Source organism: Onychostruthus taczanowskii, unplaced genomic scaffold (assembly GCF_017590055.1).
Source record: "Onychostruthus taczanowskii isolate IOZ18803 unplaced genomic scaffold, ASM1759005v1 scaffold13, whole genome shotgun sequence".
NCBI lineage: Eukaryota > Metazoa > Chordata > Aves > Passeriformes > Passeridae > Onychostruthus > Onychostruthus taczanowskii.
The window spans coordinates 15,054,780-15,113,921 of record NW_024498462.1 but is presented as its reverse complement, the minus strand read 5'-3'; the positions used below and the strand labels follow the sequence as shown (position 1 = coordinate 15,113,921).

Below are 59,142 nucleotides of genomic sequence, written 5' to 3'. Positions count from 1 at the left end.
TTCTTCCTTTCCCCCCCTTTTTCCTTCCTCTCCCTTTTCTCCTTTATTTCCTTTCCCTCCCCTCCTATTCCTTTTTTTCCCTTAATTTACCACTATCCCCAGTGCCCCCCAGCACACCACCCTGCAGCTGGATTTACTCCCTGCCTTAGTGCCTATAGCACTTCTGTAGGGAAAAAAAAAAAACCCCAAAAACAAACCCAAAACATTTCCATCCTCCGCAAGGCAGCATTCTAGCAAATTCCTTGAACGATTTATGAGAAGTACATGAAACCACACTGCAGCCAGGGCTGGCCAGAGCTCCCAGCACAGCACTGGGCTGCCCCATCACTCTCAGTTTTCCTGATGCTGAGGCTCAAACGATGCCAGCTCATCCTCGACAGGAGCCTGAGCTGCCCAGGAAGGCAGCATGGAGAAGGAGATGTTCCTGTTTTTCCAAAACAACCTTTTAATTATGCTCTTTACTATAATAGCAGCCTTTTTCCAACACTTCAGCAGTCGGGGCTATTAATTAAAGAGCCATGGTCTAACAGTGGTAATATAAAAAACCCAGCATCTTTTGGTAGGCCCTTCTTACCCCAATACAGAATTTTTCCAGGGAAAACAACCATTCAGTCAGGGCTCCTTGCTTGTGACACAGCAGGCTCTCACTACCAAACAGACTGGCTAGATGATTTTCTGTCTGGTCATAAAGCACTTCTTGTGTGACAGGGACAGTTCATGTGCAGTTACTCATGAAAAAATCACTCTGATACGCAAGGCTGCAAGTCAGGAAAGAGCCTTGCCCCGTTCCTGCTGTATTCCCACGGCAGGAACGCTGTTTGTCCCAACCTGCCCCGGCTCAGGGACCCACCCAAGTGCTCGAAGTCCCCGTTGTGCCCCAGCAGGGTGGCACTGCTGTGGCTGGGACTCACCCCGCTGAGTGCCACACTCCTGCTTGGCACAGGAGCTGGGGAATGGAGCCAGCCCGCAGGAGATGCAGCTGCCACCCCCAAGGCTCGCAATCAATGCATTTCTTGCTCTCTGAAGGGAAGGCCAAGCCATGCAGGCAGGACGTGGGTGAGGTCTCTGCAGCCCGGCGCTGGCAGGAATGCTGCACACCAGAGCCCTGCACAGCTGGGCTGGCAGCAGGCAGCCTCGGGCTAGCTCAGGCTGGGGGGCCGTGGCTGAGTCGCGGTTTGGAACCCTGCGTTCCACTACCAATGCCCAGCTACCCCAGCAAGGCATTCTGCATCGTCCAGCTGCCCACGTTTACACTGCCAGCAGCTCCTTGGCTCCTCCTGAGCCGGGTGTCACCCTCTGCCTGCCCAGGAGATGCTAAACTGAGAGCAGCAGCAAGGAGACAGGTTAAAAAGGAAACACTGACAGCCAGCAACGTGGCTGTTTCTTTTTCAGGGATCTCTCCTGTCCGGGCCCCTTAGCAATGTTCAGCACTCCGAGGGTGGCACATCCAAACTGGTGTGTGAGGGGCAAGAGCCCTTAAAAGCTGTGGAAAATCCTGACAGCACCTGTTTGCAGAGATTTATTTCATGTGGGTGCAATGCCTCATCCTTAAATCTAATCTTAGGGAGAAGGTGTAGGAAGAATTCCAACTAATTTCATTAATTCCAGATCAGGGGCTGAAAAAACCCACTCAAAATTATAAACCTCTTGAATTTGAAAAACAACCCAACTTTTTTTCTCCCTTTCCCAGATTAAGGCTAGAAGGCTGGGTTGAGACTAGAGCCATTATTTGGATTTGGAAATTACCCTCCAAAAATACCTGTTCAGTCAAGTGCTGAGAACTGGAAAAACAGAGCTGGCTAAACACAGGTTAGAGTCAAAGTGATGTCCGAGGGAATTGCTCACCTCTGGAGTAAGCAAACTACTAGTGCAGAAGAGTAATTGACCTCGGGCTGGTTTTTGTGAGCAGGGGTTTTAGGAGGATTTCCTGTGCAGACAGCAGCATCACCCTCACTCCAGGGCTACTGCCCAGGCTGGTCCAGGCTCAGCAGAACCTCCAGAGCCTGGCAGGAATCCTGACCCTACCAAAGCCAGCCACACCTGCACGGATTTAACGAAGAGGAGGATTTTATGCCTCCTACTTGAATGTGAGAAATAAAAGGGCTCCACTCTGCTCTCCCACTCTCGCTTTCTCCCTGCCTCAGTTGTTGTTGCAGCTCCTGCTTTTGGGAAGGAACACTCACAGGTGCACACACACACACCCTTTCTCCAGGCCACTGTGTATTTTCCAGCTCAGCAGGTTATCCAGACGTGTGAAAACTCAAAGCAAAGGCCAATGCCAGCAGCGAGAACGCTGTGGCTGCATGTCCTGCAACAGCTGCAGGGGGACAGCGAGGGACAGGGACACCATGACCCCTCTAAGAGCCCGCACACGCCAACAGCCTGACCTTAAAACTGCTGTCCTTGTTAAAAACCACCTCACAACACGACATTGCCCCTCCCTGCTGACCAGCAGGGCTGCATGGCTGTTTGAAATGTTAATTTTGGTGCTTTCTGCAGTAGCCGGTGACCTGCAGGCTTACATGCACAGCTTTGTCCTGCCAGCCCGGGCAGCCAGCTCGGGGTGAGAGCCTCTCCAGCCCTTCAGACCATTCTCACCATCTCTCCCTGCTGCTATCAAGATTCTCAATGCGTGGATCTGGTTTCCAATAGTACGAGCTGCTCGGGAAAGGTTAGTTTGTTTTAAATAGCTCAGCCATCTGTCCTGCGGTGCCTGACGGGAGCTGCAGGGATCGAAGCAGCCAAAACAGAATTTTTCAAACTGTCAGTTTCTCATTACAAACATTTCAGCTTGAAACAGACCCGTGTCCTTAAAAAGAAAGTTACGCCTATATATTTCTTGTGCATTACACAAACACTGCGAGTCGTGCTTCAGCAGTTTCCTCCTGTTGTTGGAATTTCATCAATGCAAATATTGGGCCTGAACCTCACCAGCACCAGGCACTTTGCAAACCTCATTTGTGTATTTCGAGGCTTTGAACTAAAAAATACTTCTTTATTACAGGCAGCCAAGGCACAGAACCAAGAACCAAAACAGAGCAGTAAGGAAAACACTTTGTGAATGGAAATCAGGCACATGGACCTACATTCTTCTCAGCCAGTTCCTAAATGTCAGCTGAAGCCTTGGGTTCACCTCTTCTAGAAAGTTAAATCAATTTATTCACTTAATTCACAGGATTCACTTTCATAATTAAACATTCATTTTGAGGGAAATTCTTTGAGAGCACACAGGCCAGCTGTGTGCAGCAGCTGATACCCACAACTGCTAATACACTGCTGCAAAAATAAAAATGTATGAGAAGCAAGCAGGGTTTCCTTAGGCAAATGCTGCTGCACACCAGGCAACCAAGCATGGCCTTGCTGGCACCTACCCCACCATGAAAATGCTGATTTTTTTCCCCTAGTACTGCCCTGGAAAAGCCCACACAATCAATTATCCCCTAGGAGTATCCAAGGAGATGAGAGAGACAACAAGTATATATTAATCAGAACAACATACCAAAGTTTATTGATTACTTCAAACAAAAGTTTCTGTAATGAAAAAAGAGCAAGTTGCATTCATAAAAGGTAACATTCACATTCAATTTCCTTGATATAAAGCAACATAAATGTATAAAATTGCATTTAATTGAAAAAAATGTAAGGTTGCAGTCCTTTTTCTTTGCAAGAAGCTGAAAATGTATCTGCTCATTGCCTGTATATAATTTACATTTTCTATACACTACATGGTTTTTTTAAAAAATTCATAGCTGGGAAATTGGATAAATGGTGCAGTATTAGGAAAGTTTTTCAACTGTGTGTATACAAATTCAATTTGAAGCTTTTATGCAATTCCAAGTCATTTATAATATTCTCATAACGATTAGGATTAGTTTTTGAAAAGTCGCTATGACTACACCAAGCTCCACTGTTATCACATGAGAGTTTTAGAGGGAATCTTAATTACTGTCCTTATCTTTCAGTGTCACTAGTCAGTGATAAAACTTCAACAAATTATTATGAGAAAACCCAGCCTTTTTTCCTTCAAGTCTCTCCACCAAGAAGCCTGTACTGGCCTTTCACTGTCCCTGAAGGGCACCGTGAGTGTGGTGGCATCAGGGAACGAGCACCCACCACAGCATCCCTGTGCCACTGCTGCCACGCCAGTCCTGCTGCCTCTCACCCTACAGCCCTGAGCAGCACTTCTCCTGCCCCTCTCTAACCTCAGAAGGGCTCTCCTGTTTCCCTGATTTCACAAGTCACCCACAGCAATCAGAATTCTGGTTTTGCCATTGCTGAGAGGCGAGGATCAGCTCTTCTGCAGGACCTGGCTGTCCTGGCACCCAGCACTACACCAGTGCACGATCTGAAAACCCAAGCCCAAGAAAAACTGCATTTTCTCCAAAAGAGCTGTATTCAAGACATTCCACATGAATTGCACCTGTCAGCACGCACACCTTGGGTTTGAACATACAGCTATTGCAAGGGCTTGTTCCAGCTGGAGACAGGACACTTGGAAATGCCAAGAGAAAGATTTGGTTCTCAGAAGGCTCTGTCTTGAGACAGGCAGCAGAAATGATCCTGCTTACGTGACTATTTGAGCAGTTCACAGGTGCATCAGGTTCCACTGCTCCCACTGCTCCCACCAATGGAATTCCAGGGCAACAGACTGTCACCCTTGGAGCAGAGCACGACACAAAACTGACTGAGAAGCAAGGTGTCATGCTTGGGACCATTCGGGCTTGGAATGGTTTTGAATCACAGGAATCAGGCATTTTAGCGCCCATTTTTCAGAGGTTATGTAAACACAAGTCAGCAACTGTATATTTAAGGAGAATGGTTAGATTTGGCATAGAGAGCATATCTTCATTGTACTCATCGTATACTTGATCTGTAGGCACCGCATTTCTGCAAGGAAAGTTGAGCAGGGGACAAGGTCTGCAAGTCGAATCCTAGGCCTGTGAAACGAGCTAGGGAAATGGGAAAACAAAACCAAGCAGAAAATGGAAGCTTTGCCCACGGGACACATGCTGGCAGTGCAGCTCCTGCCTGGCATGCAGCAGGGAGCTGAGCCGCTCGTGCTGAGGCCAGGGCAGAGTGTGTGATACAGTGGGCCTGTCCATCTGTCCCTCCCACGCTGGGCCGTGGCAGAGCAGCCCCAGGACTGTGCACTCCCCTCTCCCACTCAGGTGAGGCCCATCCAGCATCCTCATGATGCACGAGAGAATTTGCCAGCAGCTGATCCGCACCGGTCGCAGACGAACCGCAGGGATGGCAGCCAGAGCAAGACTTGATTCTTCCAAAAATGAACAGTCTGCAGTTCAACAAAACACGGTGAGGGGAATGCTCTGTCTATCCCAAATTGTTCTGTTGTATGCACATGACACAAGGCTGAGCGAGCAGGAGCCAAAGCCAGCGGCAGTGCAGAGCTTGCTGCTTCTGAAAGGAGCCCCGAAGCTTCTCCCAGCAGCTCCTCTGGGGACATCAGCACGAGGCAGGGGCTGTCACACCAACCAGCAGGGCACACAGGCTGCTCTGTCACTGCTCAGGACTTAACACAACAAAAGAAGCTGCTCTTTCCACACAGGAAGTATCAGAGAAAAAAAAAAATATTGAGAGTCTGGCATCTCACCTTTGCTGTGCAGAACCTAAAGAGGAAAGGTCCTACTACCATGGTACAGGTAGATTTAAAAAGAACATGCCAATTTAAAAAACAAAATGTAAAATGAAATCAGGCTCATGTATTCAATTTTAAACTGTCTTCTTTTTTCTTAGTGCAAATAACTCAAGATGCAGTTTTATACACCTGCAGGTTGACAAGCACAGCCCATGTCCCTGGGATCAACCAAGGACTACACTGTCCCTCAGGCCTTTAAAGTGTTGGAGCTGCTGCACAGTGCAGTAATGCAAGCACAGCCACAGGAGCCTGGTGCTCAGAGTCTGGCACAGCCCAACTTTTGGGATTCCTTTTTCCCCCACAAAAGCTTCCTTCCATCACAAACAGCCCCAAAACAACCTTTTCTTCACTCTCCAGCAGGAATAAACCCATCAGCAAACTGGTTGTGGGAGGATGCTCTGGCACTTCCAGCACTGCAGGTCTTCACGTGGACACCACTGCTGTGGACAGACCGCAGACTGCTTCCAGCTCCACCTGGAGGAGAGAGTGGCAAAGATTTCTCCCGAATTTTCAGTGATCCTGCCGTGTGCATCTGGGAACCCATGGCTGGGAGGGGGCAGCTGCCGGGCCCAGCAGCAGGAGAGGGGCTCCAGGGCTGCATCCACCTTCCCTGTGAGGGGAGCAGCCTCTTCCCAGTGCCTCCAGGGGGCTGGAGGGGAATGGGACTGGGTTGAAGTCTGTGCTACTTCTTTGGTCAGGCAGAGCAGGAGCTCTGAGCAGCCCTGCTGCTCTCGGACAATCTGCAGCGGGCACGGGAGCCCCGTGTGAAATGGGGCTGGCACTGCACTCTTGCACTTCCATCCGTGCTGTTTGGGGTGAACTCCTAAAGATGCTTTCTCAGCCTCCAGTGATGTAGGATTTGGCAGAAGTGGTTTTTCTGGGAGGGCAGGGAAGCCTCAAGACCAAAGACTAACGGGTACCGTGGGGCCAGTGCCCTGGCTGCTCTCCCAGCAGGGCTGCTCACAGTCCTTGGTACTATCAAAGGTCACTGCCAGGTAAAACCATGGGTTCCTACAGCATGACAATGTGCAGGGTTTGTGTGGAGCACTTCAAGGTATCCTGAGGGGATATCTTTCTGCCAAATTAGTAACAGCATCTTCAGCCTTCACATAACCATTCTCTATACGTTTGTATGACACTAACACAGGCAGATCAAAGGGGCCAGCCTGCAAAAATCAGAAGGAAAACAAACATGTATTGCAACTGTTACATTGCCAAACCCATAAACCTTTTCCTGGGTTATTAAAAAAATATATACACAGAAGAATGATTAGACCATGATAAAAGTGCCAAATATCATTCACAACCAAGTAATCAGATGACAAATCAATTTTCACAATTTGCAAAATGCTGCATGAAGTCCAAAAGTGGCACCTGCCCCACTGTCCCCTGCAGCTCCTGTGCTGGTCCAGCCACCTCCCACAGCAGTGTGCACCAGGGAGTGGTGGTGGAGAGCACCACCTAATGTCAGTGGGGAAGGACTGGCTGCACAGGCTGGGTGCCAGCTGCACTGGGGGCCTGGCAAGGCTGGCTGCTGGCCCTGCCATGCCACAAATCTGATGTCTTTAGCAGCAGGTGCGGGCACAGAGGTGCGAGAGGGTCGCAGACAGTCTGCAGGTTTATGTTTGCAGCAGACACCACACATAGCATCTCCCCTAAATGCAGAATTGTGAATTCAATTAGGCACTTTTCTTATTCTGCTATTGGCTTACTACAAAGTTTGAAATCAACTCGTAGGAGGATGCTCTGGGTGTGTGTGCAGACACACGGACACAGACATGCCTCTGGCCCATGTGCTGCCACACACAGATAAGTACATGTGTTTAGTTTCCATCTGTGCAGATGAATTAAAACATACTTATTTCTATCTGACAGAACAGCATGCACCCTAGAGAAAGGGATTTTGGTACAATTCAGATGCAATACTGGGATCATTTTAACAACTGAGATCTCCATCAGCATTAGCTTTTATAACCAGTGTTAGCACAATTCAGGCTGCACTCTCAAATTAAATTTTGTGCTAATATTGGACTGAAGTAGCAGTTAGATTGAAAGATTTGTTTACATATTGCCAAATATTTGAAAGGATCTGTACAGCTACGGGATTCTGAAGAAGCTGGATAGTACAACACCCCCACATTAAAATGCACCCCAAGCATTGCATCTCCATTCCACAAGGACAGGTGCCCCACACCGACAGTCAGGAGGATTACAAGAACCATGGTTTAATTGATTTGGAGGAGGTTACACTTGGTTAATTGATGCCTTTAAAACCATCCCAATCCTCCAGACAGGGTACCTGTTACAACACATTAGACTCATCTGAGAAGGTTCTTAAAAGAAGAGGTCTGACAGAAGGTCTGGCCGACAATGAATCAGGTGCCTTCCTGCTGCTCTGCAACAGCGAGGCAAAGAGACTTATAGCACACGAGCCCTCAGCCTGCCTGGGCCAAACAATGCTCACACAGCCCTTACAGCTGCCTCATTCCAGAAAGGAGGGACAGTGGTGCCTAGCACTGGCTGGCTTCTGCAGTGCAAGGGGCATGGGAGGTACTCAAACTGGCCCTGCTCCTCAAAGTGTTTGGAGATTCGTGCTGCAGGTGCTTTTGGGGGCAGAGGAAGACATGCCTGATCTCCACACAACTGGTATTTTTAGAACAGCAAGTAATGGTGGAGAGCTGCAGTGAATCCAAACACTAGGGACAGGCAGTAAAGGTGCTTTGCTGTGGGTGACCCCACCAGCCCCATGGTCAGCAAGTCCAAAACTATCCCTTGATGTGAGGGTTGTGGGCTGTGGTTTAATCACTCACACCAAGAACAGTACCAGCACTGACAAATGGCAGGGACTGGGCAAGGCAGGCACTGGGGAAGCTCCTCCTAGGTCAGACAAGCCTGAGCCATTTGCCAAATCACCCAGAGGACAATGAACACCAAATCCACCTTGTCCCACTCCTGTCTGGTCCACTAACACAAAACTACAGCAAGGAAGGAGAGTGTAACCAGCTTTGCCTGTGTCCACCTCACTTGGACATCCTGAGCACGACCAGCTCGCCCACCTGCGGTGCAGCAAGAGACCCAAGGGGAAGAGACAGACCAAATATTTAAGCAAAAGATTTAAATTAAGGCAAAAGGTGAGGAAAAGCAAGGCTCTGCTGTGTGAGCAAGTCTAAACGTGGGTTTTCAGGAGTCAGGCATTAGAAGGAAGAAAAAAGCAGTCGAGCAAGCAACACATTGCGACTCAGAAAGGAAATCACCTTATTCACTCCAAGAAAAGCTGTGATTGCTGGAAGTTTGAGAAAGCATGAAGATAGTGGATGTTCCTGAGGAAGGAAGGCGCTTCGTTACCTAGTTCACAACAGCACAAAAGACAGAAAATTGCAGTACGAGAAAGAGAAAGGCAGAAACCAAGGAAAACACAAATGCGCCTTGCAGTTAAGAAAACAAACAGAACCAAAACAAAATAAAAACAACCACCACGTTACCACACAGAAAATTTAATAAAGGCTGAGCAGAGCTGATGCGCTGTGTTACAGGAAACTGGGGGTGAAACCCTGCCCCACTGGGATCAAGGGCAAACGCCCAACAACCTGGCCTAAGTCTGTCCTGCCCTTCCAGAAGGGACCCTTGGCCACCAAGTTGTGCTTCAGGCTCCCATACAATGCCCCTCATTTTGTTTTTCACTGTATGGTTCCCTTGGGACACTGATATTTATTTTACTTCAATATTAAGGTCAGGATTCTTAACAAGGGTTTTGATTTGAAATCATCTCCCTGGTCCTAGATGCCTTTACAAATCAGGCAGCTGTCTGATGGCTGACACAGATATCCAGAGCTGCTATCTCCTTCAGGCACTTACAACAAAGCTCTTACTCAAAATGTACATTAAATAGGGCTCAGCCTGTGTTTAGTTTGGGATGCACATCTGAAGAGACTCTTCTAGTTGACACTCACTTTGCTTTGCTAAGTGATTTCACAAGAGCCTTTGTTAAATGAATAAAAAGCACTCTTGAAATAAGTGTTGCAAGAGGGGATGGATTTTGCTCAGCAGGTGAAGGCAAAAACCTCCCAGGTGAGTTGAGCTGGGGCTCAGAAACCCCCAGGTCACCCTCCCAGGGCACTGTCCCCAAGCTCTCCTTTCCAGGACACTGTCCCCAAGCTCTCCTGTGTCTGCAGCTGAGAGCAGCTCACTCCCAGCCTATCCAACAGGGGTGTCCAGCTGGAAACTATTAAATCATACACAAGTGGAATAAGTTGCATGAATCCTCACAAAATACAACCACAGCTCTTACCACCTCCACTCTTTCCACCTTTAATGATGCCCCAGCCCTGGGAGTGTCCAAGGCCAGGCAGGATGGGGCCCTGAGCAACCTGATCTAGGGAATGGGACACCCCCCTGCCCCCAGGACAGCAGAGACAAGGGGCAGGGGGCTCAGCACAGCGAGTCCTGAGCCTGGCAGAGCTGGCCTTCACCACCTGCAGGAGCACTGGAGAAAACTGCTAAGAGGTTTCCACTGCTAAAGGGACCCTCCTCCCCAGCAGTGGAGGAGAGCTGCTAAGAAACCAGAGAACTTCCAGGGAGAGTGAATCACGGTCTGAGCCTTTGGTTATTTATGCAGGATGTGACAAGAGCTGGCCCTGCTCCCACTGCACCAGCACCTGAGGACATACCAGGGGAGCATCCTGCTTTTCTGACATAAAAACAAGCAGTTTTTTTCAGGACAAGACAAAGTGTGCTTGGTGATCAGCTCAGGCTGGACAAGGCCTATGCTCTTCTCTAGGAGACACCACATTCCCACCCAGGGAAGGCAGCTAGGCAAAGGCACAGGTTGGCTCTCTCCCTGCTGCAGATCTAGGCAGTATTTTTAGAATAACTTCTTGACATGTTTGGCATGTGAAAGAGCAAGACAAGACTGTAGAAAGCCTTCCTTGAGATGTGAGTGGTACGTGGTATTGTCAGAGGTTCATCTGGTGCCTAAGGGTAAGAACAGTCTTCCTAAAAATACAGTGTGATACATCATCTTGTTCCTTACCTGATGATTTTTCTCTTTAATATTTTTTAAAACTATTAGAAGAATTTCTGGGAAAAGGCTGATAAAGATCAGGAGAATTATTGCCAGCCATGTGGAAACAGAAGTCAGCATATGAGCAAATACAAAATACATTCTTTGCTGCTTCAAGAAAGGCCTGAAAAAGAAAGGATACAAATAAATTCTGGTTAACAGGGGTATTCCCAGGAGATCAGAATCAACAGAGACTTCAGGTAAAGCTATCAGCAGCTATGCCTCCCTTTCAGACAGAGATGGATACAGCACAGACACACACTGTCCATCCTTCTAATGCTTCTCCTGCCTCCAGCTGCACTATTTCTGGAAGATTGTCATGATCCATTTTGCATCTTCCACATCTGTTTCTCTTCAGGGTAGGAAGGGGTTTGAATTTAGCCACCATCACTGAACGATAAATTATTCATCTCATCAAAAGCCAGGTAATTTTATTCCAATGTCAGGGTTTGCTAGAGCTTCTGGTTTGGTTTTGGCAGTGGAAATCCAGAGTCTCTCAATCACAACAGGTTATTTGTCCCTTCCTCCTTTCCTTGATGAGGGAGAGCAACCAACAGCTGCTGGGGAAAAACTCCTCATCAATAACTGCTGACAAGGATCCCAAAGCAGTTTTTGCTTACTGTTAGATCAAAAATATTGAGCTATGCAAGTTAAACAGCAGGAAGAGTTTTCAGTAGAAAACTCACACTGAGCATGGAGACGTGGCTAGATTCAGATCTGTGTCTGCTGGTCAGCAAAAGTTAACTGCAGAGCTAAAGCTTGTGACCCCCACACAAAGCATCTAAATCTGTTCCACATCCTTATTAGCAGGTTGCTGGACCAGGGATCCAGCTGGATCAGAGATCCAGCCAATATCCCATGGCAAAGCAAAGGTGTAAAACAGAGATGCTGTCTGCTGGGAATGTCAACTGAACATTTGCTGCAGCACAGGAAATACAAAGCTGTAATGTTTGTAATGCACTAATGCTCACCTGCTTTTGCAACACATTAAACGTCAAATCCTGGGTGCACTCAAATCAAGAGCATTTCTCCTACTCAGATCCATCATTTCAACACCAGGACCTGGCTTGCTCCTGTTGATTTTTCCCCCTGTCCCAGAGGGCCAGACCCTCTTGCTCTGCATCTGCCCCACCTGTTCCTTCTGTTTCACTGAGGTTCTTCCCACCACAAATTCTTTCTGCCTCTCTCCTCCACATGCACAAACAGACCCTAAAAGGCTTAGACTAGAACCTCCCAATACAGACAAGAGCCTCAAGCAGCAGAAATGCAAAGAGCCCCTGCCCTAGCTGAGCACCTGGATGATGCCCAGGGTGTTCTCTCTTGCAGGCTCTTCCCTCTGCTGGGCTGAGACCTCCTCAAACACACCCATGTGCACCAGCCCTCACCCAGCACTGCCTTTTGGCGTGGGATGGAGGCAGCCCTTCCTCAGGCAGCAGAGGAAGGAGCAGGGCTGCACACACCTCGGCACCCACAGGTCTCAGGGACCCCTAAGGAGGGGTGCAGCACCGGCCATTCCCCCAAAAAAGGGCAGTGGAAAGAAGAAGATACTTGCCAAATGACTCCTCCCCAAAAGAATGAGAAAAACACATAGAAAGCAAGGGAGCCCCAAATCACAAAGTGGTTCATCCACGTCCAGAATCGGGTGTCTAACGCTAGCTGTGGGAACAAAGAGAGACAAAACAGGCTTTAGATGCAGAGTGCATTGCACTGTATTTGTATGACATTTCACACTGGTTCCACATTAAGGCTGAAGGTTCTCCAAACAGCTACCTCTGTGCATATGGGCACCAGGAAAAACATTTTCAATGCCCACCATGTTAGCAGGGAAACAGTGACATTCTAATTGTAACTGACACTTTTAAATGGAATAAATTTGATGCAACCCCTGATCCTACAGGAAAGAAACATCTAAAGGTTACAGGGACTGTAATTGCCTCTTGTCACCACCTGCTGTCCTGAACCAAACACAAAAGACCTTTTGTAAGGTCTTATGCAAACAGTTTGTTCTGGAAAGCTCCATGAAACAAAATAGATTTGCTATTGTTATTTGACACGTGCTTTTGTGATCACTTTGGCACTCAGCCTTGTCTGAAACAAGGTGGACAAACCCAAATTCTCTATTGCTCCTCTCCTCTTGCTGGAACTAAACATCAAGAGGTGAAAGCGTGGGGAAAAGTCAACCATAACCAACTGGTGTCCTCAAAAGAGGGGGGAAAAAACAGAAAAATAATTTAAACAAAGCAAACACTTAGATGACAGACCACACAAAGGAAAGTAAGCAGGTTCTGCCTCTACGGGAGAAGATTTAAGCGTGGTGGAAAATACTCAGACACTTGATCTGGAGCACACTGAGCCCATGATTTCCCCGGGGAGGGAGGCGCTGACCTTGAGAGTGACGGTGAACACCAGCACGGTGAAAACAATCGTCCCAAAGGTCCAGTTCCCAAACACCTGCAAAACACACGGCACTGCCACAGGCGTCCTGGCCCTCCTCAGGAGGCACAGCACGCCGACAGGGACGGGGGCAAGCAGGGAGCAGGGGCAGGGCAGGGACAGAGGCACGGACACGGACGCTGGGACAGCTCCCGGCACAGCGCGCCTCGCCACGCCACCCTGAGCCATGCAGGGCCACAGACAGGTGACCAGAGCTGGGACAGAGACAGGGACAACCTCCTACTAACAGCAATTCAGTAAGGACACAAGTCATTGCACCACCTGCATCTCAGGATTTCCTGGCAATTTACTCAGTTTCTGCTTTCTCGCCACACTCAGCATCATCATCATCATCATCATCTCCTCTCTGCAGTCCCCCTGCAGAATGCACCAGTGGGTGCTGCTCCAGCTGGTTTGGTTTGTGGGTACTAGTGACTACACACACAAAGAAAAGCAGATACTGTATATAAATCCAGTGATGGCAATGAATGGGAGAGATGCTTACCAAAGGCTGTCAAGCTCTGAATGCATACATCAAAACAGAAAGTGAAATGTAAAAGTTTTCAAAAAATGCAAAAAAATTGAAGTCAATAGGAGTGAAAAACGAGTCAATCAAACATACATGGATATTATGAACAATTGCTGGTAGCAGTTCTTACAGGCATAAGTGTTTACAGAACAGGACATAACCACAGATCTTGTTGTAGTGCCACACAGATTTGACCTCTGAAGGCATTTGCAGAAGACATCAGTGCTTCATGTTTCATTCCAATCCAACCAGAATGGCTACAGATACAGAAGAGCACTCACTGATCTGACAATACAGGGGCTTGACTGCATATAGCTGGGGCCATAAATGCTGGCATTGATGCAATGTATGAGTATACATACATAAATTTCATCAGCTTTTCTCCAAGTGTTAGCCGCTAAAAAGAGTTTTGGTATTTTGAAGGGTCAAAGGTGATGGTGTAAAGAAGTTTCCCATCAGCCAAGATCTAATAGCACACTGCCCATTCCCTTGGGGAAAGGGTCCTGAAAGAGCTCAGGCCACCACACCTAGCAGCTGCACTGCACTAATGCTTTTCTCTGTACTTAGTTAACCAGCAAAATAAGAAAAAAATGAGAAAAAAGGAAAAATAGAAAAACCCTCCGTCTTTTTTCCTCCTCTTCCCCTGCAAGTTAACCCCAGCAGCTCCCACAGCAATGCAGCACCCCAGAGCAGAGGCAAGCAGGCAGCAGGGACAACATCCTGCTGCCACCAGCAGCTGGGGACTTCTGCTGGCTCCAAAATAGGAGCACAAGGCCAGCCCAGAGGGCTGAGGGAGACAGGAGGCTGAAGTCACAGCCCCAGGCAGGCACTGCACAAGCAGCCCTGCCCTAACGAGCACCATCTCAGCAAGGTGGGCTAGCTCAGCTGCTCACAACCAGCCAAGCACATGCTGGATTTCAGGCTGTCCCTGGTGGCAAGGACAGACACTGCCCCTGCCCTGGGATCACACAGAGGAGGGGACTGTGCAAAGCTCACTGCCTTGGAGCAGAGCTGTGTGTAAGACTAGTCATTTTACCTAGTGAGAGTAACCAGCTCTGCCCCGTTTCCATGGCAATCTGGAAAATGTTTTATTTCAAGCATTTGCTGCAGGATCACACCATAAGCAAGGCTCCACTGTTGGACAAGACTCGAGACACAGTGCACAGATATTCCCTGCCAGGCGTACTAGAGGCAGCACACAACACAAACACCCATCTTCCCCGCTTTTGGGGCCGTTACCTTTCCGTTGTCTTCCAACGAGGAGTTTTGAAAAAGAAAATAAACCCCAAAGAAAAACACCAGTCCTTCAAAGGCGCCCAGAAAGGTCCAGTACAGGAAGGGCCTCCACTGCAGCATTGCATTGTCCGACACCTTCCTGCCAAGAGATGGAGTAACAGCACCATCACCACCACGCTTAGCGTGTGCTGCAAAGCTCCTCACTGGCACGGGCTGGGGGCTTTGGAGCAAAAATACCTGTCAGAACATAAAGAACACTTCTAATATGCAGCTGCTGATCATGAGAAATCACAAGAGGTTCAGCATATGAATTGTTTTGTCTTTCTCCTCTAGGTAACTTGGATGAAAAAAGCACAAAGTGAACAGAGGCAATGCTGTCCTGAACCTCTCCTGCAGCCCCTGTGCTGCCCATGGTATCTGACATTGCCTGCTAAATTTTAAAAGCAGGGTAAGGCTAAAGAGCAGCTGGATGGGATGCATGAAATCTGTGGTGTGTTTCCCTCTTTTTGTTGAATGTACAAAGTCGTTTTTTGAGAAAAGCTCTGCAAGTCCTGTTCCCTGAAGTGGTGTTTTTCTGCACAGACTGAAAATAACCTCCTGAATTGTATGGTGGGTGTTTTTATCACAGGGGTTGTAGCAGGAGGCTCCTGGCTGAATACAGGATGAGATCTGGCATGCAGGCAGCAGCAGCAAATGGATGGGCTATGAGCACAGCTCTGCAGGGACCACACACAGGGCCTGGGGAGTGCAGGGTGGCTGTCAGGGCAGGAGGGAGTTAAAAACAGTTCCCTGCATCATTATCTTTTCAGATTACTTTCTGTCAAGTCCCCACCTTTTTTGCATTACTCTCCTTAACTCCTAAAGCAAAACATCCATTTTCAGCAAGATGCACTTTGCAAACCTGTGTGGTGCTGGGCTCCTAGAGCTGCAGTTTGTGAAATGAGATCCTATTGAAACCCACACACAGCAATGCTGTGACCACGTTCTAACATGGCACAACCTGGGTCTGAGGAACCAGCAAGGACAAACCAGACTGGAAGCGTGGGCTACTGCAAGGAGAGAAAATAAAGCAGCTTCCTCCCTGCGAGCTGTGTTTTGCATTCCCATTTGTGTCCTGCAGTGCTCGTGGTAAACAGGCTCTTTCCAGGCTCAGCTCTGCACTGCAGCAGCTCAGCACTTCCTCCAGCAGCAGCGCAGCGGGCGCTCTGCATGCAGCAGCACATGCACAGGCAGCAATATTCCAGCTAAGGCTGTTTCCCCTCCACACACAGACCCCAGAGATCAGAGAGCCCACCAGGGGAAGGCACAGGGGCCTGCTGTTACTGCTCTCTGTCTCACAATATTCAATTACCAAGCTATTTAAAAATCCAGACGGTGGCATTTTGCCATAGAGGAGGGAATAGAGCTCTAATCAATCATGGCTCTGAGTGTTTACTTCAAAACCACCCAAGCCCCTTCCCAGCCTTACAGCTCTGTTGAGTCACTGCTGTTTCTATAGCTAAGGCAACATTCACACAGTATTTTAGGCACCTGGTAATTCCCTTTGCTGTCTCTGCACATCATCACCCCTGGCTCAAGCACAGCCGTGCCACACGCAGCCCCTCCACTGCTGAGGGGCATCCCAGCACAGTGACAGGGCTGGCACAGGCCACTGGCCACAGCAGCCCTCACCTGGCTTCTTGCACAGGGCTGAGCTGACTGCCAGGCTGGCAATTAGCAACAGGGATGCACAGAGAGGGGCTTCCTCCAAAAAACATCTTCCTTAGTCTTTGCTGAAGGGCTGCCCCAAGCACCTGTGTGGGCAGGGCTGGGACGATGGAAAGCATCTCTGTTTCTGTGCAAGTTTGGAGACTCTCCCTGCTGCAACCAAGGAGAGGAAATGACAGGCAGAGCAGAGGGAGACAGTCTAAGCTGTCCTTTCCCCAGGCAATGTGGCAGCAACATGTGGTGTGTGGATTGATGAGCAGAGCTCCCTGGGCTCTGATAAGGGGACCTGGCCTGTGGAGGGGAAGCCATTTAGACAAGCTGAGAAACCACCTGCCTGAGCTGGGCTTCAGAAACATTCATCTTTGTGAAAACAAATGGATCTTCTTTCCTCCTGAAAGCTGCATCTCCCCTCCCTGCATTACACGCTCCATCACATGCTTGGCTCAAAGGTAACGTGAATGAATGGTCTGGCCACACTCACAGCTCCATTTTCCTTTTGGATGAATTCCACCCACAGTTTACCCTTTCACAGAGACACAGCAGTGCAGTTTGCTAGTCCAGATACTGTCAGAGAGCATAAACAAGCAGCAACAGGCAGTGAACACGAGGCTGCTCAGCTTGAACGCAGGAGCAGCTGAGCCAGGAGGGACAGAAATGGCTTTTCCTGCACTTCGTGGCGATGCCATCCCTGACACGGGACAGGCACACCTGCTGACATCCTGCACCAAGGAATCCCAAAGCATGGCTAGCAGCTGTGCAGAGGCCTGCCCAGCCCAGCAGCACTCACATGTAGAGCTGGGGGTCCGAGGTCAGCGTGTCGATGCTGATGTGCTGCTCCAGCAGGCTGTAGGCCAGGATGGGCAGCGATGTGAAGCAGATGTTGTACATGGTCAGGTAAGCAGCATCGTACAGTGGCTTAGAGGAGGAAGAAAGGGTTACATGAGACACACAGAAAAAGGCCTCTCCACAAAGAAATGAAACCATCAATTACCAGCTCCTACATACCCTTTGTCACACAGATCCATCCCTTTGTCACACAGATCCATCCCTTTGTCACCAGCACAGCTCTGCTGGATGGGAGCTGTGCTCTGTGCAGTGCAAGGGGGAACAAGGCACCTGCATGCCCAGGAACTGCCCCCACTGACAGGAAGTTCTGTAACTGGCTGGTCTCATCTCCAGCTTATCCCCAGAAAAACATGGCTAAACAGCCCTTATCACAGCTTTCCTCTGGCTGCTCCTGTGCTGCTGTTTCTATTAATACATCTGATGCCTCCTGTGGCTCTCTAAAAACTAGACTGTTTTAGAGGAACTATAGCTTCTTTTTTTTAAAGGCAAGTGTTTCTGCCAAAACAAGCAGAGAATTCTCTCACCATTTACTCTTCCTGTTACTTTTGAGCCCAAATAGACACAAAAGCCCCTTAAGTTGAGATGAAAGCCAAAGCTCTTGTCTCCAAGCACATGAACCCACTCACCACATGGATCTGCCCCTCTGATTAAACAAAGCTCTGGTAACAGTCATTGTGTGTCTTTTTTTAAGAGACAAAAGAATGAACTGTTCTTCCTTCTGAGTGACATTTTTAATGCAGTGAAATGCAGCAGAGGAAACAAGATCAGGAAACCGTTTAAAACCCGTTCTTGTAAGAAAAGCAGAAGTAGCAAAATCAGGTGCTGACAAACCAGCTAAACCCTTCTCTCACTACTTCAGGAAGATGTCCACCTGTGTTTATGGCTGGTGGATGGGAAAGGAAAAAAAGCAGATTGCTTTCTTTTTAGTTATGGTCTCAAAATATTATGTTCCAGATATGGTGCTGAGCAACAAGGTCAGCTCCTACTGTCCTCTAGAGCAAGGTGGTGAAGGACAGGATGCCAAAAGCCAAGTCTCTGCTAGGAGGCCTCATTCTGCCTCTTGCTTTTTATCTTGCCTTTACAGACAAATTACTGGAAGTTACCTGCTGTGAGAATCCACAAAAGAACTGGTATAAAAACTGTGGTAAAATGAAGCAAAGGTTCTGGAAAAACAAAAGACAAATGGTCAGCAGGGAAGCACTTGACTTCTCAGTCTAAACCCAAGCAGTTTTTCCTGTTATCAGACATTAGTGTCTGACATTACAACATCAGACAAGGTAGGGCACCTGTTCAATCAAGCACAAAACCAATCCTGTGAGCAGTTAGTATCTGCAGGAGACACTAGAAGAATGCTCACATTCCCCTGCAAGCACTGTTTTCAATGGACAGGCACATGGCAGACACAGCCTGTCCCCAGGGAGGGAAAGCAGAACTACAGAATATCCCCCACGTTTTTTTTCCTGTTTATTATTTCATTCTACTGCCAAAGAAATGCATAAAATGAACAAAGAAATGAGCTGCACGCTGCCCCTTACCTTATAGAAGAAATACTGTACAAGGTGTGCTATTCTCACATAATACAAATGCCCATGTGCTAGTAGCAGTTTTCTTAAATGTTTAAACTTTGGCACAGCATAGTCGCTGTTTCTGGAGGCCTGGCGTCCTTCTTTGCCTTTTATCCCTGGAGACAGAAGCATGGCAAGGGTTAATCCCAAAAGGGCTGGAATCTGGATGGGTCTGCTCACTTCACTCAGTGCCTCAAGGCTTGACAAAGGCTGAGTTTCCCTCCTGAGTGCCCCAGGAGACCAAACATGAATACTTTCTGTGTGCTTTTGGCTCCACAACACTCAGACCTGCCTCTGGAGTTTTTGAGCTATATTTAGGCTGCTCTGTGATTTCCTGTGTAAGTGTGGTGAAGGGTGTCTAGGCAAACCTGATGAAAGACAAGGAATTGGCTCCCTGTGGGCTGGCCTGCACCTCACACAGCCCAGCTATTCCCTGCAGCTGCTCAGCCTCCATCCCCACAGAGCTGCTTGGCTCAAAAGCCACATCCAGATGGACTGCACTGGGTTCCCTTCACCAGAGGGCACCCCAGCATTTCCAACAGCCCCCAATGAAGAACATGCCCTCTCTCTTCCCCTGACCCTCTTCAGTGGTACTGCAGGAGGCCCCCACATTCCAGACCCCAATCTGCAGGCAGCAGGAGTCTCCAGCCTGCTGTCAGTCACAGGGACAGGGCAGGCACCACCACCTTGGCATCAGCCCCAGCAAACACCTGTGTGTCCCTGTGCTGAGCCACTGCCACCAGAGGCACTGCAGCCTGGCCCTTCCACTGATCACCCACCTGTTTGCTGCTTGTGCCCCTTTTTTCCCTGAGCCTCAAGCAATCCTTACCAGCACCACTCTGGTCACAGAGTTTTGGAACACAATCTGCAGTGTATCACTGACACAGGGAATGGTGCTAGCACAGGTGAGCAGCAGATGATGATCTCATCTCTCTCTCCCACAGTGGGGATGGTAAAACATTGGCACAGGTTGCCCAGAGGGCCTGTGGGTGCCCCATTCCTGGGAACATTCAAGGTCAGGCTGTACAGGTGTCTGAGGAACTTGATGGAGCTGAAGATCTCCCTGCTCTCTACAGGGGTTGGACCCTCTAAAGGCTCCTTCCAACCCACACTACTCCATGATTCTGTGATCTCCAGCATTAATCTGGAGTTAAAACTCTGCTTCCAGAGAAAGCAAGAGCAGACTTCCCACATTTTTCAGTGGGATTGGTTTATTCACGTGCAATCAGAAACACCAACTGCACCTCAGAAGTGAGCCCCAGCCAGAGCAGGCAGCTCTGGGCTGTAGATGGGTGTTCCAGGGGCTCTTACCTATTCCAACATGTGCTTCCAGAATCATACTGACATCATCTGCACCATCCCCTAGAGATGGGTGTTCCAGGGGCTCTTACCTATTCCAACATGTGCTTCCAGAATCATACTGACATCATTTGCACCATCCCCTATCGAGAGGGTTATCGGGCTTCCTTTTGTGTTCTTCACCATTCGCACAATCTAAAAGATTTTTAAAAAGGAAAGCAGCAGAACTCAAAATTCAGTTAAAAAGCCTCCAGAGACCTTCCCACTGCTCCTCCCAGGACAAGCAATCAGGCTTTTATAGCAGCAGTGTAACACCTGGAGAGCTCAGGTTAATACAAGCCCTCTTTACTTGCTGCGCAGCCACAACCAGAGTAAAAGCCCCACCCAGCTGTGCAGGGCTGAAGGACAGTATTTAAAAACAAACCCCAGCAGCAACATCCTGCTCTTCCCTTCTGCCAGACCCTGTTCTCCCAAAGGTGGGCTCTCTCACGCATCCCAGGGTGCAGAAACACATCATTTATCAGGCTGGGACATCAGCTGCTGGAGTGAGGAAGTCACAGACTCCACTTAACAAATTTGGAAAGGAAAAAAAAGCGCAAACTGGGAGGTTTTGTTTATTTCTAATTGGCCTGGGTTTATGGGTTCCTGCCAGCATATTAAACAAAGGATTTGCATTCAGATTTGAAAGAAGGGTGTGCTTTCATCATGCCCTGAAGCTCAGATGAGGCTTACACACAGCCTGGAGAAGTCCTGCTTGATTAGGATGCTCAGGTGAAGTCCCAGCTGATGAATTCAGCGTGTGTCACTTCAGGCAGTGAGAGGTAAATACCTGTGCTTTCTGCAGAGGAGCCATCCGGCAGCAGAGGACTGCAGTGCACTTCAAGCAGATCTGCAGGAATATGCTTTTGTAATTGCTAGAGCCAGAGTCCTGAGAGGGGTTGAGTATCAGCGACAGTGTTGAGCCATCTATGATCAGTCCATACTCTTGACTCAACGTCCAGCTCCTGGGCACAACAAGGAACACATTTGAAACTTCAGACTAAGTCAACCTAGCTGCTTGTATCATCTTAGTGAAAAAAAACCCTGGCTTTGGGTTAATCTTCTTCCCATTCATTTTTTGGGGCTTAGCAATTTTAAAAAGCTTAGACTTAACACGTGCCCTTCACTGAAGGAAGAGTGCAATAAAGTTCAAAGCCAGGTAATACCAGAGATGATGAGCACAGCAAAGGAACCAGTCAGTGTCTGCAGGTACCCAGCCCCCAGGGCCCCAGCATGGTCCTACCTCTGCACCAAACCTGCATCTGAAAGGCACAAGGCTGGGTCCTGTGGCTCACTCACCTCTTCAGGCCCCCCCTGTTTTTGGGAAGGTCCTGAATGAGCTTTTTGTGGTACTCCAGCAGCAGCTCATGGAGCCGATCCTCCTTCCTGTCGCTCTCGCCCACCGTCCTGGCCGTCAGCTCCAGCAGCTCCGTGCTGGTCTGGAAGAGCCTGCAGGCGTAGCAGGTGGATTTGGCAGTCTCCATCTTGTCTCCTGTCAGCACCCAAACCTTCATGCCAGCTGTGTGCAGGGCCTCGATGGTCTCTGCCAGCTGCTCCTGCAGCCTGCGAGCAGAAGCAAAGCATCACTTCACCTCACCCACACAGCCCTGGGTCTGGTTCTGCAGCCAAAAACACCAGCTCTGAGAAGGTAACTGACTTTTCCCGTGCTGGGGAGACCACTGCCACAGGAGTGAGGATTACAAGTCAGCAACACCAAATTTTTATTTGCAGACAAAAAGAGAAATCACTGCTTTATACTCTTGACTCTTAGGCCTCACAGTAAGAGTTTAATTTACACTTGCAGTTACTGTAACTGAATGTGGAATTGAATTTGTTTTGATGTGCAAATTAATGCTGTGTGCTTAATTCACTCTCCAGAAGTGCAAGTATTTCTGTAGTTTCATTAATAAATCCCAATTCCTACTACACCAGCCAATTTAAGCAACTAGGGCACTGTGAAATGGGTTGTGCCATGGTGTAATTAATTGTCCTGGACATTGCCAGCATCTGCCTGACTGCTCAGCTCCACCAGGGCGAGTCCAGGCCACAAGGGCACGTCACAGAGAAACCACAGGCACCACAGTGCTGCTGCTGCAGCCACCTCCTTACCTGTCCTCTACAGCAGTAGCCCCAATCAGGTGCATGTCTGCTTCTGTGTCATCAAAAACCTTGGCCATCTTCTCCTCCCTGTCCTGCAGAGCCATCTTGGCTTCATTGAGCTGTCTGTCAATTTTGTCATACTCCTTTTCAGTTAGCTCTTTGAAGGCCACACAGAGTGTTCGGTAGCCATCCTGGCAGTGGGAGGGAAAGAAAACAAAGTGGACAAATGCCCTGAATCCAGATTTTTTACAGCTCCTCACTTCAGGGTTGGTGCTTTTGTCTACCATCAGTGCTTCTGGCAGTACTGACCCTGAGGGCAAGGATAATTTGTTGGCTTGTGTCAAAAGAGCAATTTTCTGCATTTATACAGAGTAATTGTGGTTCTGCCTGTTATGTGCAGAAAGAAAGCAAGAGAAGGAGCAGGGCTGGGAGCAGCCAGCAGGGAGAGCAGGACTGGGTGCCACCACAACTGGGACCAGGCTGCTGCTGTTACTTCTATTTTTAACTTGCCTGGGAGATGCTTGGACAACTGTGATGGAGACCATATAAGTATATCAAATAAAGGTGGAAGCCAACCAAACAGGAAAGGAAAGAAGCCTAGCATCAAAACAATGTGAAGTGACACTCACATTTTCAACACTTCACTCCAAAGCAAGGTCACATCCCTATGTTTGGAATAAGGCTTTCCTGACCCCAGGAGCCAGCCAAATTCCACCCGTGTGCTCACCATAGCATTGCGGTCCACATGGACTTTTGTTTGTTGGATTTCTTCTTGCTGCACCCTTGGAAAAATAGAGGAGTCTGCTCCTTTACAGAAGAGAAGCAACTTTCCTAAAAGCAAATTATAAATAGTTCATAGCACTCACAAGCTGCAGAAAGAGTTAACCATGCCAACAGCAAGCAAGTGCTGCAGAGGGAGGAAATCTGGGAGGACTAAAGAGGGAACTGCTAGAAACCCAACTGCCTACCAAAAATGGCCTTTGCCCAGCCTGTGAAACTCCTCTGGCCAAGACTCCGGGTGTCCCTACCTGCCTCTGAGCAAGTTTTCTGCAAGAGGCTGGACATTGTATCTGTAAGCTTTGGCAACCTTTCCAGGCAGGGTAAAAGCAGCATCCCAAACCTTGCAGGACTGACACTTGAGAAGGATGGTGACCTCTGAATTGTTGTCTGTTATTCCCATGAAATCCCATCCCACCCAGGGGACATTCTCACATGTCTTCCTTGTGCTTGTTCCAGCCTGGAACAAGGCAGGCAGGGAGCTCTCCATGGGTCACTGTTCTCATCCCCTGATGTGCTGCTGGTCCCAAACAGCTCCCATGAAGAAAAATTAACTCTACAGCAACCAGTCCCAGTACAGAATTTAGTTAGACCTGCCTAGAAAACCTAAGAGCTCAGCCTGTGTGGGTGACAGGAAGGAGCAGGATGTGCTTTACAGCTGTGCACAAGGCAGGAGAGCCCACAGATCACTGTGCCTGTACCTGTGCTGGTTCTCACTATGACACTCATGCGGCGCCGCACAGGGTCGAAGTTCAACACGTGGAGAAGTTGGTACCTTTAGAGAAAGAGAAAAAAGCTTTGACTCAGTAAAGGAAAATAGAAAAATAACTATATGAGACAGAAAATCACTAACAATGAGCTGCAGAAATCAATACACCCTACAAGTGGCAGCAGCCACCTGGGAATTAATTTTACAGCTAGTGCACAAGAAAATGGAGGAAAAAACCCAAACTGCAATAGTCCTGTGGTGCTCTGAGTGTGGGACTGAGGGTGTGGGTACCCACCAGGGCACTGAGCCCCCAGGCTGGGCAGGGGCTCAGCAGGGAATGGGGCACCACGTGCCACAAGCAGTAACACTGAGTCTCGCAGTTAAATAAGAAGTTTCTTCATTAAGGAAGTAAGAAGTGAAACTGGCATGTGAAGGCAAGTTTTCAGGGAGTGCTGGGATTGGGTCAGTGACTCACAGATGTCCACCAAACTGTGAGCACAGGATAAAATCTAATTATTTTCAGCTTGGGAGGGGAAAAATGGTTACAGAGAATGGAGGCGTGTCACGAGTTCAGGCTGACAGTGTCCTGCTGTGAGCCCCAGCCACGGCCCATAAGGTCAGCAGCCACCTCCTGAATCCCAGGAGCCACCTGCATGAGCTGATGCAGATGAAGGATACCTACAAAGGACTGCAGGCTCTTGAGGGACCTGAATTTAGACATGAGAAAACCACCCGTGGATTTCTGCAAGTGAGTCTTTTCACCTACAGCTCGATGTGCTGTGCTTTGTAAATGGGACAGCAGTTTTGGGGCAGGTCAGCACGGTCTGGCTGCCCTCAAGGAACAGCTTTGACCTTGCCAGGTTGACCAAACTCGATCAGCTGGGTGGGAGTGGTGCAGAAGAGCAGCCCTGTCCCTCAGCAGCCCCAGCAGCACTTACATCTCAGTTTCATTCTTTTGGTTTCGTATTTTCATGAAATTGTTTTCAAGTCCTAGAAAAGTGAAACCATACCTGTCAATAAACAAAAGGACAGAAGAGCATTGAAAACACCCATTGGCACATATCATACATAACAATGTTCTCATTTCACCTCTGCACTGCAGAGGAGAGCTCGGTGAGCCCGAGCTAAGGCTGGATGTTTGTTTGCTCCATGCAGAGCCTGCTATGATGCCCTGGAACTGCTCCCATCCCCTGGAGATCCTGGGCACTGGAGCATACAGACAGAGAGCCTCTGGACACGGTCCACTGGCTCTCTGGCAGCTTTACAAGCCATGAGCAAGTGTACACAGCTGCACCAGGCTCCATCTGAAGCGAGGGGCTGGCAAGAGCACAGAGTCACCAAATGGTTTGGGCTGGAGAGGTCACCTAGTCCCAAACCCCTGCCATGGGCAGGGACACCTTTCACTAGACCAGGCTGCTCCAAGCCCCACCCGGCCTGCCCTCGAGCATCTCAGGCAGGATTCAAATGTGGGACTGACAGAAGTAACCATCCTATTATTTTGCCACTGCATGGCAAGGAAAAAGTTTCACTGCAATATACACATGGTAACTGGTCTCTGTTTCTAGGGGATTCAAGCACAAGGCCACGTGAGCTCCAGCAAAGAAGCCTGTGCCACAGCTGGGCACTGCAGCACCTTGGGGCTGCTCTCAGTGAATGCAAACCATGGCCTCCCAGGGAGCTGCTCAGGGAAGAGCCTTTACAGAGCACCCCTTTAACAGAGAGCTCATTTAATCCCACAGGCTCACAGCACTGCAGCTCAGCTTCAGCAATGGTATCACAACATGCTTCCCAGAGAGACCATGGAAAGGGATCTGTCACCTTCAGATCACCCTCCCTCCTTCCCACCAGAGAGAGGGAAATAAAGAGCCAACATCTTCACATTCTTACTTCTCTGCGCCTTTCACCAAAGCGATTTCATCTGGGGAGGAGGAGATATAGGTGTATTTGCGTTCTGGGTGTGCCATCAGCCCATCCACCTGGTCTGCTTCCTTGATCTGCACCGTGTGGCACAGGCACAGGGCTCTCAGGAACAGCTCCTCACGGCTCTGGGCAGGAGGGAGGGAGGGCTCGTTACCAGCTGAACACCCAGCCAGGAGTGGCCACCAAACCCTTGCAGCCATCAGCACGCACACCTCCTACCTTCTCAGCCTTGCCATAGTATTTGAGGGGTCCATCAGTCTGGGAGAAGCCATCCACCTCTGTGATGCAGTCTTTGTACTTGTGCCCGTCGATGCAGCACTCGATGAACTCCATGCTGTTCTCTGTCAGCGTCCCGGTTTTGTCTGTGAACACGTACTCCACCTGCAAGCACCAGGCAGCTGCCACAGGGCTGGGCAAGGAGCCCCCAGGACAGAGCCTGGGGCATTTCAGTGTGTCTGTGCCAGAGCGGAGGGCACTTGGCTATCCTAACCCAATGCAAAGACACAGCTGCCCCACTGCATCACTGTAGTTCTGCTACTTTGCTCCTTTGGTTTTCAGGCTGTTGCACAGGTGGCAGGAGGCAGCTTCTGAAGACTTAAAATCTGTCTCCAGGCTCTTCACTTTCCCCTCATTCTCTTTCTTGGGTTCTCTGCTAAAGCCCTAGTGCTCACAGAACTGCTGCTGCAGGTCTGCTGCCTCCTTTGGGGATTTTCATCTCAGAGCCGTATTTCAATTAGCTAATTGCTACTCCAAGTGCATTTTTATTATTGTTTTTAAAGCAAAATCAAAAGCAGGAGGCACTACACATGCCCTGCACTCATCTCTCCCACTGCAGATCAGAGAGGGAAGCCTGAGCTGTCTAGGTGTCCCAGCGAGGCAGCAGCAGCACAGCTGCACGTGCTCTGCACGCCCAGGGAGATGACTGGGCAGACATTTCCACTAATCCTCAAAGAGACAGAGGATTTTTAATTTTTAATTGAGGCAGTGAAAGCAAAGCACCCTGACGCGCAGAGCGCTGCGCCTGATATTCCCCAAAATGGAAACAATCGCCGTGACCCAATTCCTGCTCTTTCATGCACTATTTATAACCTTATCTGGCTGGCAGAGCCAGTGGAATCACATCAAATGGAAAGTGCCACCACAGCTCTGGGTGAAGCTCTGGCCCGAGGGGACTGCCAGGGATTGCCACAGCGAGGGCTCCTGGCAGGGAGGGCACCTTCAGCCCCGTTTTCATCCCGACGGACGCGAACACAGCACGCTCTGACCTGCCCCAGCTCTTCATTCAGGTCCGAGGTGTTCACCAGTGCTCCCTCTTGTATCTCTTCATCATACATCTCCTTGTCCCAGGAGATGAAGAAGGAGCCCAAGAACTTCTGCATCTCCACTGTGACGTACATGGAGACTGGGATAATAAAATTGAAGAGGACCATAAAGGACAGGAAGTCCGTGAACATCCGCAAGACCTGCAGAGGAAGGAGGAGAAGATGCAGCCTGTGGCTGTCAGGACACAGGGGCAGTTTGCAGCAACACCTCAGGGATTCTAGGTAGCTTCTCAGAAGAGGTTAAATAGGAAAGAACAACATGAAAATGAATACAGTTGAGATACAGAGCTAAATCCTATTTTCCTTTGGCACAGAAAATCCCACTGTCTTCTGCAGTTACCAGGAACACAAGCACATCTCACTGCTTCCTAGTGACTACAACAATGTTTCATAAGCACATTCCTCTCAAGAATATACTGCTACAGGCTCATCCTGACCCCAAGTCACTGCAGTTACCAGGAACACAAGCACATCTCACTGCTTCCTAGTGACTACAATTTCATAAGAAATTGAATGTTTCCAGAAAAAAGGAGCAGGTGGCTTGAGACCAGTCAAGCTGTGGCAAGGGTACAAGTGTGCAGTGACATCCCTGTACATCACCCATCAACTCAATAACCCATCCAGTGAAGATCTCTACACACTTACACTCACTCTCTCAGGCTTGACTGCCCACGTCTGGGCAAGTTTAACAAACTGGATGACATGGCCTCAATTTAGGTTTACCTATTCATAAAAGATATCTCGAGTTCAGATGAGAACCCAGGTTACATCAGCTGCATTTCTACATTATACAGAATTTATTTATGCTGTGCCCCTGTTCCACACAAATACCACTGTGCACAAGCACAAGAGGGGCACACAAGAAGCACAAACAGCAGGAGAGACCAAAGGAAACAACAGCACTTTGTGTGAGCAAACAGGACTCCCAGGGCTGGCAGCAGGCACTAGCAGATGAAACTAAACAGCCAGAGTAAGTACAGCTGGAGGAGGTGCTGAAACACAAATGCACTTACCTTGAACGTGTCTCTCTCTTTTTTAGTCTTTTCGTTGTACCAAGGCTCATCATTAAATGGATTACTCTGCCAGACGTATTTCAGAGTCGTGCACACAGTGGCCTTGCCCAATAGGATGCACAAATACACTATCAAGAAAGCGTTGATGGATCTGAAAAACAGGTTTCTTTTTTAAATTCTTGCAGCTATTTTTATCAAGAAAAACATGTAAATAGACAAGCACAAGACTTCCTTACTTTTAAGAAGGAACTACAGAACAAGTGCTTTTGACACTGCTGATATTCAGGGTCAGGTTCATATATTTAAGCATTTCTTAATTTTGTTTTTAAATAAAAAAGCTACTAAATGATGCTGCTTCTTGCAAGATATGCTTTATCAAATGCCCAGATTTTTCTATGCAATCAGAGAGCATCTGAAACAAAAGGCAGCAGATTAGGGGGATTACTTCTGTACAAGCCATCCACTAAAAACAAACCCAAATCCAACAGGTTTTACTGACTTTTTTCTGAACATTAATACTCACTTCTCTACTGCAGACCGTTTCTGAGATTTCCCTTGGTAGTTGAGAGCCATTTTTGTTTCCATCCCAGTGTAGACTGCAACTCCTGCAGGCATCAAAGCAGGGCTGGTAAGGGACCCAGCTGGCACTGGGCCATCAGGGGCACCGGTGTTTACATCCAACTGCAGTCCCAGCTGAAGGAGGAGGCATTACCCAAGGGCTGCTCAGCTCCAGAAACCTCTGAGGCTGCTAAGGAATGCCACTGCTGTACCCCAGAGCATGAGCAGGAGCCCACGGATCACACAGAGCCAGGGGAAGCATCAGCCTCCCATCACACCCACACCAGTGTCTGAGGCTGTGCTCCCAGCAGAGGATCTGGGGACAGCTCCTTGCTCATGGTGTCTCAGGCAAAAGGAAAAGCTTGCTCTGGTGTGTTAACAGCCCTGCAGACAGAACCAGTGCCTCCTAATTGCACCCTGGCCACTGTGCAACCAGCTTGCAGGAAAACTGCAGCTGTACAGCCCAGGCAGACAGGCTGTAGAGAAGTGTGGTCCCTCTCCAGATTTAGTAGTGAACATCTACATTTGTCACCACCTATCAGAACTATTTAAATAAACAAAAATAACTTCACCATAAATCTTCTTGGTATTTTTGAGGGTAGCACCTTTCAACAACAGGTTTTCAGGACCCAAAGACCTAAACATAAAATAAGTTATAACATTACATCACTCAATGAACATTCAAACTACTTTATAAATTAGAATTAGAAATAGAACAGAAAGATAAACAAAGTTTCCTTATGTCTGATTACATTATTTGTTTGTTAAATTTGGGCCTTGCTTGAGTTTGCTTTTCTCTTTATATAACTACACTTCCATTTCCTCTTACAAATACTATCCCTGATGCAAGATTCCACTCTTATTGTGGGACTTTCAGTAAGGCTTGTGAGGAATAATTGCAAAATTTTCAGATCCAGTATGTTCCAGTACTTATATAAAAATGCAATGTTAAAATCATCAGAAGCCTGTCCATTCCAGCCCAGTCAGTCAATGGCACCATCAAAGCTGTCAGCCCCATTTTATTTCTCTTTGAGACCCCAAGCTTCCCTGCTGCTCCCAGGGTATGAACAAACCCACCAGAGCACAAAACCCATCCAACATGCTCTGGTGAGAGCCAGCTGTTTTGGATGGCTTTTGAACACCACTCACTCATTTCTTCCATGGAACAATCTGATGTTTGAGTTCTTTCTTACCTTCCAATGACAATATTTTGTCATTGCCTGGTAAATTTGTGCCCCACTAGCAGGACAGGACATTACCAGGTAGTCCTGCACTGATTCCCCAAAAGGGGCTCAAACAAATCAGGATGGCAGGAGGGAGGCCTCCTTTTAGAATTAAATCTTTGGAATAGTTAAAGAAAAAAAATATTCCCAAATGATGGCAGGACAAGCTCAGATCTCTGAAATTCTCTGTAGATGCCCAACCCCTCTGAGGAGGGCTAACAGGCAGCTGCAGGACCAACCTGGCTACGGGCTCTTGGTTACTTCCATAGATGATAATCCTTCCAACAAATCTGTGATAAAATATGAGAAACTTGTATTACAAACATACTATAGACACTACAAACATAACAAAGAAAAGTCATTGACAGGAAATGGAAGCAAATCCATAAACAAGTGAATTTGAGAGTTTAATGTTTCAGAGGGGTGGCTGTGCTCAGGACAGGGAGAAGCCACACAGCCCCCATGCTCAGGGCTGCTTACACACCCCAGCACATCCCAGAAAACCTCCCCAAGGGATCTAGCCACAGGGACCACTTACTCCTGGTAGTCATTCAGCCCAAAGAACCTTACAGGGAAGGTAAGAGCAGACCAAAAACAGGTACATGGACCATCACTGCTGCTGAGCTGACAAAAAACAGCTCATTGCACCACAGAAACTTTTGCACAGGGGAGGCTTTTCTGCAAAGACACTGAGCTTTGAAGACTTTGCCATGCTCATACAGAGGAGACACAGTAGCTTGTCAGTGCCTTGAGACACCTTCTGGTCCCTGACACAAAGAAGATGAACTTTGCTTTGCTGAACTGCAGATCCCCGAGTGACGCTGCTGAGCTGTCTGCAGGGGGATGACCCAGGCAGCTGCAGGGCAGGACAGGCAGGGGGGCAGGCAGGAGGGACAGACTCACTTGTAGAGGTCGGGCTGTGGCTGCTCGCACTCGATTGTGGCCGTGAGGGTGTCGATGGCTTCATCGGTGCAGAGCACGGTGGTGTCCCGCACCGCGTAGTGAGTCTGCCACGGAGCACAGGCACTGTCACCACAAGCCCCAACAGCAATCCCATCCTCAAGTTTTACACCCCATCACTTCAAATGGGCCACCGTGCACAAGCCTGCCAGCACCAGCAGCTCTCCCAAGCCCTCACCACGCTCCCACAAAGCATTCTGTCAGAGAAAGGATGAAGTCACTAATGCTAACAGCAACCACAGTAGCAAGCAGCTGCTGGGTGTCTCAGTAAGGCATCCACCAAAAGCAGAGCATCCTTGGGTTTTCCCTGGGGACTTGCCCTGGCTGGGGTGGAGGGGAGGGGAGGCCGCAGGTGGCCCCGTGAAGAAGGGGCTCACCACCTGAGCTGGTTCCTGACGGCAATGAGACACCAGCTCCAGCAGCAGGGACCAGGCAGAGCACTGGCAGACTCCAAGCTATTTTTAGCAGCTGCTGCTGCAAAGGTTCATCTCTCATAATTAACTGAAAAGCCCACAAAGGATCTGCTCACTGCCTTTCAGGCTCTATTTATAGGAGCTACTCCGAGCTCCAAGTCACGGCGGGCTGCACGGCAGGCTGCCTCGATCCATCTTCATAAACAAATCCATTAAAGCGCTTCCTCCGCTCCTGACGCGCATCCCTTCCCCGCAGCCCGGGACTCACACACGCTGCAGCCTCGGCAGGAGCCATCCCCTGCTCCGTGTGCTCTGCTGGCCTGCCTGCCTCTTCCAGCACACATGGATGGATCACAGCTTTGGTGAAACACGAGTCAAAACTGCTCCTGCAGCGCCCGGCACCAAACCCAGCCCTCGTGTGGGTTTTTGCAATGCTCCAGCAGCAGAGACACTGCAATCCCCGAGTGATACTTCAAAGCCACCTCCCAATCAATTCCATGATCTTTACATCCTTTAGTGCATGTAGAAAACACATGTTCTGTTAGCTAACGTATGGCCAAAGATTTGTGCTTCAAAGACAGAGAGCCCTGACAAAATCTTTCACGTTTCTACTCCAGTTTCACCCAGACAGACACCTTTCCCATACCCCAACCTGACATGCCCCAAATACCAAAAAACTCCCACCAGGAAGGCAGCTGATACCCCTGCAGATGAGGTCTGCTGATTACCCAAATGTGCTTCCCTCACCCCCTTTTGCAGCAAACCCTGGTTCCTAATGTTAGACCTATCTCCCCAAACAGAGCTGGCTTTTCTATTCCCTCTCCCCTTCAAACTCATCTTCACCTCCTCTTGAAACAGGAGACAGCGTCCAGTCACCTACAGGAACCCACAAACCAAGAAAAAAACACCACAGTGCTTGATATAGCAACTCAGCATCACATCTCCAGACTCACAAGTTAGTAAGAGCCAAGACTCTGCAAAAGTAATGAACTCATGCATATAATACACCTGACACAAATAAGCAATAGCCTTTTAACATGGTTAGCTATTTTTAGCCTCAAGCCACTTCAAAGCTCCAACTCCTCCTCACTAGTGGAACCAGCACTGTGCCACCAGCTCCCACTCAGGTTATCCAGCTAACAGCTGCCCATGGAGAAGAGCCACAAATCCCAGACAAACACATCAGATCCACAGCGGTATTCCCACTGACTTCAGAGTGTGCTGGAATGAATCACATCATGGTAAAGTATCTTCCAGCCCTACTACTGCAGCTGCTAGTATCTGTATATTTATCAAATATACTTAGCATATTGTTATAATATTATTATATTATGTATTACACTTATGCAAATATTTATCAAACTCAAGTGCAACCAAACATTCATGTCTTCTGACGTATATTAGCTCTTTGTTGTTGCTTCTTTCCCTTAGTTGAGAGAAGGGGAGATACAGAAAGAAAGAAAATAAACTGGAGATATTCATCCTGAGCAAGACTAGTATGAAGTTTCACTGCTTGCTTCAGGGAAAGGGAGGGAAAACCCCAGAAGCGATGCTTTTCTCACGCTGGTGAAAATTCCCCAAATGAATCTAGACATGCTGCCCCAAAGAAGTCCCTGCTCTCGCTGGCAATGCTTGGTTAAGGAGCAGGAGTGCTGGCAGGGCCTGGGAGGGGGCTGGAGAGCTGCAGGCACTGCTCCCCAGAGGCAGCAGAGCTCCCAGTGTGGCTGGAGCAGGGAGCACTGACACGGTGGGCAGCAGGGCTCTATCAATAAATGGCAATCCCATTTGGGGCAGCACCAGCAGCAACAGCCCTGGCAGACAGAGCAGAGCACAAACCATGCCCCAGGCTCACTGCTGACGCACCAGCAGCACGCAGGAGCTGCTCGAGAGCCACAGGGATGGGCTCCATGGCAGCACCTCCAGCTCAGCACAGCCCACTCCACCCAAGCAGGGCCATGCCCAGGTAGCCAAGCACCAGCTCCCCACGCTGCCCCAGCCAGCCCCTGACCTTGAAATTGGACTCGCCGTCAAGGCTCGCTGTGGTGACGTAACAGGTCCCATCAGTGCTGCTGGAGGCCAAAAATATCAGGTCACAGGGGAAGGTCTCATCTGCTTTCACTTCTACTATGTCTCCAACCTGGGAGAAAGGAAACATTCACATGAAAAGCCCTCTGAGTTATGAGATGAGTGTGATTCAGCTTCTCTCAAAGCCTAAGAGGCAAGCTGGGGTCCAAGAGGAGCACAGACCCCTGAACATCACTCCAGAGGCTGATGGGATGATCCAGCCCCGCACTGACTCAGAGCACCCACGTGGCACAGTCAGTGTTTATTTCTCTGCTAAATCTTGATGGAGCAAGAGACTGTACTTGCCTGAAGTGCAGTGTGATAAATTAACATCAAAGCTAAGTGTACTCTCCTGGTGTCCTTGGGAGAGCAGGAAATAGAAGAGGACTGCCTGTCCTGGAGAAGTGCAAAATGCTGACAGATCTGTCACCTGTCAGCCCCGGTACAGCTTTTGTGAGACAGCTTTTCAGAAGAAATCAAAGGCAGCTTCACTCCTTAACTGGGAACAGCTCTGGGAGCATCTCATCTGAAAGTGAGCAAGCTGGGGCAGCTCTAACCCAGGACACCCCTCCTGCCCTGCCCTTGTCCCCTCAGCACACAGCTCTGTGCTCCCAGCAGCCCCAGTCAGAGCCACATGCAGGCTCTCAGTTAACAGTTACCTTGATTTTTTCACTCTCTTTCCGCACTTGCTTTGCATTTTCCACAACAAAGACGTTGCTCTTGTTCACTTCGTTGTCAGCTCTGTGCCTCAACCAGTCCTCGTACCCCTAAGGCACAGACAAACTCAAAGTGAGTAAACTCATGAAAAAGGAGGAGTGAGGATCAGAGGGACACATGAAAACAATGAATAAGGCAACCGTCCTCAGACCTCCTTCATGCCTGACAAAACATCAACCAGAGTGGCTCAGACTGAATCAATTCATTTAAAAAACCTTCATATGCATATTTGACAGATTCAGAACAGATTAAAATAACACCAAAATAATCTATATGCGGGGCATGCAACAAGCAGCTAAACTACTGTAACACATTTCTATTATTCTCAGTTTTGGTAAGAACAGACTGATAATATGAATAATACACTCAGCAGCCTGCAACTCTTTCCTATGGTAACGCAGGATGAGAGTCTTCCTCTCCTGTCTTTACTGGAAGAATAAGCATTGAGATTTGAAGCAGACAGATTTTATTCTAGCTCTCCCTTTCCAGCCCCTGTAGATGAAACTTCTTTTTTTATTATTCACTCAGGAAATGTTAAATGGCATGTGTGCCTGTGATGGGAGGCAAAAGGTCTTTTCACACTGCAAGAAGATGAGGAGTACACGTTTTCAGGACTAGCTGAGTGGCTGAACAGAACCTGTCCTTTCCACCTACCAACACGGGAGCAGAGCGTGGGCTGTATTTGGAGCACGTCTCTGCAAGGACTCAGGGAGTGTTTCCAAGAAGAGGAAAAACATTCAAGTAACACCAGACCTACAGCAGAAAGCTTTACTGACCCTCATGGCCCGCTTTCAACAGCACAGGGATGCTTTACACTGCCAGAACAGGAGACACCAACCCCCACACTCAAAGTGCAGCCTCTCTTGAAAAGCACCAGCACCGTCTCACCCTCTAAGAGGGTGCACCAAACCTACCAGAACAGGTTGGTGGCTTCTGAGCATATTTAAATACATGTTTCTCTAGCTGTCTCAAAGAGCATCTCCCCCCTACACTGACAGCTGTACCTGTTTGATAGCTGTGACAGTGATGACAAAGAAGAGCGGGAGGCCACTGGTCACAGGGCTGGTTGGGGTGTCCACTATCACCTGCAGGGAGAAAAACATTGCTGAGCCCTGGGGTTCAGGCAGCAGAAGAAACCAAGACTTTGGTCATGGGGGGAAAAGGGTGCTTATCCCACTGAGGGCAGGTCAGAGCCTAGCAGGGGAGAAAGGGAAGGAAGGGCTGGTAATGAAAGGGAAGCACCAGTCATCTTGAACCACTGACATTGGGAGGCTAAAAATAACAGCCATCAGCCCAAATTACCTATGAAATATACTGCAGAACAGAACATGAATATTTAAGTAAAACAGAACTCCAGGCTTTGTCTTTAGGCTCTCAAATTTGGAGCTCAGAGGATGATGTAGGCACCATGGCTGCAGAGGGGCCCTGGGGCAGAGCTGGATCCTTCCTGAGCTCACTGCAGTGCTCGAGCCAGCACCAAGGGAAGACCAAGGGCCTTAATCAGCAGTGAAACCTGCAGGCTGTGGGAAACTGCTGCTGCTCCTGACTGGACCAGGATGTGGCCCAAAGGGTAAGAATGGTTCATAAGGGACAGGGAGCACTTCCCACCTCCCAAAGCAATACACCACAAACTGGTCATGTTCCCTGCTGCTCCAGGAGAGACTGGGAGCACGAGCAGCAGATGAGGGCTCTGATGAAAGGGACAGGGAAGCTCAGCAGAAAGGCTTTGTGTCCCCACAAAGGGACTTTGTCTCTTGTTTGTGCTTCCCCAGCACGCTCACATAACAGCAGCATTTGGATATTTATTGTTTCAGGCTGCCTGTAAAAAGCTGTGCTAAGGACAGGACTCCTCTTATCAGCTACGTGGACATTTTTGACTATGAAGTGCTGTACACTGCAATATTACCCTGCATTACTGAGCCCAGAGAGAGCAGCCACAAGATTCTGAAGTGGAAAAGATACACCACAAGAAGCAGCCAGATAAATGGCAGATGAGTTAAGCAGCAGGAGGGTAAACCAAGATAAACACCAAAAGTATTTCCAGGTACACGAAGCCCTGTCTCACTCAAATGGGTGTAAAGTGTTCCCAAGCAGAAAGTCTGGTGGAAACCACACTTTGGAGGAACAGCTCTGAGTGAGGATAGTGCCAAGTGTCACACACTACACTGCACATGTGATGGCCACTCACCAGGGCAGCGTCATGAAGCTTAGGCCAGTAAGCCAAAAGTTATCTTGCAAAAATTGGACAGGTCTTGGGAATCCAAAAAGAACTTTGGCTTTCTGCTGAGAAAGGCAAAGTGGAGGACCTCCTGCTGCCCAGCAGGACAGTTTCCTGCACTGGACAAGTTATAGTTGCATGTATTTGTATTTTAAAAGCACAATTTCTGTCCACACAGATATAGGAACGTAACATCAGATGAAGTGCTGGAATAATTCATATATGTATTTGGAGTTTGGACTCCCTGCAAAAACCCTGTGGTTGGACACTACTCTTCCCCTTTGTGGCTTGGTGAAAAGCTGAGGGACACACAAGCAACAAGCCAGGAGAAAGGCAGATGCCTCTGAAACTATATTTGGACTGGTTTAGGACTTCAGCAGCTTAATTTGAATCCACTTAAAAGTGACAAAGTCCTCCTGTTACTTAAGAGTTTCTTCTTAGGAGATTCCTTAGGGCACTAAGGACCACACTCCAAAAGTTACCTCCAGTTTCCTCCTCAAAGAGACTCTCTGCAGGTTCCTAAAACAGCTTATTGCCACCAGCTTGGTCTGTCTACAAACACACTGGGACTGTGCTCACCCCAGGCCAGCCCCTTCTGCCAGGAGATTCCCTGCAGGCTCCCGTGAGAGCTGCAACAGATGAACCAAAGGAATTTGTATCTGTTTGTGTGCAGAGTGTTTTACGTTGAATGCACCTACTTTGTCTTACAAAGATCTGGATCTGCAATCACAGAGAAACAGACATTTTGATTAAATGTTTCACAGCAGGTAGTGCAGGTGCACCAGGCAATTCCTCCAGCACTGTGACACTGCGCTCCTCATGCAGCACTCAGTGGGGACAACCCCATTAGCTTACAGACATTTAAATGAATCTTTATATTCAAGATATAGGTGACATTTTTCAAGACATAACCCTTGGTATTCAAAATGAGTGGAGTGGCCCTGAGTGCCTTTTTAAGGCAAGTCATGTCCCAGCATGACAGGCACCTGGGGGCAGGGGGCTGCTCTGTAAGCAGCCAGTGGATCAGGGCTGCCAGGCTGGGCTCTGCTCAGCTGGCTTTGTTTGTTCTCTACTTCACCACGAGGGCTGTGTCCTGATTTTAGAGGTGCTCACAGAATAAAGGCAAGGAGGAACAGCCAGGCTCTTCTCTCACCTGCACAGACCTGTGCCTAAAACGGGCAAGCAGCTAGACAAGCCCGGTTTGTAGCTATAATCAGGAATATTCCATGTTCTTCACGGCCAGAGGGTCAATAGATAAAATGTAATAGCACGTCACTAAGTGGCCAGCTACACAAAAAGGACATCCTGACTCCAGGGTATCGCTTCAGTTCAAGGCAAATTACAAATTGGGTCTGACAAAATGGAGCAACGCCAGCGAAATGAAGAGATGGAGGCAAGCCAGCTGACGGCAGAGTAAATTGGCCTTTCATGTCACACTGCCAGAGGAGCCACACACGGCCGTGAGGGATCCCTGCTCCTGCAGCAGCCAGAGCGACTGGAAATCAGAGCCCCTTACTGCACAGGCAAAACATTCCAGGCACTCATCGTTTAAACAGGAGCCTGGGAGAGCGTGATAGCTCCATGCTGAGAGCCACATCCCCGGACCAAGAGCCACGGCCCAGGCCCGAGGGCCACATCCCGGTGCGGAGAGGCCACATCCCCGGCCTGAGAGCCACGGCCCAGGCCCGAGGGCCACGGCCCGGTGCGGAGAGCCCATGGCCCCCAGTGCCCGAGAGCCACATCCCCGGCCCGAGAGCCACGGCCCAGGCCCGAGAGCCACATCCCGGTGTGGAGAGGCCACATCCCCGGCCCGAGAGCCACGGCCCGGTGCCTGAGAGCCACGGCCCCGGAGAGCCCACGGCCCGGTGCGGAGAGGCCACATCCCCGGCCCGAGAGCCACGGCCCGGTGCCGAGAGCACACGGCCCCCAGTGCCCAAGAGCCACAGCCCCGTCCCGAGAGCCACGGCCTAGGCCTGAGGGCCACGGCCCGGTGCGGAGAGGGCACATCCCCGGTGCCTGAGAGCCGCGGCCCGGTGCCTGAGAGCCACGGCCCCCAAGAGCCCACGGCCCAGTGCCGAGAGCCAGGGCCCCCGAGAGCCCACGGCCCGGTGCCGAGAGCCCATGGCCCCGGCGGTGCCCGAGAGCCCACAGCTCCTGGCGGTGCCCGAGAGCCCATGGCCCCGGTGCGGAGAGCCCACGGCCCCCAGTGCCCAAGAGCCACAGCCCCGTCCCGAGAACCATGGCCCGGTGCCGAGAGCCCACGGCCCCCGGCGGTGCCCGAGAGCCCACAGCTCCTGGCGGTGCCCGAGAGCCCATGGCCCCGGTGCGGAGAGCCCACGGCCCCCGAGAGCCCACGGCCCGGTGCCGAGAGCCCACGGCCCCGGCAGTGCCCGAGAGCCCATGGCCCCCGGCGAGGCCCGAGCCCACAGCTCCTGGCGGTGCCCGAGAGCCCACGGCCCCCGGCGAGGCCTGGCCCGAGAGCCACCAAAAAGCTCTTACCTGCACGAGGAAGATGATGAGGAAGTAGAAGTTGGCAATTCTTCGAAACTGCTCAAAAAGGTTCTTCGGGAGGAAGTTCCAGAGGGTGTACTGCGGGCAGAGAGGGGCACTCAAACACAGCGAGGCACGCGGCCGACACGGAGCAGAGCCACAAATGAGCACAGAGGGGAGAGCAGCTCTGCTCTGACACGGCAAGGGCAGCACAGCGAGCTGCCTGAGCAGCCTGCAGGGCTCCAGAGCCAAGCCAGGAGCACAGTGCAGCTGGTGCTCAGATGCCACCAAATTCCTGCTCCAAATTCCTGCTCCAGCTCTCTCTGCTGGAGTGCAGAAGTGGCTCACAGTGATACAACTTTTAAAAATTCATTTGTACACAGGTGATTTCATTACAACATAGCCCACAGTGGGTACATCTTCTCCAAATTCCCAAAACCATCTTAGAGCTACTTTTGTTTAAAAAAAAAAGGGGAAAAAAAGCCATGCTTGCCCATACAAATTCAGCATTAAGTTGTGCTTCATTATAATTTTAAGAAGGCTGCTGAATCATTTGGAAAGCATGTAAAATTTAAGAACAACATGGAAAATAATGGGTCTAATATGTATCTTTCAGTCTGTCTGGAATAAAAAAATAAGCAGTCAAGTCTCAAGACCAATGTCCACTTAATTATAAAGAGACTGGTCAGGTCCCAGGCCTAGCAAATATAAAAGGAAAAAAGAGCAAGGACATAACATTCAAAAATAAATCAAGGAAGAACTAAAATTAGTGCTAAAGCAAACCATTTGTCAGGGAGGGAGCTCAGCTGGGGGAAGGTATTCTCACTGAAAGCCCCTCCTGTGTGCCAGGGAAACATCAATGGCAATGCTACACAAACTAAACATGGACAGAATGAAAGCTTTTCCCAAAAATAAACCCAGACATTCAAAAACAGATAAGATCCAAGATGTACAAAGAAACAAAGGAGAGGGAAAAACCCTTTTGCAGCTCAAGTACAGCAAAACTGAAGCCTAAGTGTATGCTGAGCACTGGCATACGTATCCAGCTGTGTTGACAATATGGAATGCCACTTGTTTGATATTTTACTCAAATTGGCTTCAAATCTTTAGAAATAGCTTCATGAATGTCATGGAAAAAAGCTAAGCAGAAGGCAGATGGGTGTCATCACAGTTTTCCACCATAAACAAAAGCTGCATTAATACCATATGAATGTTTCCCCCCCTTTCATCCAAAGGGATAAACAGAGCATGGTTATTTTTGTCCTATCTCAAGAAAGAAAAATCCAACAGAATAAAATAAAAAAAAAAGGGAATCATATTTTTATGTCCCTTTATAAAATAATGCCACTCCCTTCTGCAAATTTGAGCTGCTGTTATCTCACGCTGTACTATACACCTAACCTGTCTCTTCTTCCCAAAGGGGATGCCAGAAAACTTTAAAAAACACACCAAAAAAATCCCCAACCCCACAAAATCAACGAGTCCACGTGCTTTGCTCCCATCCAGCCTACAAGAAAGGAACTTGTCCATACTGCCACTACCACTGAGAGGGTAAAAAAAAAAACCACCAAGAGAGAGCCTGGAGCTGCGTGTAAGGAGCACCAGGCCGCTCCACTTGCAGAGACACCTTTGCCTCCATCCTCGAGGAATTCGGGCTCTCCCAGCTTCCAAACCCAGCACCAGAGGAGAGCAGGGGGAGCACCCGAGGGGGCAGGGGGGCTCACCTTGGAGGAGACGATCCTGTTGTCACAGAACTTCTGTGCCACGTACGCCTCGGTGTCCGGCACGGGCCGGTGCCCCACCACCACGGTGCGCGTGCCCACGCGCTTCTCCTCGCCAGCACACTGCGGGCCAGCAAAGGGAGAAACAGCTGTTAGCTCCCAAGAACCCAAATGTCTGCATTCGTGCTTCCAGCTCCTCAGTGCACCGCGCTGCTCGCTGGCAACGAGGCAGCTGCAACTCCACAATCCACCTCCATGCCACAGCACAGAGGATGAAGAACACCTGAGGTCATCTAGCAACACCAAGGATGTGCTGGGCCTGACATACACCTTTGGTCAGCCATCAGCCCACCAGCACAGGTCACTGCACTGCTGCCCTGTGCAGGACAGCTGCTGCCTGTATCTGCAGCCTGGGGCAGGTGATTTTTTCCTTCTTGAAGGAGTGTGTCTTTAACAAGCACTTCAAGGCATTAGGAATATAATTCAGCATCTCTACATCTCTTCCTAGTCCTGACCTGGAGAATCCTTCAGTTCTGGGTTTATTCACTGCATGGAGGATGATGGCAACTGCACCCTCCCTTACACTCACTCTTCTGTCCAACCCTCAAACCCATGCAAAATGTCTCACCACCACACTGGTACACACAGATTTAGTGCTGAGCTCAAAAACCCAAAAGGGTCTGCTTCTGCTATTTAAAAATCTCAGCTAAAATCACGAATGATGAAGCAGACAGTTTCACAGCACAAACTCCTCAGGATGACACACATGGTGCTGGGAAGCCAGCTGGGCTTGCTGGGGGTTTAATTTAAAGCAGAATGAGATGTCACAAGTGAATGTCAGCCTCCTGTCATGGGGGCCTGATGACAGCCCCGCTGCTCAGCAGCAGGACAAGGGAACTGCAGCAGAATAACCTCAGAAAGGCTGCTCTGCAGGACAACACAGCCAAAGACACCTGTGAGCAGCAGCAGGAATAACCTCAGCAGGGAAGAAAGGCTGCTCTGCAGGACAACACAGCCAAAGACACCTGTGAGCAGCAGCACGGGGCTCCAGCACAGACCCAGCCACCCCTCAGGGGTGACAGCACCCTGCAAACCACAGACAAACCCCCCTATCCAAAGGAGAGGATGTTAACACATACTAAACAAAGTACCTGAATGCACCAAAAGCACCAGAGCACCTCTACTTCAATGTAACTCTTCAGCATTTCCAGCTTCTGGTAACTTCTCTCAAAACCTTCCCAGCCTGCGACAAAGCCGAGGCCAGGCAGGTCCCTGCAGCTCTCAGGGGCTGAGGCAGCACCGTGAGCTCTGTCTCCATCAGCCTCCAGCTCTGGCCAGCCCAGAACACTCTGGTTTCTCACTGAACCAGAAAACTTTATTTTCAAAAGCAACAGAACTGTGCAATAGTTTAAAAATCAGCTTTTCACTGAAAAAAGGTTCCCCCTTTCATTTAGCGAAGTGTCCTTGCCACAGATGGTCACAGCCAAGGGAGAAGACCTGGCCAGCACCAGGAAGCATTTTGTGATGCTGAACTTAAAATTACACAATGAATTTAAAATACTCACTAAGAGCAAATAGAAGAGGGGAAGAGGGGTGAGGGGGAAAGAGTGGTGTTAGACCAGGGTAAGATCTCCTTAGAGTTCAGTTTTCGAATTTTAAAACATGACTAGGGAAGACATTTGTCAGTCTATGGTTCGAGGGCATTATCAGGCAGCAGAGCTGCTAAAACACCAGCAAACACTCTTCATACTCCACTTAGCCATACTAATCCTCAACCCTACAGCTTGCTTGCTTTGAAACCCCACCAGAGCAGGTGTCAGAACTGCCAAATGCCTGTCCCGAGTCAGCTGCCCAGCACAGGCTCAGCCTCTGCAGATGGATGCTCCAGGAGCCCAGGATCCAGCCCAGCATCCCTCATCCAAAGGGCTCATCACAGGCAACTTGGCAAGGTGCAAACAAAACCCAGCTAGAGAAAAGGTGCTCTGAAAAAAACAGGCTAAGACAGAAGGCCTGAGACTAGCTGCTGCTTGGGTGAATTGTCAAAACCAAAAACTTAAACAGTTAAAACCTGTGGACATGGAGCAGCAACAACTGAATGGATCCTGCTGCACCAGGAGCAGGTTCTGCCCAAAGGAAGCAGGAGCTCTTCCCTTCCTCTGTTTCCCACCCATGTCTGCACACCTGTAATTAAAGAAGTGTTCTTACACCATGCCTGTACCTGGGGAGGTCTGACCGCTCCCACTGCAGCCATCCTCACACCTCCAGGCTGCTGCTTAGAGCAGGAGGATCCTCATGCCCCACACGATGTCCCTGCACTCCCGACAGAGCCAGCAGCAGCCACCAGCACCCCCAGCAACAACCACCTCCACCAGCTCCCAAACTGGGCAGGGCTGGCACACATTCCCAGCTAGGGAATGCCACCATGCTCCCAGCCACACCACCACCACAGCAGCAGCAAACAGCCCCTCTTCTGAACTACAAACTAGACCCAAAAAAGGCTCCCTGATGTATCTGCTGCACGATGGAGGTGCCAGCCACGCTCTGACCAACCTGTGCCCCAGGAGCAGGAGGCAGAGCCATCCATCCACGCCACAGCAGTACCAGGCAGCTGAGACAGACGTCCCCACGCTGGTCCCCGCCGTGCCCCTGTCCAGGCTCTGGAGCCAGGCGTGCCTGGGGACCATCCTTCCAGCACGGGGAGGAAGTGACAGCTTCCCCTGCCCGCTGGCACGGCCTGGGAAGGGGCAGGGTGAGGGTCTGCCACTCACACGCACTGCCACGGAAGCCACCAAGTTCTGCTTCAAGCACTTCTGGAAAAGTGTTCACAAGGATTTCCGGACTATCCACAGAGAGCATGGTGCATGTGAAGCAGGAGCCAAGGAGAGCCCAAATCCAGGTGTGGCGCCCAAGCGACACGGAGCTCAGCACCAGCTCCTAGGAGGGCTTTCACCCCTCAACCCCCTGTTGTTCAGCTGCAGCATCACCTACACAATGAGTGCAATGCCAGGGTAAGAGTGGCACTGTAACCCCATGGTGCTCCCTCCAGGGTCTCCCAGGCTCCCAGCACTCACAGCACTTCATTTCCCACTCCCTCAACACCCCACGGAGTCACACCTGCCCACAGCCACACCAGAAGCTGGAAGGCTTCACATCCCATCCCTGTCCAGCCCCAGCAGGTGAGCAGAGCCCAGCCCGTGCAGGAGGTGCTGGCTGAGCTCAGCAGCTCAAAGCTGTCCCCAGGAGGAGCCCAGCCCGGCCCTCCGGGTCGTTAATAGATTGCTACGTCTTAATCACAGCTCTCAACAGAGACTTAGAGGCAGATTTAGGGAATAACTGCCAGCTTTTGGGAAAATTATAAAATATGCAGATTAGCAGGGAGAGGATTTAGACGACTTTTTCCGACTGCCTTTCATGAAAAATTTTAATTCTGATGGCAGAAAAAAAAAAATATTACTTGGATGCAATTCAAGCAGCTGCCTTGCTGCCTGGTGGGGTTCTACACAGCCCACAGCTCACAGTGCTGGAGTGAGCTGGTGCAGGCAAAAGCCAGAGTTTCTCCTGCTGCTTTGAGCCAAGCCTGCCAAAAGGATTACTCAAGAAAATAAAGAACTGCATTCCCTTCCTAGGCACTTTGTCATCTCCCTGGGCCAGAGCTGTTTGTGTGAGCACTGGGAGAAGCAGAGCTGTCTGTAGGGACCAGCAGTGCCAGACTGGGCACAGTGTGGGCACAGTGCCAGGGAAGCCACACTGCATTGTCCCACCGAGCCTGGGGGATGTGGGGATGCAGTAGGTGACCACAGCCCCACCTGCTGTACCGTGTCCCTGCCACCCAGAAGGCTCCCAGCAGCTGGCACACATCAAAGCAGCACCAGGGGGACACTGCAGACAGCAGGAACCGAGAGGAGGGAGGGAAGGAGGCCTTTCTGAGCAGAGCACCATCCTGTCTGCATCACCTAAGATGATGCTCTGTCCTGCAATGCGCTTCAAGCTCCAGCTCAGAGCTCCTGTTCCACTGCCCCGGTGCCTAACCAAGCCTACCAGCGAGTCAATCCCTCAGCAGGGCATCCAAACCAGCCTTCTGAAGGAGCTCAGCTGGAACACAACACAGAGGCAGGTACAAATCACAGGGGGTGAAGGTGAGGCAGGCGAGGCTGCTGTGCCTGGATCCCCAGGCTGGCAGCCGGCTGCCCGTCCTGGCTTCGCCCCAGGGCAGCTCCAGGGGCCCGGCTGCACCAGCATGGCACACAGGGCTGCTGCTGCAGCACCCCCTTCTCTGCCAGGGAGAAACTCACACGTGAACGGGTTCTGGAAAATGCTCTGGTGTAACCCAGCCCTCCCATACTTGTGCCTTTTATAAAGCCCACGTTTTGCCAGAAGCAGTTCTGAAATCAAGGCATTAGGGGGATAATGGCTATTTTCTTACATTGCCCAAACTTAGAAAACCCATCTATGCCCATGGAAGATCACCTGAGGCTTGGCATTCCACCATAAATTTTTCTTTGAGGAGACAAGAACAGGTATGATTTGAAGGTATCAGGCCAGGATTAAAAATGCCCACGGATGCAATTAATAACCCAACATATTGATGACTTGAAGCTGTTGGAGCATTGCAGAGAGATGGCAGAATTACCTTTGCAGCCCACAGCAGTCCCCAAATTCTCTGCCTGAGTTTGGGGAACTGTCCCTTCGTGCCCCTTTCCCCTTCTCCATCTGTGCCCTCCTCCCACAGGAATGTCCCTCCCAGCACAGGATCCTGCCTGCTGTGGGGAGAGCCCCTCCTCAGCACCCCTCCCCACTTTCTGGGAATCCACCACAGCACCCAGATGGCACCGGATAAAAGCTGCAAACCTGGGTAAAAATTAGCAAGCCTGGGTAAAAATTAATGGAGTTAGACTGAGTTCAACAGGAGAGGTGAACCTGTGCTCTGCAGCCACCGCTGACAAGCAGCCACTTCAAGGGGACTATTTCTAGGGCAGCTGCAAACAGAGTGTTTAATTATATCCCCCATATGGAAAGCAAGTGTCTGTGCTACCTTCTGGCCCTGTTTCCAGAAAAAAAGCAGCAGCAGAAGTAAAACTAAAAAACCACCAGCTTTTGATTTACTACAGTTCCAGAAAACACCAAAACCAGAACTAACTAGTAAAAAAAAACTTCTTTCATGTTTGCTGAAGATAACTTTAAGCCACAACGTAAACACAAATAACTCATAGAAAACAGATCTAATAAAAACCACAGGCATTTAAAAAAGATCATCTGCTAAACCCAGAGATGCTACAGTACAAGTACAAAGCTCAAACATTTGAATGAAATTATATTAAATATATGTAAAAGATTAAATCACACTACTAGGCTTCAAGTTCATGAATAGTTTGAAGTCTAATTGCTCCTGTATTGCTCCATTTATGATAAAAGTTGTAGAGAAGGCGACCTGATTTACAAAAAAAGCTTGCAAAAATAACAGCACCTCCCAAAACAGCCTGTTCTAGCTCCTGTTTCATTTAGCCTCAGAAGAACAAAGGAAAACACAGCCACAATTTTAAAAAGCCTCCATAAATTTACAGTAACCTCCCCAAAACATCCATCAGCCTCATTGCCCAACCAATGCATTTTTAATTGAGATTTCTTCTTGCCAATTTTCCCGTGACTCTTTGTCCTTAGTCATTCCTATGAGGGCACAAGTGGTGCTTTGAGAACACCCTCAATAATTCAGCAGCTTGGACTGTGCTTACCCACACCGACCACATCTTCCAGCAGATCTCCTGATTTAGAGAGGGAGCTCCATGGATCAGCACCAACCCCACCAGGCTCCCTGTCCCTATCAAAGGGTCAATAACACGCACAGACCTTGGAAAAACCAGCCAGCCAACAGTATCTGAAACACTGGGAGCTCATAGGTCCACGGGGAAGGGCTGAAGGCACACGCTGCCCGACCTCATTTCCCACTGGATGGGACTTTGCTGCTCACTCCTAAGCAGGATGGCAAGACTGGTAGCTTGGGAAAACAGCAGGTTGAAATTTAAACCAGGATCCCTTCTCCTGGGCTGAGGCTGAAGCTCCCATTGGTATTTCAGCCAGGAACACAACATGACCACCAAGGACTGACCGCTGGGTCGAGCCAGCTCCAGCCAAATGGGGGCCAGCAGGGGCATCCATGAGAGCCCCCAGCCCTAAAGAAGAGGAGCCTTGGGAAAAGGGCAGTGCCTGGGGGCTTTGGCAGGTGATGGGGCTCAGCACCCAGCCCTCATCCCTGGGATGATACAGCAGCACACGATGAGCTCCAGCACAGCACCAGAACCAGAGCACAGCATCCTTACAGCAAGTGGAGGGCAGCCAAGCGAGGGGCAGCAGCCAGAGCCCACCCCCATGTCCCCTCTGTCCCCAGGAGCTGCTGCCTCACCGCGTGGTCTGAGAGGGAGATCACCTTCAGCAAGGACAGCGGGCTGGGGAACAGCAGAGCCCAGCCAGGCTGCACTTCCTGGAAAAGCTGACTTAGCCAACAAAGCCACTGATAAAAACCTACAGAGACGTGGCTGGGTGGAGAGAACAGGGGAAAAGGCTACTTGAAAGATTTTGTAAGGGTGGAGAGAGGAAATAGAAAAGTTTTTTTTCCCTATATAATAAATTCAAAGGAGAGCCCAGCCCTATCCTGGACTTGAGGAGTGCTGTGCACAGGGGTGACAGCTGAAAAGACCTTTTTTGGCACGGATTTTGTTTTTCCTTCTGGAGGCAGTCTACCCTCAAACCAGGCAGCTCTGCATCTTCCCAGCAAGCATGCCACAATGGCTGCAATCAGAGCTTCTGTTCAGCAGCACTCTGCACAGAGCCAGGCCTACGAGTGATGCAGAAAGCCAAACCCAGAGAGGATTTGCCCCACTGGGGCAGCATTACTCCAGTGCTGCTGTCTGCTGCAAAATCTGCTGCTCCTGCTCAAACACAAGCGCCGACCTTCGGAAGTTTTCAGCATCTCAATTCTTCTTCTCCCTGCCCTGCTGGCAGCCAGGGTTATGAAACCATTGCTCATCTTGAAATACAGGCAGCAGATCTTTATTTTTGGCAATCCAAAAGAAAAGTTCGACCAGCATGCCGCCAGCATATAAAATTCAGGCTCATAGGAACACTTCAGGCTGGAGAACAGAAAAAGGACTTTGAATAAGAGCCAAATGTTTTGCAGAGGTCACAAAGCAAATACAACGAGGTCTTCCTGTCTTCAAAACTCTTCCTCCCTCCTCTCCCCGGCTCAAGCTGTGCACATATGTCTGTTCATCAGCAGCTATTTTAGCAGGGCAGCAAGCTCTCCAGAGCAGTGATTTGGCCTGGCAAAAAGTGAAATAAGAGCAAAATGGAAAAAAACTCCCAGTTTGCAACTGTCAGTGCTTGCACCACCCAGCAGAGCTGTAATTTGTTGGTTTTCCCGTTGTTTTCTGGTCCTCTGAAAGCCTGAGCTCTTCAGTTATGGAAACAAAAAACCCCTAAATACTATGTTATGTATCCCAGCTCGGCCAGACGTTACTCTAACCTCCGCCACCTACAAACATTTCGCCCCTTTTTAAGTTTTCCCAGCATTTCAGAGCCAGGCTGCCAGCTGACTGGCGAGAAGCCCATTTCCCAGAGCAGTTTCTTCCCTTTCCCCTGGGAAGCAAGCCTGCCTGGCTGAGCACACTCCAGGGCAGAGGCTGCAGGCTGCCCTGCCAGGGCACACCTCACCACAGCACCCCCGAAGGCAGGGCTGTCCCCCCAGAGCTGCCCAGAGCCATCCCCAGACCAAGCCTCCCCCAGGGAAGCTGTCCTGACTCCCCAGCAGCCCCAGGAGGGAGGACAGGGCAGGTCCAGCCTGCAGGGACTCCCTGAGTCCTGCACAGCATCCCAGGGTGCCTCAACCCCACACTGGGTACCCAAGGTCCCAGCACCTGCCATGCTCCTAACTCACATGGGTTCAGAGCAAGCTTTTCAACTCCAAAACCATAAAAGCTGTGGTGTTCTAACTCTGTCCCTTGCTGTACTACAGACAAATGGTTCCACAGAAGCAGCAGGAGATGAAAGGGAACAGAGGTAGAAATCACCTACTTCACCCCTTGCTCCACAGCCAAAGTCAGCTCCACATGACCCAGACCACACTGGGAACATTTCCATCTCTGGGTACCACAATGACCAACAGATTCATCCTTGGGGCTTCCAGGCACAGTCACACCAGGATACTGGATCAGTGAAATCCGCCCAGCCAGGACAGAAATCATCACCATGTGGCCCAGAACTGTTTATCTGCAGGAAATCCTTTGGCTGCTGTTCCAGCAGGGCTGGGGAAGGCAGCAGGGCAGAGCTGAGCAGTGCCCAGCACAGCCCAGCAGAGCTGCACACACAGGCTGGGATGGCAGCAGGGCAGAGGTGGGCACTGCCCAGAGCTGCACACACAGCCTGGGATGGCAGCAGGGCAGAGATGGGCACTGCCCAGAGCTGCACACACAGCCTGGGATGGCAGCAGGGCAGAGATGGGCACTGCCCAGTAGAGCTGCAGGCACATGAGGCTGGGATGGCAGCAGGGCAGAGATGGGCAGTGCCCAGCAGAGCTGCAGGCACATGAGGCTGAGGTTTCCCTGGCTCTGGCACCTCAGCCTGGGGGTTCCCCCGTGGTTCCCCCCAGCTGCAGAGCCCATCCCGTGCTGCAAAGCATCCCTGGGGATGGCTCAGCCATCTCCAGCCCATCAGGCTCTTCCTTAGCCAGGCACCAGGGCGTTCCCGCTCAACACGAGCTCCTTCTCCCAAGGTTTCCTCTCTCTGCCTGCTTCCCACCCTGCACTCACTGCAGTGCTACTCACCAAGTGGAAAGTCCCACTTCCACCCAGTCAACTGCCCCAGGAGAATCCACCCCACGGAAACTATGTGCTCCACACTATCAATTTGGCTGATACAGGACAACAGCCCTGCGGGCATCACAGCTGAGTTTTACTGCACTCCCTCCCTGAGCAAACAATGTAAGAAAAGGTGAGCTGTAAGGAAGGAGGAAAAAACAAAAAGAATAAAACCTTCCACAACTCAGACCCAACAAAAGAGGCATGCAAAACACCACCCAGAGCAAACAGAAATAAAATTCATTAATACTGCATTTCAAGGCTGGCTTTGCAGCCCCCTGAGTGCAGTCTGAGTCCCTGCAGACAGCAGCTGCTTGGCTTGGTATGACTGCTGGGGAGGAATTACACAGAAATCATAATAAAAGATGGAAGGGCTGCTCACAAAAGTGGATTTTTTTCTCCCTGCATTTAATTTCCCGGCAGTGAGATGTATTTTTTTATTTTTTTCCTCTCTTAAGCCAATTGAGACTCCAGCAGCAGAGCACAGCGTCGCTGCAGTCAAGCAGTATTTAATTTGTATTACTGCTGAAGAGATCTTGGATGGCAGCACCAAAGAAGCGCTTCAAATTGTCTGGCCTTGCCTGTTGCACATCTTACTCAGCTTTTCTAGGTCCTTTACAGCACCAGAAACAGAGGATCCCTCTGGATTGCAAATCAGTGCATTTGCCACAATAGTGCAAACAAATTACGTCAACCAAGTGAGCAATGTCTCTGTTTCCCACTTCAATCATCTCACAGAATCTTGTTAAGGTACATGCCAGATGAAGAGATTCTCTGAAAACATACAGCAAAAAATTACCAAGCCCTCCATAAACAAGGCTGGAGTCCTTTCACCTACAGATCCTGAAAATCAGCTGAAAACAAGAGCAAAAAGCCTGCAGCAAAGCATTACTCAGCAAAGGCCACAATGGAGTTCAACAGGAATCTTGCTCAAAACGGGAAATAGAATAGAAAAACCTGATTTGAGAGCAAAATACCCAGCTAGAACAGCCTTGCAGGGGCTTAGCCCTCCTTCTGCTGCAGGAGGAAAACAAAAAGCTCTTTACAAACAACTGGATCATGCACTCAGCTCTCATTAAGGAGGGCAGGACAAACATCTCTGAAGCGCTATCAATTCCACAACTCAGACCCAGGAGATGTGGATGGCCAGAGGAGATGTGCTTTTAGACTAAATGGGCTTCAGCTGGAATTCCATCCCCAACAACACCACTGAGGTTTGGGGAAAAACCCACTAGAGTCAGCAGGAGGCAACAGGTGCCCACAGGAGTGGGCAGAGGAGCTGCAGAAGGGGCTAAACATTTTGGAGAGTATTGGTTCTGATCAGCACCTGAGGCAGTGAGCATCCCTGTGAGAGCAGGAAAAACAATGCAGAGGAGGAGGAGCAAAACCTAGGACAGCTTTCCTCCCACCAGGGAGCCTCAGCTCCTCTCCCCACCCCACTGTCCCACGTGGAGCCAGGATCCAAATGCACTTTGCAACCACCAGAGCAGTGCCCTGTGCCAACCACTGCCCAGCAGCTCCCTGGGTTTGGGCCCAGCCTGAGAAAGAGCCCGTAAGCAAAAATAAATATATACATTTAATGCATCTCTAGATATTGCTTAGATGCATATTTAATGTGCATATACTGCATGCATGTATATTTAATGCATACATACCCACTGAAGTCACTGCAGCCTCTGGGCAGAACAGGCTTTTCCTGACCCAGCAGCCGTGCTGCTGCCAGGGTGAGGGCAGGAAAGAGGAGACCTTCTAAAAGAGGAACGTTTCAGTTCCCCCAGGCTACAAGTTAGTAAATGAAGCTTTAAAGCAGTTTGCCACTCACTGCCATCCCCTGCAGCACACAGGCAGCAGCCTGGCCCTCCTCCCACGGCAGGGTTAAAGCACTCCATGGAACAACTCCGTGCTCAAGTCTTGGAATCAAGCTTACTGCAAAAAAGCAAAATACTGGCTGCCCAAAGCAAACGTCAGGCAGTTCAGGCAAGGCTGGTGAACAAGGCACTGGTGGCAGGCTGGGTGAGTGGAGGCAGCTCAGCAAACTGCAGCGTGCTGTCACAGCAGGGGCTGCAGCTGCTGGAGGAGCCAGCCTGTGGAACGGGTGTGTGAGCCAAACTACACAAGAGTACTGTACAGTCATTTCAACAATAGTAACAGAAATGGCTCACCACCATCAGCAAGGTGAGCAGCAGCATCCTTGTTACCTACCTGCAATGAGCAGACCCCTGTGACTGGCACGGTGTCCCTAAGGGCAGGGCAGGCTCTGGGCAGAGCCCATTTCCCTGTGCCCTTCCTGCAGGGCTGGGAGCTCCCAGGGCAGCAGGGATCACCCAACAGCTGCTGGGCCAGCCCTGCCTGCAGCCCACCACCTGCATGGCCCCAACAAGTCACAGAAAGCTGCAAACCTCCAGGCAAACAAGGGAAAACACTGAAAAAACCCACCACTGAACCTCAATGTTCCTAATTGAAGTAGGAAATAAAATCTTGTCTACTTGCAAGAGGTGAGGGAGCTGGCAGGGGCAGAGCTCAGACGCGTGTCAGGCTCTCGTGGCTCCCACAGCATCACCTTGGGGCTCCAAGCCCAGCCTGGACACAGGGGTGCTGGCTGGCAGAGCACAGGCAGGTGAAGCCCACAGCACCCAAAACCAGCCCGTCCTTCCCAGACCTCAGAAAGCACAGAAACATTTCCAACACGAGCACTGAGAAGCAGACTTCAGTCTAGATGCAGAGGTAAGGCAGACCTCAGAAAGCACAGAAACATTTCCAACACGAGCACTGAGAAGCAGAGGTAAGGCGTTTCCCAGGATAACCTCGGGATAGCCTGTCCTGGCACAGGGCACCAGCTGCTGCCCTCTCCCCTGGGCAGGGGACACATTTGGGCAGAGAGCCAGTGGGTGACTGCCCGAGCCATGCAGGAAAACCTCCCCACTGCCCTCCAGCCCCAGCACCCGCCCCCACACACCACAACACAGGAAACTCCCCTGGAAAATCCCCCAGCAGACGTTTTCAGGGAAAGGCAAAGGGGTTAACAGCACATGCGATCACCCCGTGCCCAAGATGCCTGGAAAATCCCCCCTTCCAGGCACCCTGCAATGCCAGCTCCTCTGCAGGCACATCTCAGCCACTGAGATGCTCCCCACCTGGCCAGCCCAGCATTTTCTGGCAAAGGTTTAAACCCCCCAAGGGAGCACAGTCCCACAATGGAAGGAATTACACACTTGGGACAAGAGATGCAAGCATGGTGCCACGGGAGGAAGATGCTCACAGGGACCAAACCTGCATTGCTAAAAACTAATTTGGGAGTGAAGGTTTCGTCTGACTTAGAGACACTCTGAATGCTCTCCATCAGTTTTGCTTTTAACTAACACTTAAAAATAAATCTCTCCACTAGAGACAGGTACAGCCAGAACACAGCAGTTGTAATCAGAAAGGAAACACATAAACCAAAGGCAACAGGATGAAATTAAAGGCAAGGCTGAAAAGCTTGTTATTAATAGATGTCCTGCTTGCTTTTACAAATTTTATTATTAAAAGCAAATTGCCATGTCTTCAGCTGCAGCTCCAGTCAGCTCAGCTCCGAACCTCTCCTGCACAGCCCAGACAATTATCATTACTCTTAGCAAAACACCAGCTGGGGACAAAAGTGGCATGGAGGGAAGAAGAAAATAGAGCCAAGACTCCTTATTCTCCACAGAAGAGTTTCAGCATGCCACAGGTTTAATCAGAAGCATCACTCATCATTAATGTTTGACTGGTGCTTTCCAGCCCTCCCTACAGTGATTCCCAACTTCCCAAACTTTCACTGAACACATGAACACATGCAGCTGTTTATCCCAGGCCAAGCTTTTTGTTTGATTTTTATTTATTTTTAGTCAAATGGCTGAGCTATTTCTGGGAATAAGGCTACAGTTAGGAAACATTAAAAAGGAAATGGTTACAGGAATTTCATAAACCCCTATGTCCCCCAGAACCTGAGAAACTCCTGTGTCCCCATTTTCCAGGGAAGGAGCCCCAATGAGGGATTGCAGCCCTAAGCTTTTTGCAGTTCCAGCTTCCCTATTTGAGCCTCCCTTGACTTCTCTGTGGTCAAGCATGAGCTGCCCTGTGGCTGCTACAGGGGAACTGCCTGAGCACATGGAATGCTGCTATCACGCTAAACACATCTCACAAAATCAAAAAGATTTTCATGAAAATCTCAAGTGGCTCCATTGAAATCCATACTCTTTTGAAGTGCGGGATTTCTCCAAGCAGAACTGCCTCCTGGTGTCACAGAGACACCCCAGCCCCAACCTTTGCTGCCTGCAGGTTTTTGTCACATCAATGAAAGCAAAACACTTCCTGCAGAAGCTGGCATCAGGTACAAGGTACCTGACATGCAGCCTCACTCTGCACGTGTTAACATGGCTAGACTGGAGGGGAAAAGACAACTCCTACAGCTTCCAACTCCTAACTGTAATCATCTTTATTATTAGAGTAGGAACTGCAATCACACACTAATGTTTGGTTCACACTCTGTGGAAAAAAAACCCCAAGTGTGAAAGAAAATCACAGATGTGCTCTGTGTGCAAAAATAGATTTTGTTACACACTTGCTGCACATCCTGAAGATGGGATGTAAATCAGCATCCTCCACCACAGCCTTGGACCTCTTCCACACCCCCAGCACCCCGAGCTGGGCAGGGACAGCCCCACACTGCCCAGTGCACCCCAGGGGCTCCCCCCATCCACCCCTGCCCCTTCCCACCTATTCCCAGTGCCAGTGGGGAATTGCCTGCCCACCTAAAGAGTGACTTTGGGCCATTTCCCTTTTCCAGCCACCTGAACAGGTCTCAGTGGGAATCTCCTGCAGGGCTCCAGGATCTGCAGGGCTCCAGGCAGGACCTGCAGGAGACCGTGACCGAGCTGGGGGTGCCCCAGGGCTGGCACACAGAGAGGGGTGCAGACCCCAGCAGGAGCAGTGAGAACATCTCTGCAGCCTGTGACAGGCACAGAGGCACACAGCTCCAGCCCAGGGACAGCCCTGACACCCACCTAAGAGGCACCTTCTCCCCCACACCAGGCACACAGCGCTGAGAACCAGCAGCTCACAAGGAGCCCGGCACCTGCCAAACACCAGGGATTTACCAGCACACGGGCAGCAAAGAGGATCAGCCCCCGAGGCATTTCATTAAACTGGAATAACACCACTAAGGTCCTATTGTTACACTCTGCACAAACGCACCAACAGAAGAATTGTGCTCCCAATTACAGACTGTTGTTTGTTTTCTTACTTGTGCTAGGTTTTGAACACAAACAGGAGAGTACCAGAGCAAGGAGCTGCACTGACTGCAGAGGCAGGAGACCCAGCAGAGAGCACTGGGCTCAGCAGCAGGCACCCCAAGAGGAGGGAGAGCTCCCTGGGGTGCCTCACCCAGCACCCCGGGGTGCCTGCACCGTGAGCAGGGTCACAGACCCAGGGCTCGCTTCCAGACTGGCCTTAAATCAAAGCAAATTGGGAGGAAAAGTGAAAACAAGGCATCAGTAACTTTGTGCATTCCTCACTTATCTCTCGCTCCAGCCCCAGTGGGCACTGCCCCAGCCCCGGCAGGGCAGTGGTGCAGAGCTGCAGCCCCAGGGCACAGCTGTCACACGGTGTGCGATGCAGACACAGGCAGCAGCACTGCCCAGCCAGCTGGGAAGAGCACAGTGCTCACCCCAGCGCCGTGAGGAGCCCAGCAGAGTGACCCCCAAACCTGCCCTGGACACCCCCACACTTCCCCACTCCACTCCTGCACCCTCCCACAACAGCCGTACAAGCAGCAGGAGACTAAAAATAAGACTCCAGTGCTAGAATCTGTTTCCAAAAAAGAATTAAAGTTATATTTCAAGTTGACAGTATCTCCTAAAAGTGGATTAACCATGGCAATGCAATCCCACCTCCCCGCAGCGATCCCAGCCCCGCTCTTCCTTTGACAGGGATTATTTTGGTGGTGCAAATCGAAGTTCAGAATCCAATTTGTTTCTGCAGAGCATCAGTCTGTACCCCCAGGTAGCTATGCAGACCCACATGCACCACTCTACCCTTCCTACCCTATCCAGGATAAGAGTTCATAGGAGGGAAAAACAGAGCCACAAACAGTCACGCTGATAGGGCAAGTCACCTCCATTGTGCCTAAGCTGCGAGTTACAACAGAAAACAGGATTTTTTAATAACTGTTGGTATTTATGAGCCTCAGGCAGAGACCACACAGCACAGAGGTTACAGTGTTTGTCTGAGCAGCCCAATGGGATCTTAAGTGTCAGAACATCTGCAGCCTTTAATAACTGCAGTGAATTTCTGCAATGCCACGGCCCCAGGATGAGCATCCCCTGAAGCCCGGCAGTGCCCATCCAGGACAGCACTGGGGGACAGTTCCAGAGAGACGGGCACGGGCTGCCCTCTCCTGCGGGGGAGCAGGAGGGCGAGGACTGCCCCAAGCCTCCCGTGGCTCCCTGCAGGGCTGGGGACAGGGCAGAGCTGCAGCAGCAGGGCAGGAGCTGCTCCATCAGCCAAGGCTGATACGGGGGGACCCACACCACTTGTGCCAGCCTGATAAAAGGCTCGCTGCTGCTGAAACGCTGCTCGCAAAGCCACGAGGTGGAAGCAGCGTCTAAAGCCCACACCAACACCGCAGCTGACCTGGCAGTGTGTGCTGGCCCTGAACAGAGCTGTTCCCCCAGCCAGAACACACCCCTACCCTCCCAAAGGGCTGCTGCAACAGCTCGGCCCCCACAGAGCCTTTGGAAACACCTGGGCTGTGCAGGGAGGTTTTCTCTCCACCTCAGGGGACATCACACCCCAGCAGCACTGAACGCCCCCTCGCCATGCCCTCAGAGGTGACACAGAGACGGTGTGGGACCCCCGGGCAGGGCAGGGACTGCTCATGACGAGGGTGCTGGATCCAGAACCCAGGCAGGCACCTCCAGCTTCCCGCTCACAGGAAGCGGCCACCTAAAAAAGCTTTCAACTGAACTCGGTGGAGATGCCTCAAACCACAAACGCCTCTCGACATGACTGGGACAAAAACTCCCGCTAGGGTGGGTGGGGTAGGAAGCACTCAGGGCAGAGCTGAACTCCAAAGGCATCAAAGGCAGAAAGTCAGGGCAGGCACCGAGTTCCATCTGATCTATCCCTCCCCGAGGCTGCAAAACAATGGTTGTGGTAGGTGTGTTCTCCACAGGGCTAACCCAGAGCCTGCAACAGAAACACCGCCTACGAACAGAAAACCAGCCCAAAAATCAAACCCTTCCCTGCCAAGCTCCGCAGAGCTACCTCCAGACTTAAAAAGGCGATTTACGGTCCCTCGCGCTCCGAGCCTGGGAAACCTGGCACAAACACCTCGCTGCAAAGCAAAGGCGAAGAGGAAAGCGCATCCCGGCGGCTGCGGGCAGAGCCCTCGATGCCGGCAGGTCCCGGGGTGTGCCCGGGCAGCGGCTGCGAGCCCCGCAGGGCTCGGGGCTGACAGCACCCACACCGCCCCAACTCCAGGAACTTTGCTAACTACGCACTGCGCAATCGGTGACACTGCTGGATAAACAGCAGCGCCCGAAACCATCTCCGAACACCGCTTTTCGCACATTTGCTGCGGAAAAGGAAAAAATGAGTAATTACAGAGCCCAGGCCAAGCAGTGAGGTCACGGTGCAATCTCCCAGCAGCTTATGTGGCAGCGGGAAGGGCTCGGGATGGAGCCGGCGGAGCGGCGGGGGCACGGCCCGCATCCCGCCCCGGGCAGGAAGAGCACGCGGCCGGGGCAGAGCCCTCCGGCAGCTTTGGGAGCCGGCCCCGCTTTGTCCCGCCGCGCTGGAGGCGGCGCCGCCCCGGAGCAGCCTGGGAGCGCAGCGCGGCCAGCCCCGCCGCCACCGCCGGGGGGAGCCACTGAGCCCCCGGGGACGAAAAAAAACAGCATTTGGGTTCTGGCAGCAAAAGCAACTTCTGGAGGGGTCGCAGGGTCGGACGGAGCCGCCGCGGCGGGGCCGGGGCCGCGGGCGGACCCCGCGGGGAGGGGGATGCGGGAGCCCCCGCGGGAGAACGGCCCCGGCACACGGAGAAAAACAGCGAACTTCGCCCGCCCGCGCCCCGGCCCCGCACTCACCAGGCGGCTGAGGCTGCGGCGGAGCATCGCGGCGGCGCCCGGCCCCGCCGCGCTCACCGCCGCATCGCCCGGCTCGGCTCGGCCCGGCGGGGACTGGGGACACGCGGGGACAGGGACAGCCCGGCCGGACCCGCGGGGACTGGGGACACGCGGGGACAGGGACAGCCCGGCCGGACCCGCGGGGACTGGAGACAGGGACAGCCCGGCCAGACCCATGGGGACAGGCGGGGATAGGGGAGCCCGGCCGGACCCGCGGGGACTGGGGACACACAGGGACAGGGGAGCCCGGCCAGACCCACGGGGACTGGGGGCAGCCAGGTCGGACCCACGACGGGGACTGGGGACACACAGGGACAGGGGAGCCCGGCCAGATCCAGGGGGACTGGGGACACACGAGTCGGACCCACGGGGACAGGGGACACACGGGGACAGCCTCGCCCCGCCAGACCCGCTGCCGTCCCCTCCCCGTGCGGGTGTGTCCCCGCCGCAGGGCCCGCGGTGTCACAGACCCTGCAGACCACCGCCATCCAACCCCTGTCCTGGCAGGGACACCTTCTGCGGGCCCTGTCCCACCCGGCCTTGAGCATCCGCTCCTCTTCTGGACAGCCCGTGCCAGAACATGCACACTCCCGAGCATCCGCTCCTCTTCTGGACAGCCCGTGCCAGAACACTCCCTGGGGAAGAACTGCTTCCTAATATTTCACCAAAACCTGCCCCCTTTCAGTTTAGAGGGCTGCTCCCTGTGTGACCTGCCCAAAGCGCCGTTCCCCCTGCCCCTATAACTGCATGCCCCATTAAAAGGGCCTGCCCAGCAATCCTGCATCCACTTCAGGCACCGAAGGGACTCCAAAGGCTCCTCAGAGCCTTCCCTTCCACCATGTGAACACCCCAGCTCTCCAGCCTGCCACCACAGCAGGGATGCTCCAGCCCTCAGAGCATCTTCCTGGCCTCCTCTGAACTTGCTCACAGGTGCACATGGCACTGCAGGCGGGGATCTCAGGAGCAGAATGAGGGGCAGAACCCTTCCCTCACCTGCTGGTGCGGGGCAGGTTTGGCTTTCTGGGCCGTAAGCACAGCCCTGCCCCTCTGCTGCAGAGACCCAGCCACGGCCACCGTGCTCAAGCAGCCAACAAACACACCCTGGGCACTTTCCCAAGCCAGGACTGCCACAGAAGCTGCTCAGAGTCTCTGGGTACGTTTCCCCACCAGAAGCTCTTCCTGCCACGCGTGGCTCAGCCAGGCCAGGCTGTTCCCAGGGCAGCTTTGCAGCCCCCCAGCCCAGAGCTGCCCAGCACTCCCTGGTCCTGCAGCGTTCCTGCAGCACCCAGGCTGAGCACACAGCCCCTTCCCCCAGCTGGGACAGCAAGAGGGGCAGCAAAACTCACCTGAAATGCTTCCTCCAGGGAGCTTCTCCCTAGTCCAGCAGGCACAGAGCATGAGAATATTAATGTAAACAACCAAAACTGAAAAAGAAGAGATCTGACCTAAAAAAAGCTACACGTTTTTGTTATGTTTTCAACACCAAATTGAAAAAGAAAGAATGTAACCTAACAAAACCTACGTGTTTTTGTTACATTTTCAACACCAAGTTGAAAAAGACATCATGGACCCTAACAA

At 50.7% G+C, this 59,142-nt stretch overlaps 1 protein-coding gene across 4 annotated transcripts; it reads right to left on the bottom strand.

Annotated features, from left to right (window-relative positions):
* Positions 1 to 3,483: 3,483 nt before the first annotated feature.
* Positions 3,484 to 57,610, bottom strand: ATP11C (ATPase phospholipid transporting 11C). 4 transcript variants are annotated; one of them, XR_005952065.1, is made up of 31 exons: positions 57,526 to 57,610; positions 40,578 to 40,697; positions 38,863 to 38,952; positions 35,150 to 35,230; positions 34,088 to 34,195; positions 33,373 to 33,501; positions 30,895 to 30,998; positions 30,231 to 30,281; positions 29,341 to 29,405; positions 28,734 to 28,815; positions 28,211 to 28,361; positions 27,141 to 27,338; positions 26,095 to 26,256; positions 25,843 to 26,000; positions 24,894 to 24,965; positions 23,948 to 24,021; positions 23,197 to 23,300; positions 22,479 to 22,660; positions 21,669 to 21,932; positions 21,160 to 21,334; positions 20,423 to 20,525; positions 19,002 to 19,147; positions 18,570 to 18,629; positions 17,408 to 17,535; positions 14,917 to 15,052; positions 13,101 to 13,166; positions 12,268 to 12,371; positions 10,686 to 10,839; positions 8,911 to 9,001; positions 7,956 to 8,051; positions 6,710 to 6,822 (listed from the first exon to the last, which is right to left on the bottom strand). XR_005952065.1 is itself a non-coding variant. In XM_041396502.1 (30 exons), the coding sequence occupies exons 1-29, from the start codon at positions 57,550 to 57,552 to the stop codon at positions 8,912 to 8,914; spliced, it is 3,384 nt and encodes a 1,127-aa protein (XP_041252436.1). In that variant the 5' UTR covers positions 57,553 to 57,610; the 3' UTR covers positions 6,704 to 6,822; position 8,911. The 4 variants fall into 4 exon arrangements, 3 of the variants coding, with proteins under 3 accessions (XP_041252434.1, XP_041252436.1, XP_041252437.1); XM_041396502.1 differs by lacking the exon at positions 7,956 to 8,051 and having other exon boundaries at positions 6,704 to 6,822; XM_041396500.1 differs by lacking the exons at positions 7,956 to 8,051; positions 8,911 to 9,001 and having other exon boundaries at positions 3,484 to 6,822.
* Between the last annotated feature and the right edge of the window lie 1,532 nt (positions 57,611 to 59,142).

Bases quoted from the DNA above. Each gene is read 5' to 3' on its own strand.
- ATP11C (XM_041396500.1), bottom strand. From the start codon at position 57,552: ATGCTCCGCCGCAGCCTCAGCCGCCTG. The intron at 21,933-22,478 runs GTAAGGAGGTGG...TTCTGCTCGCAG, and splicing joins GCTACTGCTGTAGAGGACAG to GCTGCAGGAGCAGCTGGCAG. The intron at 15,053-17,407 runs GTGAGTGCTGCT...ATCTCTTGGCAG, and splicing joins TCGGACCCCCAGCTCTACAT to GAAGGTGTCGGACAATGCAA.